Genomic DNA, 72089 nt, shown 5'->3' with positions numbered 1-72089 from the left:
TATTTCCACACAGAGTCATGTTTTCACATTAGTCCCAAAACGAAATTTCTTTTCCAATTTGAAAGCACACTTACTGCTCTTTTTTTTTGGCAAATGAAAATCACTTCTACAGACTGACACATTATGAATCCACTTTTTTGATTTTTTTAAATGCACATGTCCAAACTGCTTTTTCAGACCACCACCATGTGTAACCTGGGTGGCTGCCTACATTCCAGCAAGGGCAACCAGCCTTAGTGATGCTGAATGTATTTGCATTACTGAGTCCAACCTCAAACCCTTAAACTATTCTTTTTTTTTCCAGTACACCTTAATTTATCGTGAAAACATAGTCCATATTATTTTACATGTTCCTCACATTTAAATTTCTCCCAAAACAGAAAATGATAAACGCAACTTCAACAAAAGGATTTCCATTTCTATTATTCATTTCTTAATTTACCATATACATCTCCTCTCAAACTCTAAACTCACCTTTAAAATTAGTTAGTTGTGAAAGAAATGTGGCACTCAAACAGCAGATTAGCAGAGCCAGGATCTCAGAGCTGTACACCTCTCTCCTCTCAGCAGAACCAGATAATGGCAAACTTTCCCTCTATTTTTCCACACATATACATGTAAGTTTCAAATCTCAGTGCTTCCCCCTTTTTTTCAAATGTAATCACACATTTCTATTGGTTGAAAAACAACCCTTTTCCAAAAGTACCCTGCCCCCAACTTGACTTCTGCCTAGTACCCTTCGCCCAACTTGACTTCTGCCTGCTACCATAGCAACAGCTCATGGAACACTGCTGTGTGGAGTTAGGTCAGAAGTTCGCCACACAATGTTTCAATTCCACAGAGCAAGAGTGCTTGACTTTTCAAACCTAACAGCAAATCCATAGTACTGTTCTGTTGCTTCTATTAATTTACACATACAGCCTAGTTTTTATTCTAGAATGGTATGAAACAGCCAATCAGTTCTTTTTGTTTTGAAAAAAATATGTATGCCTCCATTTCCAAACTGTCTTTCTTTTCATATTGCCATTCTACTGAAAGACACCTCCTGAGTGCATCCAGTTCTCCTTTGAAGATGTTCACAGTGTGGATTGTAGGGCACAGCTATGTCTTCTGGAGTGAAAAGTTTGCAGAGAAAACAGGTATGGTGAGAGACCTTGCTTTGCCAAATGTAGACATTAAATGGATTGGTCAGAGAGGGTTAAAGTGGCACCAATTGATGCCATTGGTGAAATCCTTCATGCAAATCCAACACCCTGACCTCATAATAGTGCACTGTGGTGGCAATGACCTAGGCACTTTGACTGGGGTAGGTCTGGAAATGCTTATGAAGGACACCTTTGCACAACTGTTTTCACTTTTCCCTAAAACTGCCTTTGTGTTTTCCAACATATGCCAAAGGCAAAAATGGAACTGGTCCAACCATTTCTGTCCGCAGATTGACAAAGCAAGAAAGCACGTCAACAAATCTGTTTCTGCTTTCCTCCGTGACTATGGTATGGGTGCCATTTACCACAACAACTTGCGTTATGACATGCAAGACATTTATAGAGGAGATGGTGTGCACTTCAATGATGAAGGGAACAGAGTCTTCCTCTTGAACCTTAGACTCTGCATCGGTACTTACTTGTAGGTACCACTAAAAAAATGACTTCATAAACACAACGGCTCTTTTTAGAGCTCCCTAATATCTAAACTCTTAAATCTGCATTTCATTTCTTTTTTAATTTATTTTTTCTTCCGTACGCTTACCGTAAGCTTACCGTACGCGTACCCCGTGATTTTTTTAAAAATCAATAAATGTTTTCTTTGTACTTTTCTGTCCTTCTTTGACCCCCTCACAAATGTAAGGGGGTCTGTAACTCTCCTCCTTGCCCCCTTTTCTTGTTTTCACTCTTTTTTTTTCTGAGTGAAACACACAAAATGGCGGCCGCCGCTTCCTGGTTTCGGCCGATTCGAATGTTTACTAAGATCTAACAGCCAACCAGAATCGCGCTCGCGCACGCCACCGTACGCGTACGGTAAGCTTACGGTACGCGTACCGTAAGGTGGCTCAGATATATATATTGATTTAAAGGCTATTTTCTCAGAATCTACTGAACAGATTTACACCAAACCTACAAAAGGCACTTCCTTGACCTAGGGACTACCTCTCTACCAAATTTCTAGTAATTCTGTTCAGCCGTTCGGGCTGTAGCCCTGTCTAAAGGTCCTATGGAAAAATGCATGGGAAAAACGCGTTTTGGGACCCCCCTTTTATCTCAGCCCCCGCTTGACGAATCCCCCCGAGACTTTCAGGGTAGGAGCGGAGCGTAGCGCCCCACCTATTTTGAGAAATTCGCGAGGATTCATCGACCGGCGCCAAAGTTATTCAAAATAGAATGTTGCGGATTTCCTATGGAAAAGGGGTCCTAACTATAACTACCTACTGGCGACCGCCAGTAGGTAATATATATATATATATATATATATATATATATATATATATATATATATATATATATATATATATATATATATATGCCATGGCATACTGAAGAATGAGTGGCTATATAAGTGACTGAATGGATGATTTAGGTGTGACTGACTGTATAGGTGAGTGATTAAACGTGTCTTACTGAATGCATGAGTTAGTGACTAAACTGTGTGAATGTCTGTATCAGTCTGTCAGTTGGTATGTAAGTGACTGCATGGGTTGGTGAGTAGCTACACAAGTGTCTATATGGGTTATTGATTGGTTGTCTGAGTATCTGTATGGGTGCCTGAGTGTCTGTATGGGTGGGTGGGGGTTACTCTGTGCATAGATGCATGAGTGGGTGAGTCACTGGGTGTATGGCTTCAAGAGTGCATCTGTTAATTGCTGTATGGGTGGGTGAGTGTGTGCATGGGTGTGTTGATGAGTGAATCGATGTCTCGGTGGTACTTGTGTGAGTTACTACATATGTGAAAGGCACAATATGTGAGTGTTGCTGGATATGAATTACTATATGTGAGAGTGACTGATTATGAGAGTGGTAGTATGGATGAGTATGTGCTTGTATCAGTAATTGAATAAGAGAGTAAGTATGTGTTAGTATCTGTATAGGTGTATGAGTGCATATGATATGGCTGTATTGATGAGTGATTGCATATATGAGTGACTGTATGGCTGAATGAGTGGATGTGTGTGTAGACCTAGGGATCAGTGAGTGGGTATGTAGTAACTGGTATTGGTGTGTCTATGGTTTCGAAAATGGTAGTCTGTTTTTTGAGTAGGTGTATTAAAGGTTATATGAGGATGAGAGGAGGTGCATCAGATTATCACATGAATGATGTCATCAGTGATGTCACCCGTGATGTCATTTGAGATTTCATCAGTGATTACATTTCACTGACCACATCATGAATAATGTAATCAGCAGTGCATTGCAGGGGCACAGGTTATAGTTAGCTCAACTAACTATAACAGCCGAATTTCTCTGTGTTTATACGAGTGAAATGTCCAATTAACTATAACGTCCCTGAAACCTGTAGTTTTTTTATTGAATTTCAAAGGATTTTTAAATGCTAATTTCTGACAATAAAGTCCCTGAAACCTATGTTTATTTTTTTATATTTCAAAGTTTTTTAAATGCTAATATCTAACTATAATGTCCTGAAAACCTATGGCTTTTTCAGTGAATTTCTAAGGTTTTTTAAATGCTAATTTCTAACTATGCCTACAGAGGTAGGGCTTGTGCAGAGAGAGGAAGAATGGTGCAGAAAGAAGCAAGAGAAATGCAGAAAGAGGCAACAGAAGTCGAGAAAGAGGATGAAAGGTGCAGAAAGAAGCAAGCGATGTGCAGAAAGAACCAACAGAGGTGCAGAAAGGGGCCTGTTGCAAAGTCATCCTGTGCCTGGGCAACTACCAACTTTTTGCTGACTGGTACCGGTGGTAACTGACTCTGACTGACCCTGGGCTCTGCCTAACCAGGCCCAGACCCAGTGCTATGCTAAAAGACACTTAGAATACAGTGAAAACACCTACATACACTAGAGTACACTATGGGTTGGGTTACCCCTGTGACTGGCATGACCTCCACTGTAAGGCCCTAGTATATAATTGGGCAGGGGGATTAAAACTACCTCTGAGTCCCTAGCATATAGCAGGGCATGGCACTTTAGAGGCCAGGAGCCCATTTCTGCACTTGCATGCGTGCGCTACTGAGCCTGATTTCAGTTTAAAAGTACCCCGTGTAGGCATAAAAAGGCAAGAGAGGTGCAGAAAGAGGCAAGATAGGTGCTGAAAGAGGGATGAAGAGTGCAGAAAGAAGAAAGAGAGGTGCAGAAAGAAGCAAGAGAAGTACAGAAATAGGCAACAGAGGTGCTGAAAGAGAGAAAAGAGGAAAGTACAGAAAAAGGCAAGAGAAGGGCAGAAAGAAGCGACAGAGGTGTAGAAAGAGGCAAGAGAAGTACAGAAAGAGGCAGCAGAGGTGCAGAAACAGGCAGAAGAGGTGCAGAAAGAAGGAACAGGGTTGCAGAAAGAGAGGGGTGCATAAAGAGGCAAGAGGGATGCCGAAATTTGCAAGAGAGGTGCAGAAAGAAGCAAGAGCAGTGCAGTAAGAAACAACAGAAATGCAGAAGGGGGCAAGAGGGGTGCAGGAAGAGGCAAACATAGAGCAGAAAAAAAGCAAAAGAGATGCTGACAGAGGCTGGAGGGGTGCAGAAAGAGGCAAGAGAGGTATAAAAAGAGCAAGGGAGGTGCACAAAGAGGGAAGGAGGGTGCACAAAGAGGCAAGTGGGATGCAGAAAGAAGCAAGAGAGGTGTAGAATGAAGCAAGAGATATGCAGAAAGAAACAAAAGAGGTGCAGAAAGAAGCAAGAGATTTACAGAAAGAAGCAACCAAGGTGCAGAAAGACACAAGAGGGGTGCAGAAAGAGGCAAGAGAGGTACAGAAAGAACCAACAGAGGTGCAGAAACAGGCATGAGGGATCCAGAAATGTGCAAGAGGGTAACATAATATAGAAGCAGGAGCAGTGAAGAAAGAACCAACAGAGGTGCAGAAAGAGGCAAGCGGGGTGCAGAAACAGGCAAGAGAGGTGCACACAGAGGCAGGAACGGTGCAGACATTTTCAAGAAAGAAGCAAGAGAAGTGCAGAAATAAGGAACAGAGGTGCAGAAAGACACAAGAGAGGCGCAGAAACAAGCTAGAGAAGTGCAGAAAGAGGCAAGGGAATTGCCGAAAGAAGCAACAGAGGTATAGAAAAAAGCAAGAGAAGTGCAGGAAGAGGCAAGTGAGGTGCAGAAAGAGGCAAGAGAAGTGTGCAGAGAGGCAGTAACGGTGCAGACATTTGCAAGAGAGGTGCAGAAAGAAGCAAGAGAAGTGCAGAAAGAAGGAACAGAGGTGCAGAAAGACACAAGAGATGAGCAGAAACAAGCTAGAGAAATTAGGAAAGAGGCAAGCAAATCACTGAAAGAAGCAACAGAGTTGTAGAAAGAAGCAAGAGAAGTACAGAAAGAGACAGCAGAGGTGCATAAACAGGCAAAAGAGGTGCAGAAAGAAGGAACAGGGGTGCAGAAAGAGAGGAGAGGGGTGCCTAAAGAGGCAAGAGGGATGCCGAAATTTGCAAGAGAGGTGCACAAAGAGGAAACGAGGGTGCACAAAGAGGCAAGTGGGATGCAGAAAGAAGAAAGAGAGGTGTAGAATGAAGCAAGAGATGTGCAGAAAGAAACAAAAGAGGTGCAGAATAAAGCAAGAGAAGTACAGAAAGAAGCAACCGAGGTGCAGAAAGAGGCAAGGGGGGTGCAGAAAGAGGCAAGAGAGGTACAGAAAGAACCAACAGTGGTGCAGAAAGAGGCATGAGGGATCCATAAATGTGCAAGAGGGTAGCATAATATAGAAGCAGAAAATGACAAAAGAAGTGCAGAAAGAAGCTACAGAAAAGCAGAAGGAGGCAGAAGAACTGCAGAAAGAGGCAAGAAAGTTGCAGAAACAGGCAAAAGAGTGTACGAAGAGGGAACAGGGGTACAGACATAGGCAAGAGAGGAGGAGAAAGTGGGAAAGGGTTGCAGAAAGAGACACGAAGGGTGCAGAAATTTACAAGAGAGGTGCAGAAAGAAGCAAGAGAAGTGCAGAAAGAAATAAGAGAAGTGCAGAAATACAAAAGAGAGGTGGAGAAATAGGGAAGAGGGGTGCAGAAAGAGGCAAGAGGAATGCAGAAATTTGCAAAAGAGATGCAGAACGAAGCAAGAGCAGTGCAGAAAGAACCAACAAAGGTACAAAAACAGGCAAGTGGGGTGCTGGAAGAGGTAGCAGAGGTGCAGAAAGAGGCAACAGAGGTGCAGAAGGAGGCAAGAGAACTGCACCAAGAGGCAAGAGAGTTGCAGAAACAGACACAAGTGGTGCATAAAGAGGTAACAGGGGTGCAGACAGAGGCAAGAGAATTACAAAAAGAGGGAAGAGGGGTACAGAAGGAGGCAGGAGCAGTGCAGAAAGAAGTAACAGAGGTTCAGAAAGACACAAGAGATGTGCAGAAACAAGATAGATAAATGAAGAAAGAGGCAACCTAATTGCTGAAAGAAGTAATAGAGGTGTAGAAAGAAGCAAGAGAAGTGCAGAAAGATGCAAATGAGGTGCAGAAAGTGTCAAGAGAGGTGCAGAAAATGGCAAGAGAACTGCAAAAGGAAGCAAGAGGGATAAAAAAGAGGGAAGAGGGGTACAGAAGGAGGCAGGAGCAGTGCAGAAAGAAGTAACAGAGGTTCAGAAAGAGGGATACAGAAAAAAGCAAGAGAAGTGCAGAAAGAAGGAACAGAGGGGCAGAAAGACACAAGAGATGTGCAGAAACAAGATAGATAAATGAAGAAAGAGGCAACCTAATTGCTGAAAGAAGTAATAGAGGTGTAGAAAGAAGCAAGAGAAGTGCAGAAAGATGCAAATGAGGTGCAGAAAGTGTCAAGAGAGGTGCAGAAAATGGCAAGAGAACTGCAAAAGGAAGCAAGAGGGATAAAAAAGGGAAGAATGGTACAGAAAGAAGAAAGAGAGGTGCAGAAAGAGGGAAGACAAGTGCAGAAAGAGACAACAGGGATGCAGAAAGAAGCAAGTGAGGTACAGAAAGTAGCAAAAGAAGTACAGAAAGAAGCTACAAAGGTGCAGAAGGAGGCAAGAGAACTGCAGAAAGAGGCAAGACAGTTGCAGAAATAGGCGAAATAGTGCAGGAAGAGGGAACAGGGGTGCAGACAGAGGCAAGAGAGGTGTAGAAAGAGGCTAGAGAGGTGCAGAAAGAACCAATAGATGTGTAGAAAGGTGCAGGAAGAGGGAAGAGATGAGCAGAAAAAAAGAAAGGGTAGAGAAAGAAGCAAGAGAAGTGTAAAAAGAAGCAACAGAGGTGCCAAAAGAAGCAAGAGAGGTGCAGAAACAGGTAAGAAATGTGCAGAAAAGGGAACAGGGGTGCATAAAGAGGTAAGAGGGATAAATACATGTGTAAGAGAGGTGCAGAAAGAAACAAGAGCAGCACATAGAAAAGCAAGAGAAGTGCAGAAAGAAGCAAGAGAGGTGGAGAAATAGGGAAGAGTGGCGCAGAAAGAGGCAAGAGGGATGCAGAAAATTACAAAAGAGGTGCAGAAATAAGCAAGGGCAGTGCAGAAAGAACTAACAGAGGTGCAAAAAGAGGCAAGAGGGGTGCAGATATAGGTAGGAAAGGTACACAATGAGGCAAAATGGGTACAGAATTAAGCAGCAGGGGTACAGAAAGAAGGAAAAGGAGTGCCGAAAGAAGCAACAGTGGTGCTGAAAGACGCGGGAAGGATGCAGAATGAGACAAGAGAAGTGCAGAAAGAAACAACAGAGGTATAGAAAGAGGTAAGAGAATTACAGAAAGAAGCAACAGAGGTGCAGAAAGACACAATAGGGGTACAGAAAGAGGCAAGAGAGGTACAGAAAGAACCAACAGAGGTGCAGAAAGAGGCATGAGGGATCCAGAAATGTGCAAGAGGGTAGCATAATATAGAAGCAGGAGCAGTGCAGAAAGAACCAACAGAGGTGCAGAAAGAGTCAAGCGGGGTGCAGAAACAGGCAAGAGAGGTGCACACAGAGTAACCCTTGGCGTAGTTCACGAAGTAGCACTTCGCGAAGCTACGCAAAGTACAGTTTGCACTACGCGAGCTTCGCGTAGCACTTCGCGAACTGCGTAGTACCTTGTTCGCACTGTGCCAGATGTCGTTTTCAATGATTGCACAGTGTGGACAAGCAACCGGCACTGTGCAATCATTGAAAATGGCATCTTGCACAGTGCGAGCTGTAGTTTTCTGCTGCTCGAGTAGATTTTTACTTGAGCGGCAGCTTTCTCAACGCGAACTGGTAGTTTCTCATCGCGAGCGGTCGCGAGCATACGCGACCACTCGCAATGAGAAACCTGACCTCCTCGCGTTGGGAATCTCGCCGGGAGGTTTATTTTCCATGCTCGCGATCGCCAACTTGATGTTGCTGATCGCGAACAAGGAAAAAGTCTCGCCGGGATGTCATTTTGCTTGCTCGCGGTCGCCAACTTGACGTTGTGGACCGCGAGCAAGCAAAATATGACCGCAGCACTACGCAACACTACGCTACGCGTGTTCACACTGTGCTACGTGCAGTTCGCGTAGTGCGAAGTAGCGCGAACTTCGCAAACTACGCGAGCGTAGCGTAGTGCTTTGCCCAGGCTTAACACAGAGGCAGGAACGGTGCAGACATTTTCAAGAGAGGAGCAGAAAGAAGCAAAAGAAGTGCAGAAATGAGGAACAGAGGTGCAGAAAGACACAAGAGGGGGGCAGAAACAAGCTAGAGAAGTGCAGAAAGAGGGAAGGGAATTGCTGAACGAAGCAACAGAGGTATAGAAAGAAGCAAGAGAAGTGCAGGAAGAGGCAAGTGAGGTGCAGAAAGAGGCAAGAGAAGTGCACAAAGAGGCAGTAACAGTGCAGAAATTTGCAAGAGAGGTGCAGAAAGAAGCAAGAGAAGTGCAGAAAGAAGGAACAAAGGTGCAGGAAGACACAAGAGATGAGCAGAAACAAGCTAGAGAAATTAAGAAAGAGGCAAGCAAATCACTGAAAGAAGCAACAGAGTTGAAGAAAGAAGCAAGAGAAGTACAGATAGAAACAGCAGAGGTGCAGAAACAGGCAGAAGAGGTGCAGAAAGAAGCAACAGGGGTGCAGAAAGAGAGGAGAGGGGTGCCTAAAGAGGCAAGAGGGATGCAGAAATTTGCAAGAGAGGTGCAGAAAGAAGCAAGAGCAGTGCAGTAAGAAACAACAGAGATGCAGAAGGAGGCAAGAGGGGTGCAGAAAGTGGCAAACAAAGAGCAGAAAAAAGCAAAAGAGATGCTGAAATAGGCTGGAGGGGTGCAGAAAGAGGCAAGAGAGGTATAGAAAGAGCAGGGGAGGTGCACAAAGAGGGAAGGAGGGTGCACAAAGAGGCAAGTGGGATGCAGAAAGAAGCAAGAGAGGTGTAGAATGAAGCAAGAGATGTGCAGAAAGAAACAAAATAGGAGCAGAATGAAGCAAGAGAAGTACAGAAAGAAGCAACAGAGGTGCAGAAAGAGGCAAGAGGGGTGCAGAAAGAGGCAAGAGAGGTACAGAAAGAACCAACAGTGGTGCAGAAAGAGGCATGAGGGATCCATAAATGTGCAAGAGGGTAGCATAATATAGAAGCAAGAGCAGTGCAGAAAGAACCAGCAGAGGTACAGAAAGAGGCAAGCAGGGTGCAGAAACAGGCAAGAGAGGTGTACACAGAGGCAGGAACGGTGCAGACATTTTCAAGAGAGGAGCAGAAAGAAGCAAGAGAAGTGCAGAAATAAGGAACAGAGGTTCAGAAAGACACAAGAGAGGTGCAGAAACAAGCTAGAGTAGTGCAAAAAGAGGCAAGGGAATTGCTGAAAGAAGCAACAGAGGTATAGAAAAAAGCAAGAGAAGTGCAGGAAGTGGCAAGTGAGGTGCAGAAAGAGGCAAGAGAAGTGCACAGAGAGGCAGTAACGGTGCAGAAATTTACAAGAGAGGTACAGAAAGAGAAGTGCAGAAAGTAGCAAGAGAGGTGCAGAAAGAGGCAAGAGGGGTGCAGAAAGAAGCAAATGAAGGCAGAAAGAAGGAACAGAGGTGCAGAAAGACACAAGAGATGTGCAGAAACAAGCTAGAGAAATGAAGAAAGAGGCAAGCAAATCGCTGAAAGAAGCAACAGAGTTGTAGAAAGAAACAAGAGAAGTACAGAAAGAAACAGCAGAGGTGCAGAAACAGGCAGAAGAGGTGCAGAAAGAAGCAACAGGGGTGCAGAAAGAGAGGAGAGGGGTGCCTAAAGAGGCAAGAGGGATGCAGAAATTTGCAAGAGAGTTGCAGAAAGGAGCAAGCGCAGTGCAGTAAGAAACAACAGAGATGCAGAAGGAGGCAAGAGGGGGTGCAGAAAGAGGCAAACAAAGAGCAGAAAAAAAGCAAGAGATGCTGGAAGAGGCTGGAGGGGTGCAGAAAGAGGCAAGAAAGGTATAGAAAGAGCAGGGGAGGTGCACAAAGAGGGAAGGAGGGTGCACAAAGAGGCAAGTGGGATGCAGAAAGAAGCAAGAGAGGTGTAGAATGAAGCAAGAGATGTGCAGAAAGAAACAAAAGAGGTGCGGAATGAAGCAAGAGAAGTACAGAAAGAAGCAACAGAGGTGCAGAAAGAGGCAAGAGGGATGCAGAAAGAGGCAAGAGAGATACAGAAAGAACCAACAGTGGTGCAGAAAGAGGCATGAGGGATCCATAAATGTGCAAGAGGGTAGCATAATATAGAAGCAAGAGCAGTGCAGAAAGAACCAGCAGAGGTACAGAAAGAGGCAAGCGGGGTGCAGAAACAGGCAAGAGAGGTGTACACAGAGGCAGGAACGGTGCAGAAATTTTCAAGAGAGAAGTAAAAAGAAGCAAGAGAAGTGCAGAAATAAGGAACAGAGGAGCAGAAAGACACAAGAGAGGTGCAGAAACAAGCTAGAGAAGTGCAGAAAGAGGCAAGGGAATTGCTGAAAGAAGCAAGAGGGATGCAGAAAATTAAAAAGAGTTGCAGAAATAAGAAAAGCAGTGCAGAAAGAACTAACAAAGGTGCAAAAAGAGGCAAGAGGGGTGCAAACATAGGTAGCAAAGGTACACAAAGAGGCAAAAGGGGTACAGAAATAAGCAGCAGGGGTACAGAAAGAAGGAAAAGAAGTGCCGAAAGAAGCAACAGTGGTGCTGAAAGAGGCGGGAAGGATGCAGATTGAGACAAGAGAAGTGCGTAAAGAAGCAACAGAGGTATGGAAAGAGGCAAGAGGGGTGCAGCAAGATGAGAGAGCAGTGCAGAAAGAAGCAAGAGGGGTGCAGACAGAGGCAAGAGCAGTGCAGAAAGAACCAAGAGATGTGCAGAAAGAGGCAAGAGAGGTACAGAAAGAGGCAAGAGATGTACAGAAAAAGGGATGAAAGGTGCAGAAACAACAGTCAGGAAAGGTGCAGAAAGAGGGAACAGGGGTGCAAAAAGAGGCAAGAGAGGTGCAGAAAGAGGAAAGAGGGATGTACAAAGAGGCAAAAGGGGTGCAGAAAGAAACAAGTAAGGTTCAGATATAGGCAACAGATGTGCAGAAGGAGGCAAGAGAACTGCACTTGAGGCTAGAGTTGCACAAACAGACAAAAGAGGTACAGAAAGAAGCAAAAGAGATGCAGAAAGAAGCAAGAGGGGTGCAGAAAGAGGCAAGAGCAGTGCCGAAAGAACCAAGTGATGTGCAGACAGAGGCAAGAGAATTGCAAAAAGAGGGAAGAGGTGTACAGAAAGAGGCAAGAGCAGTGCAGAAAGAAGCAACAGAGGTGCAGAAAGAGGCAAGAGGGATGTAGCAAGATGAGAGAGAAGTGCAGAAAGAAGCAAAGGAGATGCAGAAAGAAGCAAGAGGGGTGCAGAAAGAGGCAAGAGCAGTGCAGAAAGAACCAAGTGATGTGCAGAAAGAGGCAAGAGAGGTACAAAAAGAGACAAGAGATGTACAGAAAAAGGGAAGAAAGGTGAAGCAAGAAGCAAGAGAAGTGCGGACAGAGGCAAGTGAGGTAACGGTGGAGGAATGAGAACTGCAGAAATAGGCAAGAGAGTTGCAGAAACAGGCAATAGGGGTGCAGACAGAGGCAAGAGCAGTGCAGAAAGAGGCAAGAGAGGTAGAAAAAGAGGCAAGAGATGTACAGAAAAAGGGAAGAAAGGTGCAGAAAGAAGCAATTGAAGTGCGGACAGAGGCAAGTGAGGTAACGGTGGAGGAAAGAGAACTGCAGAAATAGGCAAGAGAGTTGCAGAAACAGGCAATAGGGGTGCAGAAAGAGGGAAGGGGGTACAGAAAGAGGCAAGAGGGTTGCAGAAATTCGCAGCAGAGGTGCAGAAAGATGCTGTGAGAAGTTGGCCTGGTATATGCTTGTCACTAGTTGTCGGAGAGTAGGATCTGCTCTTATGTTGCCCCCACTTTTTTTCTGATGTATACACTGGTTTCTGGCTATAGTCTGGCTGGGTCCTTGCTAATCAGGGCCCCAGTCTCTCTGTTCTCTCTAAACGACTTGGTGTGCATATTAGATGCACTAGTGATTGGATACTGTGGTACCTTATGAGGCTATAGTATATGGTACCTTAGGTACCTAGGGCATTGGTACTTCACAGGCCTACCAGGGGATGAAGCCTGTATTATGCCACCCCTGGGAAGCAGACTCAATCTGACACCACAGGCCTGCTACTGCAGCCTGTGTAAGATAGTGTTAGCACTCCTCACAGAGGTATAGGTTCCTATATCTCACCATACACACACATATAAACCTATCAGCCACCCATATGGCAGGCCCTATCAATCCTGAGGGCAGGGTGCTTGGTTTACTATGTGAGGGGGTGCCTCTGCCTGAGCAGGGCCCCTCTGCAGCTGGAAGGGTCTATTCCCTGTGGCTGTTTGTGGATGTGGTTAAACCATATACTCTTAAGTACATAATAACCTTGCGGTAAATGCTAACTTTGGAATGACTGCATCAAAACATGTCATGTTTGGTGTCAAACAACTTGGAATCATACCCCCACACCAGTATCTCATGTGGGAGTATGATCCCACCCTTCTAGAGGGGATGACATGTACCCACTGTACTAAACAACAGAAATCCTATAGAGCCCTGGCATCACAAAATGGATGCCACCAGCACAGACACTGGGCTGCCCTCCTGCTGCTGACAGAAACTCGCAGTGGAGGAGGCTCAACAAAAGGCATTCTGTCACAGGGAGGTGTCACCACCTTCCAGACAGGATTTAGTGTATTGGAGCTGGGTGGGTGCACTCCTAGAGTGCTTTGAAGTCCTTCACTGGGGGAGCAGTAGGCTCCTCTGTGCATATGCCAGCTCAAACCGGTTCAGGGGCTACCTGCCCCTGCTCTGGCACAAAACTGGACAAAGGAAAGTGGGTGTAACCACCCCCTCCCCTGACCCTCCTAGAGGAGTGGTCATGGAGCTAGTCCCACCCCTATCTTCACTATAAGATAGCAAGCATTGCCTTTACAAATCAGATAACCCTGGACGACGCTCTACAAAGAGGAATCCTGGCCCTTCGATGTTCCACTACCTTTGGAAAACAGAAGAATCTCCCTTGGAGTCAAGGAGTGACTCCCCTGCTTGGCAGGCACCAAAAACCTTAATCAACAGTTGCAATCTTTCCCGCTCTCGCCGGAGTTCGAAGTCCCTGCTGCCCCAGAAGTAGATTTCCTGACTTCTCAATGGCCATTGTGAGTCCCCAGTGAAGCTGTGGTGAGTGGACCCCACGAGTGATGAGGAACAGCAATACCTGTGGACCATGCACTATGGTCAAGTGCAAACCCTAAACAACATTCTATGAACTTGTGCATTGGACCATTTGTGGCCCAAGCCTCCAGCAGGTCTTGCACCAAAAATCATTGGCCTACCCTATCTCGAGTGACCGTGGGCCCCTGTGAAGCATTTCCTGAAGAGGCGTCGTTGCAATCACTTGCCCATTGGTTAGTGGGTCCCCCGAAGACTTTTCTATCAACTCAAAGGGTTCTCTTGGTTGCTCCAGGCCTGCCCTCACTTACCCTTGCTGGGTGAGTCTCTCAGACCTTGCTGGCTGCACCATCAACTTTCTTCAGTCTACACAAGACTTGCAGTTGCCAAGGCTTGTTTGTTCCAATCCGGTTGACGACACTGCCATCAGCTGCAGACATCCTGGGACACTCTAAATCCAGCTGCTGGTCATCATCGATCTCTCCTGGACCTCGTGAGTGAAGAGTCAAAACACCATTGATGACCTGAAATCACCTGACATCCGTGGTCATCCATCTTCCTGGCCACCGGTCACTGGTAAGTGACTTTGAACACTGTCCCTTCAATTTTCACGTCTTCTCCATCTTGAATCCAGGATTGGATTCCACCGGACACTTCTTCAGACGACGCAAGCAGCAAGTCTTCTTTGGTCTCCATAGAAAACAGCGACGCGACCCGACACCAAAAGACACCTATGCACCCGCCTTCCCTGGGTGAGGTAACTCGTGCCCTCCGGTGCCCAAGTGTGTGTTGGCCCTCGAAGTACTTACCTTGTAAGTGGCTTGCTTGTAGTCTTCCTCGAAGTACCCTAGAACTTAAAAAATCTAACCGTGACTTGCACCATTATAACCAATAGGGAACCCGTGGTGGGTTCACACACTTCACGCGTCTCCCGTGGGCCTGTTACTTACCTGCTAACACTGCACTAGTGAAGCCCCAGCGATTTCCCGGGCCCTAGGCCTTGTTAGTTTGCAAGTCGACATCCTTATACCACTTTCTTAGTATATGGTCTGGTACGCCCCTAGGGCTCCAGCCATATTTGTGCTTTTGTATAACTAGTGACCAGCATATGCCAGGCCAACTTCTCACACTAGTTAAAGTGGCCACCTTGCACCAGTACAATTCGACTCTTATGGTAGATAGGTTTAAGACAACCTTTTAAAGAAAGCTATCCTAGTGGTAGCTGTGGAGAGCAGCATTCAGGTTAAGTCTTTAGAGGAATGTAATATATTTGGCAAAGCTACGGGGCCCCTGCTAAATTGATACAAAACCCTAGCAGGGAATCAAATATTATTGGAAATGTAGGACACCGGGCATAGTGTCTAAATCAAATTTGTTGCGAATTGACTCCCAAGAACAATGAAAATGCTAATAGTTAAATGACAAAATTTACTTGCATATACTTCTACACCATATATTTGAAAATAACAGAATATCCAAATTTGTATGTTTGTCGTTTTTTTCTTTAATTAATACTCCATATGAATATTGTTAATTTATGTTTTCTTATTTTACAAAAAAATATATACATATATTTTTTACAATCAATCAATTTCTCTGTATAAACATGTACATTTATAGACAAAAATGCATCAATACAATTTCTTTATAAAATAATTCACAAGAAGTGCAAGTGAAATCTAGCTGTGGCATGATTAAATATTCAGATTCAAAATACAGTGCAAACATGTTCATAACTTAGTCATTGCAAACAATGAATATTTCCAAAACACAATTATTTTTTTCTTTCCTGTTCAGGTTATTAATCTATGAACAGCAGAAATACATGGGCTGTAGGTAGACAACGCGTTTCGGCTAGGCCTTCGTCAGGAGCCCATTCAGGTTTGTGCACTATATACAAAAAATATAATAAAACAATTCCAAAATAATAAACCTCTATGTAGATTAACCCCTTCAGCGCGGCGCGGATTCCCGCGCTGTGCTGAAGGGTTCGAGCGCTGGCGGGGCCATGACGGAACGGTTCCGTCATCCGCACAGCGCAACCGATGCTCATGACGGAACCGTTCCGTCATTAGCATCGAAGGGGTTAAAAAGCCTATTGTAGACTTAGGGAGTCAAAGTAGCAATCATTATACTTTTAATGAGAAACTATACAAGTCAATATGATAATTAGACGCAGAAAATCCCAGTCTAGGGTCTCTAATCAGACCAAGAACAACACCTATGTCATAATCTTATAAAATTATGAAAACACAGCAATAATAGTCTAAAGGTAATATTAGTATGAAGATCACTAACATATTGCATATGACTGAGATTTATATAGAAGTTGCATACCTTTTATTTAGTGAAAAATGAATCGGTATCTGGATGTTCGTAGGTTATCTGTATCAATCCTATGCAATGGTTGTCTATGCCTAATGGAAGCATAAATGCATCACAATTACTTTCACAGGACTGGGTAGGTATTGAGTCAATCTACTCGACTATTATTTAAATTTGATCCAACTACCTGTTGCTTTTCTGGGCTTGGACCAGGCTTATATGCTTGGAGAATAATCTTCTTCACTTTGTTTTTCTAACATGGTTATGATATATCAACAAAAAGGATACAAAAGTCAGAGTCAGTATCCTAAAGGGTATACATTTACTAGCTCCAGATATTATATTCTATCTATATTAGTTACACTATTAATACGATCAATTCCGCTGTTTTTTTCATGTGCCTACTTTTACTCTATATTTTTAAATTTATAGTGTCACGAATACTAATACTCACTTCGTTAAATATAATCAGTTGGCGTTCAACATCGCTTCTGGTAGTGAAATAGAGTCTCTTTTTCCCAAAAATAGTTAAAATGTATCCTTTCTTGTTAGTAAGATGCAGGTCTGGAGGAATGTAAAGCAGCTTGTTTTACCTTATAATCTATTGAATTACTAAATGAAAGGACGCCACACAGGTATATATATAAAATATATATGTATTTATTACTAGACACACTCTACTAATCTCTTTATGAGATTAGAAACCAGGTACACATTCAAATGTCAACGTTTCACAACAAATGAAGCACTTATATTGCTGGGGCCCTAGGGGCGTACCAGACCATATACTAAAAAAGAGGTATAAGAAGAACGACTTGAGAAGGGAGAAGGCGTAGGGCCTTCAGAAGCACTGGGGTCTCACTAATCCACCCAAGGCAGGTAAGTAAAGGACCCACGGGAGACGCATGCAGTGTGAGAACACAGCCACGGATCCCAATAGACTTCAATGGAGAAAGTCACGGTTGGAATTTTAAAGTTTTAGGATACTTCGGGAGAGTCTACAAGCAAGTCACTTACAGGGTAAGTAGTTCTAGAGCCAACACACACAGGAGCACCGGAGTGCACGAGTTACCTCACCCAGGGAAGCCGGGTGCATAGGTGTCTTTTGGTGTCGGGTCGCGGCGTCGTTTTCAATGGGAGTCAAAGAAGACTTCCTGCTTGTGAAGACAGAAGAAGTGTCCGGTGGAATCCAAGGTTGGATTCTGAAGAAAGAAGACCTGAAACCAGAGGAGACAGTGTTCAAAGTCACTTGCCAGTGACCCGGGCCCACAAAATTGGATGCCCACAGTCGTCAAGTGATTTAAGTGATCACGGGTGTATTGACTCTTCAGCCACGAGGTCCAGGAGGTGTCGACGATAACCAGGAGCTGGATTTGGTGTGTCCCACAAAGTCTGCAGCTTACTGATGTGACGGCAAAAGGATTGGAACCAACAAGCCTTGGCAACAGCAAGTCTCGTGGAAAGTGAAGAAAGTCAACGGTGCAGACCAGCAAGGTCCGAGGGACTCACCCAGCAAGGGTAAGTCAGGGCAGGCTGAAAGCAACCAGAAGAGCCCTTTGGTTTGATAGAAAAGTCTTCAGGGGACCCACCAGCCAGCCGGCAAGGGATCGCAAAGACACCTTGAGAGGATTCACTTCACTGGAGCCCACGGTCACTCGGGACAAGGTAGGCCTCTGATTTTCAGTGAAAGTCCTGCTGGAGGCTTGTGCCACAAGTGGTCCAATGCACAAGTTCGTAGAACATTGTGAAGGGGTTGCATTTGACAATAGTACATGGTACCTGGGTATTGCTGTTCCTCGTGGGGTCCACTTGCCTCAGCTTTGCTGGGGACTCACGATGGCCGTCACAAAGTCAGGAAATCTACTTCTAGGGCTGCAGGGACTTCGGACTCTGGCGGTAGCGAGCAAGTTTGCGACTGTTGATGCAAAATTTTAGTGCCTACCAAGCAGAGGAGTCACTCCTTGACTCCAAGGGAGATTTGTCTGTCTTCCAAAGGTAGTGGAACATCGAAGGGCCAGGATTCTTCTTCAGAGCATCATCCAGGGATATCTAGTTTGCAATGGCAAGGGTTCCCTATCTTATACTAAAAGAAAGGGAGGGACTCGCTCTATGACCACTGCTATGGGAGGGTCAGGGGAGTGGGTGGTTATATGTGTGTGTAAGGTGAGATATAGGGAACCTATAGCTCAGTGAGGAGTGCTAACACTACCTCACCCACGCTGCAGTAGCAGGCCTGGGGTGTCAGATTTAGTCTGCTTCCCAGGGGTGGCATAATACATGCTTCAGCCCCTAGTAGCCCTGTGAAGTACCTATGCCCTTGGTACCTAAGGTACCATATACTAGGGGCTCATAGGGTACCACAGTATCCAATCACTAGTGCATCTAATATGCACTACAAGTTGTTAAGAGAGACCAGAGAGGCTGGGCCCTGATTAGCAGGGTCCCAGCCAGACTATAGCCAGAAACCAGTGTACACATCAGAAAAACAATGGGGGCAACATAAGTGCAGATCCTACTCTCCTACACAGACATAGGCAAAAGAGGACTAGAAAGTGGGAATGGGTGCAGAAAGAAACACGAGGGGTGCAGAAATCTGTAAGAAAGGTGCAGAAAGAAGCAAGAGCAGTGCAGAAAGAAATAAGAAAAGTACAGAAATAAGACATAGAGAAATAGGGAAGAGGGGTGCACAAACAGACAAAAGAGGTGCAGAAAGAGGGAAGAGGGGTGCGGACAGAAGCAAGAGAATTACAGAAAGAGGGAAGAGGGGTGCAGAAAGAGGTTACAGAGGTGCAGAAAGACACGAGAGGTACAGAAACAAGTTAGATAAGTGCAGAAAGAGGCAAGCGAATTGCTGAAAGAAGCAACAGAGGTGTAGAAAGTAGCAAAAGAAGTGCAAAAAAAGCTACAGAGTTGGAGAAGGAGGCAGGAGAACTGCAGAAAGAGGCAATAAAGTTGTTGAAACTGGCAAAAGAGGTGCAGGAAGAGGCAACCGGGGTGCAGACATGGGCAGCAGAGAAGTAGAAAGTGGGAAGGGGGTGCAGAAAGACACATGAGGGGTGCAGAAATTTGCAAGAGAGGTGCAGAAAGAAGCAAGAGCAGTGCAGAAAGAAGCAAGAGAAGTGCACAAATAAAAAAGAGAGGTGGAGAAATAGGGAACAGGGTTGCAGAAAGAGGCAAGAGAAATGTAGAAATGTGCAATAGAGGTGCAAAAGAAGCAAGAGCAGAACAGAAAGAACCAACAAAGGTACAAAAACAGGCAGGTGGGGTGCTGAAAGAGGTAGGAGAGGTGCAGAAAGAAGCAAGAGAGGTGCAGAAACAGTCAGGAAAGGTGCAGAAAGAGGGAACAGGGTTGCAGAATGGGGCAAGAGCAGTGCAGAATGAAGCAATAGAGGTGCAGAAAGAGGAGTACAAAAAGATGATAGAGGAGTGCAGAAAGAAGCAAAAGAGGTGCATAAAGAGGCAGGAGAGGTGCAAAAAGAAGCAAAAGGGGTACAGAAAGAGGCAAGAGGGGTACAGAGAGATGCAAGAGAAGTACAGAAAGAAGCAACAGAAGTGCTGAAAGAGGTGAGAGGGTTGCAGATAGAGGCAAGAAAAGTGTAGAAAAAAGCAACAGAGGTGTGGAAAGAGACAAGAGAGGTGCAGAAAGAGGCATGAAAGGTGCAGAAAGAGGGAACAGGGGTCCATAAAAAGGTATGGGTGTTACGTAAATTTGTAAGAGAGGTGCAGAAAGAAGCAAGAGCAGAGCAGAAAGAAGCAAGAGAAGTGCAGAACGAAGCAAGACAGGTGGAAAAATAGGGAAGAGGGGAGCAGAAAGAGGCAAGAGGGATGCATAAAATTACAAAAGTGGTATAAAAAGAAGCAAGAGAAGTGCAGAAAGAACTAACAGAGGTGCAAAAACAGGCAAGAGGGGTACAGAAATAGGTAGGAGAGGTGCACAAAGAGGCAAGAGGGGTACAGAAAGAAGCAGCAGGGGTACAGAAAGAAGGAAAAGAAGTGCCAAAAAAAGCAACAGTGGTGCTGAAAGAGGCAGGAAGGGTGCAGAAAGAGGCAAGAGAAGTGCAAAAAGAAGCAACAGCGATACAGAAAGAGGCAAGAGAGGTGCAGAAACAGTCGGGAAAGGTGCAGAAAGAGGGAACAGGGGTGCAGAAAGAGGCAAAAGATGTGTATAAAGAGGCAAGAGCAGTGCAGAAAGAAGCAACAGATGTGCAGAAATAGGCAAGAGGGGTACAGAAAGAAGCAAGAGAAGTGCAGAAGGAGGCAAGTGAGGTAAAGGAGGAGGCAAATGAACTGCAGAAATTGACATGAGAGCTGCAGAAACAGGAAAAAGGGGTGCAGAAAGATAGAAGAGGGGTACAGAAAGAGGCAAGAGGGATGCAGAAGTTCACAAAAGAGGTGCAGAAAGATGTAAAATCCTGCAGAAAGAACCAACAGATGTGCAGAAAGAGGCAAGATGGGTACAGAAAGAGGCAAGAGAACTGCAGAAAAAGCAAGAGAGGTACAAAAAGAGGCAATAGAGGTGCGCAAAGAGGCAAAAGGGGTACAGAAAGAGGCAAGAGGGGTACAGAAAGAAGCATGAGAAGTACAGAAAGAAGCAACAGAGATGTTGAAAGAGGTAAGAGGGGTGCAGAAACAGTCAGGAAAGGTGCAGAAAGAGGGAACAGGGGTGCAGAAAGAGAAAGAGAGAGTTGCAGAAAGAGGAAAAAGGGGTGCAGAACGAGGCAAGGGGTGCAGAAAGAAGCAAGTGGGGTTTAGAAATAGGGAACAGAGGTGCAGAAGGAGGCAAGAGAACTGAAAAGAGAGGCAAGAGAGTTGCACAAACAGACAAAATAGGTGCAGAAAGAGGGAACAGGGGTGCGGACAAAGGCAAGAGAAAGAGGGGTGGGGAAAGAGGCAAGAGCATTGCAGAAAGAAGCAACAGAGATGCAGAAAGAGCCAAAAATGGTGCAGCAAGATGAGAGAGAAGTGCAGAAAGAAGCAAAAGATGTGCATAAAGAAAAAGAGGGGGTGAAAGAGGCAAGAGCAGTGCAGAAATAACCAAGAGATGTGCAGAAATAGGCAGGAGAGGTGCAGAAAGAAGCAAGAGAAGTGCAGAAGGAGGCAAGTGAGGTAAAGGAGGAGGCAAATGAACTGCAGAAATTGACAGGAGAGCTGCAGAAACAGGAAAAGGGGGGTACAGAAAGAGGCAAGAGGGGTACAGAAAGAAGCATGAGAAGTACAGAAAGAAGCAACAGAGATGCTGAAAGAGGTAAGAGGGGTGCAGAAATAGGTAGGAGAGGTGCACAAAGAGGCAAGAGGGGTACAGAAAGAGGCAAGAGAGGTGCAGAAACAGTCAGGAAAGGTGCAGAAAGAAGGAACAGGCGTGCAGAAAGAGGAAAAAGGGGTGCAGAACGAGGCAAGGGGTGCAGAAAGAAGCAAGTGGGGTTTAGAAATAGGGAACAGAGGTGCAGAAGGAGGCAAGAGAACTGCAAAAAGAGGCAAGAGAGTTGCACAAACAGACAAAAGAGGTGCAGAAAGAGGGAACAGGGGTGCGGACAAAGGCAAGAGAATTGCTGAAAGAGGGAAGAGGGGTGGAGAAAGAGGCAAGAGCAGTGCAGAAAGAAGCAACAGAGGTGCAGAAAGAGGCAAAAAGGGTGCAGCAAGATGAGAGAGAAGTACAGAAAAAAGCAAAAGAGGTGCAGAAAGAACAAGAGGCAAGAGCAGTGCAGAAATAACCAAGAGATGTGCAGAAATAGGCAAGAGAGGTACAGAAAGAAGCAACAGATGTGCAGAAAGAGGCAAGAGGGGTGCAGCAAGATGAGAAAGAAGTACAGAAAGAAGCAAAAGAGGTGCAGAAAGAAGCAAGAGGGGTACAGAAAGAGGCAAGAGTAGTACATAAAGAACCAAGAGATATGCAGAAAGAGGCAAGAGAGTTACAGAAAGAGGCACGAGATGTACAGAAAAAAGAAGAAAGGTGCAGAAAGAAGCAAGAGAAGTGCAGAAAGAGGCAAGTGAGTTAAAGGAGTAGGAAAGAGAACTGCAGAAATAGCAAGAGAGTTGCAGAAACAGGCAAAGGGGTACAGAAAGAGGGAAGAGGGGTACAGAAAGAGCAATAGGGATGCAGAACTTCACAACAGAGGTGCAGAAAGGTGCAAGATCAGTGCAGAAAGAACCAACAGATGTGCAGAAAGAGGCAAAAGGGGTACAGACAGAGGCAAGATAAGCGCAGAACGAAGCAAAAGAGTGCATGAAGTGGCTAGAGAACTGCAGAAAAAAGCAAGAGAGGTGCAGATAGAGGCAGGTGAGGTACGCAGAGGCAAAAGCGGTACAGAAAGAGACAAGAGGGGTACAGAAAGAAGCACGAGAAATACAGAAAGAAGCAGAAGAGATGCTGAAAGAGTTAAGAGGGTTGTAGAAGGAGGCAAGAGAAGTGTAGAAAGAAGGAAATAGGGGTAAATAAAGATGTAAGAGGGATACATACATTTGCAAGAGAGGTGTGGAAAGAAGCAAGAGCAATGCAGAAAGAAGCAAGAGAAGTACAGAAATAAGCAAGAGAGGTGGAGAAATAGGGAAGAGGGGTGCAGAAAGAGCCTTAAGGAATGCACACATTTGCAAAGGAGGTGCATAAAGAAGCAATAGCAGTGCAGAAAGAACCAACAGAGATGCAAAAAGAGGCAAGAGGGGAGCAGAAAGGGGTCGGAGAGGTCCACAAAGAGGCAAGAGGGGTACGGAAAGAAGCAAGAGGGGTGCAGAAAGAAGGAAGGGAAGTGCTGAAAGAAGCAACAGAGGAGCTGAAAGAGGCGTGAAAGGTGCAGAAAGAGGCAAGAGAAGTGCAGAAAGAAGCAACAGAGGTACCGAGAGACAACAGAGGTGCAGAAACAGGCAGGAAAGGTGCAGAAAGAGGGAACAGGGGTACAGAAAGAGGCTGGAGAAGTGTAGAAAGAGGAAAGAAGGGTGCAGAAAGAGGCAAGAGGGGTGCAGAAAGACACAAGAGATGTACAGAAACAAGCAAGAGAAGTGCAGAAGGAGGCAAGAGAATTGCTGAAAGAAGCAACAGCAGGGTAGAAAGGAGCAAGAGAAGTGCAGAAAGAGGCAAGTGAGGTGCAGAAAGAGGCAAGAGAGGTACGGGAAGACGAGTGCAGAAAGAGACAACAGGGGTGAAGAAAGAAACAAGAGAGGTGCAGAAAGAGGCAAACGATGTGCAGAAAGAAGCAACAGAAGTGCAGAAAGAGGCAAGGGGTATTGAATCTACCTCTAAATCCCTAGCATGTACTAGTGCATGCCAGTTTCGAGGCCAGCAGCCCTTCTCTGCTCTTGCATGTGGGCACTGCTGAGCCTGAGGTCAGTTTAAAAGTATCCGTGTGTGTTTAGAAAAAAGGCTAAAGAGGTGCAGAAAGAGGCAAGAGATGTGCAGAAAGAGGGAAGAAGGATACAGAAAGAGTTAAGAGGGGTTCAGAAAGAAGTAACAGAGGTGCAGAAAGAAGCATGAGAATTGCAGAAAGAATCACCAGAGGTGTGGATTGAGGCAAGAGTGGTGCAGAAAGAGGCAACAGATGTGCAGAAAGAAGCAACAGAGGTGCATAAAGAGGCAAGAAAAGTGCAGAAACAGGCAGGAGAGGTGCAGAAAGAGGGAACAGATGTGCAGAAAGAAGCAACAGAGGTGCATAAAGAGGCAAGAACAGTGCAGAAACAGGCAAAAGATGAGCAGAAAGAGGGAAGAAGGGTGCAAAAAGAGGCAAGAGTTGTACAGAAAGAAGCAAGTGAGGTGCAGAAAGAGGCAACAGAGGTGCAGAAAGAGGCAACAGAGGTGAAGAAAATGTAAGAGATTAGCAGAACGAGGTGAAAGATGTATAGAAAAAGAAAGAATGGTACAGAAAGAAGCAACAGAAATGCAGAAAGAGGCAAGAGAGGCGTAGAAAGAAGCAAGAGTGGTTTACACACCATTAGTACCAATTTAGTACCCACATTTAACAATATGAAACAGGTGACCATTGTAGGATTGCAAAGGGCTTTCCACCATGCTGTAACACTTGTTGCTGCATTGTTGGTAAGGTTTGAGCCATTTGAGCTAGAAACAAGTTTTTTTTGTTCAGATCTGTAGATTATGCAGCAGATGATTGATTACGTGGCAAATAGGGAAAATGTATAATTGTGCAAAAGTCGGTGCAGCCAAACAGTTGCATTATTCCAGTGGCTCTGCTTATACCTCTGACTAGGTCCATAAGTGCTCCTCAGTGGTTCCTTCTTTTTTTTGTCTCATTGAGTTTATAATTTAGCTTCTATGGATATGAGGAAGACTAAACCTGAAGTTACAACTCCACAAAACAGACTATCATACCACACAAATACTCTCCATAACACATAATCCCACTCTATATAATTCCTACACAATAAATACCACATACTTTCTATCCACATAATTTCACTGCACAACATACCACATAACTCCACTACACACAACCTACATCCACTCCACTTCAAGAACATTAATGAAATGCTTTTACATTTACAATGCCAATAGCTCTAACTCTCGCAAAGGCGAAACCTATTACATTGCAAATGCTTCTTCAACTGGTAGTCACTTTGGCAGAGTTGTGGAGAAAGGGGGCTGGGCCTCACACCAGCACTCAGGAATTCCTCTGCATAGGACTTACAGGAGGTGCCAGGAGGGCTTCTTGGCCCCCAAAGTCCCTCAGGAGGAAAGTGGACTTCATCTTCCAAACTGTAGTGTGCCAGGAGGCACATTTGCAGAGTGGTGGAGAAAGGGAGGGCCTCCAAAGACCTCTTAGCAATCCCGCTGCGTGGGACATACTGGAGGTAACACGAGGGATAGTAACTACCCCTTCTATTACCTCCAGTAAGTCCCACACAGCAGCATTGGTAAGTACTCATAGCAGGCCACAGCTCTTTGACCAGCCATCTGCAAACCAGCTCCAGCCTAACTGATACCTCCAGTAAGCCCCAGTTAGTGGGATTGCAGAGAGTAGTCCAAGGCCACGACCCCTTTTTATGCCACTCGGAAAACACGCCTCCTGGTGCACTGCTGCTCAGTGGATGAAGCGGTACAAAATGGGTGGTGATGGACGGAGCATCAGAACCAATCAAACACTCACACCCAGTCAACAGATCTGGGTTTGATCCATCACCGTTCTTTAGCCCACTCTGCCACCCCAGTTCAGACATGGCCATATGCAAATCAGTCTGACCCTGTGCCTCATGGGAACAGTCCAGCCCGAACTGCCAAGCCATGCCTTCTCTGGACAGGAAACAAGCTTCCTAGGACCGGTTTCTGGCATTTCAGCCGTCTTCAGCCAGGCTTGCTTGAATCCAGTGGCAAAGTGAGCAAGGGACTCACGTCTGAGCATACCCTGCCAACTTATGGCGAACAAAGCGGTACAAAAGGGGTGGTGATGGACAGAGCATCAGAATCAATCAAACACTCACACCCAGTCAACAGATCTGAGTTTGATCCATCACCGTTCTTTAGCCCACTCTGCCACCCCAGTTCAGACATGGCCATATGCAAATCAGTCTGAGCCTGTGCCTCATGGGAACAGTCCAGCCCGAACTGCCAAGCCATGCCTTCCCTGGACAGGAAACAAGCTTCCTAGGACCGGTTTCTGGCATTTCAGCCGTCTTCAGCCAGGCTTGCTTGAATCCAGTGGCAAAGTGAGCAAGGGACTCACGTCTGAGCATACCCTGCCAACTTATGGCGAACAGAGCGGTACAAAAGGGGTGGTGATGGACGGAGCATCAGAACCAATCAAACACTCACAGCCAGTCAACAGATCTGGGTTTGATCCATCACCGTTCTTTACCCCACTCTGCCACCCCAGTTCAGACATGGTCATATACAAATCAGTCTGACCCTGTGCCTCATGGGAACAGTCCAGCCCGAACTGCCAAGCCATGCCTTCCTGGACAGGAAACAAGCTTCCTAGGACCGGTTTCTGGCATTTCAGCCGTCTTCAGCCAGGCTTGCTTGAATCCAGTGGCAAAGTGAGCAAGGGACTCACGTCTGAGCATACCCTGCCAACTTATGGCGAACAAAGCGGTACAAAAGGGGGTTCCCATGAGGCACAGGGTCAGACTGATTTGCATATGGCCATGTCTGAACTGGGGTGTCAGCCAATCGTGAGAGTGCGACTCCATTTCTCTACGAGTTGGAGAGTTGGGTATGTATATATATATATATATATATATATTACCTACTGGCGGTCGCCAGTAGGTAGTTATAGTTAGGACCCTGTTTCCATAGGAAATCCGCAACATTCTATTTGGAATAACTTTGGCGCCGGTCGACGAATCCTCGCAAAATTTTCAAAATAGGTGGGGCGCTACGCTCCGCTCCTACCCTGAAAGTCTCGGGGGGATTCGTCAAGCAGGGGCCGAGAAAAAAGGGGGGTCCCAAAACGCGTTTTCCCCATGCATTTTTCCATAGGACCTTTAGACACAGCTACAGCCCGAACGGCTGAACAGAATTACTTGAAAATTGGCAGAGAGGTAGCCATAAGGTCAAGGAAGTGCCTTTTGCAGGTCTGGTGTAAATCTGTTCAGTATTTCCTGAGAAAATAGCATTTAAAAGCATATATATATGTGGGCGGAGCCTAACCACACATCTCATCCTGAGATCTGATTGGCTGTCAGCACTTCATCCAAGAAGTGTTGGCAGCCATCTTGGGACCAATATACATGATAGCACCTCATTAAAAAGCATTGCAGTTAATAGAAGGTTTTAAGACTTTAGTTACATTATAAATCATTTGTTGATGGTACCATACTCATTTTAGGAATTGTGGTATGTTCTAAGGTGATTTCACCATGTGAAAAAGCCTTCTGCTGGGATATCATGATTGAGAGAAAAATATTTTCTCATGCTTTTACCACAGAGGTTTGGAAGGTGATCTATAGGCTAAACTGAGAGCTTATTTTCTGTAAATTCACATTATCTTTCTCAGTCATGTGAGAATGAAGTCTGACATTCTCAGTAAAACATGTACATCCAACAAGGGCAGAGACTGTCAGTTGATTCCTTTGTGTTCTACTGCAGCTTCCCAGAGTGTTCCAAAGAACTACTAGAGCGCTAACAGTCCTACTTATGATAAACGTATGGCACACCTGAAGCCATCTTGCTTGGATTAAAGTGGTAACTCTTAAAACATTTAATTTAAAAAGGAACAAAATGAGGGGGTTCATTTTTCCATAAAAAGTATGATTAGTGCTGCAGAAAGAAAAATTAGGGCACATTTTGAGTGACTTCTCAAATCCTCTTCTATTTCATTAAAAAATTCTGACATGCAGACTGAAACATGCACTTTCAATACCAGCAGCAGTTTTCCCTGGTGAGCAGTAGCTTTACTACAGTGATCTAATGAGCAAAAAGAGTGCTAACATTCTGAATTTATGGCAAATGTGTGACACATCTGAATGCCTTCTTGATGGAATCAAAGTAAAAAACTGAAAGTATTTCCTACTGAGGAGACTGCAGTAAATGAGGAAATTAGGAAACTTCATAACAAATAAGTCTCCCAAGATGGCCACCAGAGACAAAAGAGCCCAAATGTAGCCCAAATATCACCCAGATGTAGCCCAAGTATAGCCCAATGACAGAATGTCCCAGAATGTTCTTAAAAACAACTAGAGCGCTTACTGTCTTCATTATGACAAAAGTATGGCACACCTGAAGCCATCTTGATTGGAATAAACTGGTAACACTTAAAACATTTAATTTAAAAAGGAACACAATGAGGAGGTTCATTTTGCCATAGAAATTATGATTAATGCTGAAGAAAGAAAATGAGGGCACATTTTGAGTGACTTCTCAAATCCTCTTCTATTTCATTAAAAAATTCTGACATGCAGACTGAAACATGCACTTTTAATACCAGGAGCAGACTTCCATGGTGCAGTAGTTTTACTACAGTGATCTAATGAGCAACTAGAGTGCTAACATTCAGAATTTATGGCAAATGTGTGACATATCTGAATACCTTCATGACGGAATCAAAGTAAAAAACTGAAAGCATTTCCTACTGAGGAGACTGCAGTACATGAGGAAATTAGGAAACTTCATAACAAATAAATCTCCCAAGATGGCCACCGGAGACAAAAGAGCCCAAATGTAGCCCAAAATCACCCAGATGTAGCCCAAATATAGCCCAATGACAGAAGTGTGCAAAACACTTATTATTTTGTGTTTTTGCAGTGTTATATAGTGCAGACTTGTCAGGTATTGGAGTGCTTTACATGAGCATTGGTTACATCACACAAGAACAAATTCATTTTGGTTGTAGACATGGGGAGACTAAGTGATTTGACCAGAATCACAGAATGTCGAGCTGAAGCAGAAACTGCAACCTGGTTCCCCAGTTGCAAAGTCTGCAGTTCTGGAAGTAACACCACATCCTCTCCCCTAAGTGCAACATTTAATCAAGTGGTCAACTGGATAAAAAAACATAAAGATAACAAATAATTTAAAAGTGCTTTGTCGCTATTTGAAAACTCAGAAAATATGTCCTTATTTTAGTATTTTAGAGCACCAACCATAATTTTGATGCCAATAAGACCCTCTCATATATGTAATTTCTAAAGGAAATGCTCTAGGTATTACAGTTTTGATTACATCAAGATGATGTCAGGCGTTCCACACTTTTGTAATAAATATAGAATGTTAGCAATCTAGTTGTTCATTAGGATACTGTTGAGAGGCAGAGGCCAGGGGCACGGACTCTGAAAATTGAAGGCAGGTAGGAGGGTGCAAAGGCAACAATTTAACCACACTGAGCAGGCAGGAAGGGCCGTGGAAGCACAACAGACTATGGAGGGCAGTGGAAAGGGGGGCAGGGGCAACAAACCAACAATACAGGACTTGCAAGAGAGGCTGTTGGAGGGAAGATCTATTACGGGTCAAGGAAGCTAGGGGCGGTCCCCAGATCCCCGGGAGCCACCACAGAACTGAGCAGGAGAGTGAGTCAGGGACAAAAGGGGCACCTTAATTTGAGCCGGGGTGCCTAGGAACGCTTGCTCCAAAAATGAAGAAAACAGACATATGAGACATGGAATTGGAGGCAGAATACAATGGCAGTTTAATGAGAAGATGCAACTTCAAAGAAACCGCAGAATAGAGACATAAAGTACAAAATACAGAATCCAGATAATCATACAGCTGTCATAATATTCTCTGTATCTCAATTAATGTACTGACAGAGAGAGAGAGAAAACACATCTATAAATGCATCATGAGAAACAAGTTACACCAAGGAAAATGTTACCTAGGAACACTCACGTTTACTCTTAGAGCAAGCATTCCTGCAATTACAATACAAAATCTTTTAAATGCAAAAGTAAAGAGAACAATGGTTAAACATAACATGACATTTCATATAGGTAAAATAGAATAAGATACTTCAAGCAAAGCAGAGCAAGACATTTTAAGCAAAGGAAGACAAGAGCTCCCAGCTCTTGGGGAAAACCTGCACTGCCTGTTAACCTACATACAGACGGCGAGGTAGTCCGTCGATATCTGTGGGTGCTCCCTTTTTATATCATTTTGTGGGCTCCTTTGCACGCTACATCTACCTACGTATGCTACCCAAAAGCTTCGTCTGCAGATTTTACCAGACATTTCGTCATTTACCCACTTAATGCTGACAATGGACTGGGTGAAAAGGTCAGTCTCTCAGGCCAATCGCTTATCGTAAGTTCCATAGAGCAAGCAGAAAATACTGGGTATTGTACGGGAATTCAATATATTCATGTATAAAATCTCCTCAGTTCTCCTAACTTGACGCTCTGCGGTTGCCACTTCCTTAAAAGCGGGAAACCTGCCCAGGAAGCAAGTACCAGTCCAGGATGCAGCCTACTGTATGTCGACAGCTTCAGGGGGATGTTGAACTTTGATACCGAGCACGGAGCACTCGGGTAGGGTGGGGGCTACTAGTTTGGATCAGAAGGCCTCGCAGACCTGCCTTCAGACTGCTATACACTAAAATTGCAGAGCTATGGTCAATTCAACAAAGAGGCCTACATATTGAACAGAAGGGCCTACACAGGGGTTTTATGCTGGCTGAGTGGTAAGGATGTCTCAGGATAATTATATAGCAACACAGGACCCGCTGGTCAATTTAATACGGCCTACAAATGCAGCTGGCAGGGCAAGGACAAGGGTCTCATACTTCAGGTGTGGACAGAACGGGCCAGGGGCCCCCTGTGATACAAAATCTACCCTCCTTCAAGGCTGTGGCAATGTAATAGACCATTGTGGGCAGAAGGAAGAGGCAATGGTAGTACAACCATACATGCCAACAGACCCGATTCAGCCAGGAAACGTCCAATGTTTTTAAGCTCAAATGGGCTTTATTTGATCTGTCTCCTGTCTACAATATCCTCTTTTTTAATGTAACTCAAAGGGGAAAATCAATACCCCAGTTTTTTTTCAAAATCTCCCTCTTACCAAGTTCAAAATGTTCGCAAGTATGGTACATTGGATCATGGAAGGAAATGGGATAGGGACATGGACTTGGATAACAGAGGACAGGAGGGACATGGAGAGGTGCACCAAACTGACCCTGCAGGGCAGGCATCAGGGTTTGCAGCAGCACAATACACCACACAGGGCATGCAGGACGGGAGTGCAGCACAACAATCCATAGAAAGCAAGAGGGAGGGGACAGGACCATGCACATGGACAACAGAGAACAGAGGGGCAAGAGGCAATGGTAGCTAGCTGACCATAATGGACAGACAGGAGAGAAAGCTGCAGCATAACAGACCACAAAGGGCAGGAGGGACGGATCAGGGGCATTACAATGGAACAGACAAGCCAGGAGGGAGGGAGTAGGGCTGGGGGCAAGGGGGCAGGGCAGGAGCAGCAAGATAGCCATGGAGGTCAGGCAGGATGGGCACTAGAAGCAAGACACACCATGAAGAGCAACAGTGAGACTGTGATGGCATACACACAGACCATGGAGGGAAGGTGGGAGGGGGTCAGGGGCAGCTAACTGACCACACAGGGAAGGTGAGAGGGGCCATGGCAGCACAGAAGACGATGCATGGCAAGTGGGAGGGCTAGTGGCAGCACAATGGCTATGATGGGCAAGAAGGAGGGTGGAGGGGCATGCACAAAGGACGATGGAGGATAGAAGGGAGGGTCAGGACCTGTGCACAGACAAGAAAGTTCAGGGGAAGGGACCTCACAACAGACCACACGGGGCAGGCAGGAGGAGCAGTTGCAGCACAACAGACCAGGGAGGGCAGAAGGGTGTGGCAGTACAATGGACCATGTAGGACAGGAGGAAGAGGATAGGGGCATGGCATGTGGACAGGCAGGGTGGAGGTGGCAGGGACAGGTTACAGTCATCTGACAATGCTAGGCAGGTGGGAGGGGAGTGGCAGCTCAACAGAACACTCAGAGTAGATAGGAGTGGCAGGTCCATGGGACATGGTGGGCAAAAAGGATGGAGCAGGGGCATGCACAAAGACATCGGAGGGCAGGGGGAAGGAGAATAGGGGCAGCAAGCTAAGCACAGAGTTTAAGCAGGAGGTCAATGATGGGGCATAGAATTGGGCAATGGAGGGCAGGAGGAGTGGACTGGTACATCATACTAAATTGAGGGCAGTGGCAGCACATCAGACCATGCATGGCAGGAGGGAGGAGGCTAGTCCATGGATTCACACAACAGAGGATAGGGAGGAAGGGGATGGGGCAGCAAGCTAACTGTTCAGAGAAGGCGGGTATTAAGAACTTTATTGTTTTTAAAACATTGTGTCTGTGCGAACTACTTAAAATATGAACAAGTATGCAGCATAATCTCACTTTTATTCAGGAAGAAGAGGACGTTTGTGACTGTGACTCCGGGCTCACTTGGCAGAAACACCCCCTGACCCTCCACCCCCTATCGCAAAATGTAATGCCCGTGAAAAGGGTAGGTGAACACAGTGTTATATAGAACATAGTCCTGAGAGCACGATTGAAAATGAAAACTAGATATAGTGTATGGTATAAACTATGCACCAAAAAGTGTGATATAAGATGAACCGGGCGTGAAATATAATATGCAATACATTGTGCGCAATGACAGATTCATTGGAGAGCGCGAGATAGCACAGGCACTAGCGCGTGCTATGCGATATGCGCCTTGGAGTGTAATATGCACAGGGCAGTGTTGTGTAACCTAACTAGTCTCTAAAGTTGTAATATAAAATATGTGCTGGGGAGTGTAACGTTGCATATGCACTGTGACAAAGATATGGATCCCAGATTGTAATATGTATGGCATAGCACTGTGCGTTATAACATAGGCATCGAGAAAGGCACTTTAGATGGGGCAATATAACCCGTGCGAAGACAAGTGTGGCATGACATATTCACGGGGTGGTGTTACAGTGCACATGGGCTAGAGAGTGTCATAGCATATGCACTAGCTAGTGGAATACAACACAGAGGTGTGTGGCACTCGGCAAGCAATGGTGGGTGTAACACAGCATTGGGCTCTGTCAGGAGCACGCTGTGACTCTCAAGTGATGTTCGTCCCCTTTCCAGAGAGTAAAATAAAAAGTATTACACATCCGGCAGTGGATGTGTGTTTTATTAACCGTGAGGGGGGTTTCTTGCATAGTTTTGGTCGAATTTTTGTCGAATCCCCTTTGAATGGCTTGGTGTGCATGTGTATTAAATGTGCCCGTCAATAGCTACCCATGTTTGTATAAATAAACGACAAGGGTGTCTACCAGGATTAGGCACGGTAGGGCATCAGACATGTCAGAGCTTCACTAGTGGTGTAAATACATTCCACGTGGATTCATTGCATGCATAGTCGCCTTTTAATGAATATCACGCAAATCGTCATGGTGATCGGTACGTACGGTTTGTCCAGCATGTCCTAGGTGTGTCTATGAATATATATTTTTTAAAAATAATAAAAAACAGTGGCCGGCCCTGGGGATTGGGGTCAAAAAAATATAATTAGGAGACTGGCCCTGGGGGATGGGGTCATCAGGGCCAATAAATTAGAATAAGAAGGGGAAACAAACAGCCCCCCTTCTTAAAAAACTAAAATAAATAAAAGACTGGCATCGTGCCGGAGGCCATGCCCCCTCCGTGCAGCACTCTGCAAACGCGCCCCCAACAGGCATCTCCAGTATGCGCCAGGGAGCTGCGCTGCAGCCAGGTGTTCTGAGGCCAAGCCCCTTTTTACACCTCTCTGCAACGCAGCTCTGTGGCGCTTACTGGAGGTACCTAGTGGTCTAGTTTGACCCTAGGGACCCTTAGGATTCAAGGGGACTTAATCTCTCAACTTAGAACAGCCACAGGGCGCGTTTACACAGTGGTGAAGGGAGGGGACGGGGCCTGAGGTGACGTGTGCAAATACGCACTATGGCACGTTTTAAATTGGGGATATAATTTCCCTTCAATACTGAGGGCCCCTGGGGGCTAACTAGCCCACCAAGTGCTTCCAGTAAGCGCCACTGAGCTGCATTGCAGAGAGGTGGTCCAGGCTGTGCCACTTTTTACACCTCTCTGCAACGCAGCTCTGTGGCACTTACTGGAGGTACCTAGTGGGCTAGTTGGACCCTAGGGACCCTCAGGATTCAAATGAACTTAATCTCCCAACTAAAAATGGACACAGGGCGTGTTTACACAGTGGTGAATGGAGGGGACAGGGCCTGAGTTAACGTGTGCAAAAACGCCCTGTGGCCTGTTTTAAGAGGTAGTTTTAATCCCCATGCCCTATTATATACTAGGGGCTTACAGAGGAGGTCATGCTAATCACAGGGGGACCCCAACGCATAATGTTCCCTAGTGTATGTAGGTGTTTTCACTGTATTCTAAGTGTCTTTTAACATAGCACTGGCTCTAGGACTGGTTAGTCAGACTCAGTTACCACCAGTATCCGTCTGAAAAAGTTGAGGGTACAGGATGATTTTGCAACAAGGCTTCTTTCTGCTCTTCTTTTTGTTCTTTCTGCACGTTATCCTTCTTCCTGCACTTATCTTCGTATTTGAGGACTTCTGTTGCTTCTTTCTGCACTTCTTTTGTTTCTTTCTGTGCATTTTTTCTTCTTTCTTCACATGTCCTATCTCTGTAGGCATAGTTAGAAATTAGCATTTAAAAAACCTTTGAAATTCACAGAAAAAACCATAGGTTTCAGGCACGTTATAGTTAGGAATTAGCATTTAAAAAACCTCAGAAATTCACTGAAAAAACCATAGGTTTCAGGGGTGTTATAGTTAGCTGGACTTTTCACTTGTACAAAACCATTGAAATTCCCCCGTTATAGTTAGTTCAGCTAACTATAACTCGCGCGCCCGCAATGCACTGCTGATGACGTCACATATTACATCACTCATGACATGGTCAGTGACATCACTCATGACATCACTGATGACATCTCAAATGACATCACTGATGACATCACTGATGACATCATCCTTGTGATAGAGTGGCAGACCTCCTCTCACCCTAATATAACCTTCAATACACACATTCAAAAATAGAGACTAAAATTTTCAAAACAATGGACATACCAATACCAGTTACAACAACCTCTTCAGTAATTCTAAGATCCACATACACATCCACTCATTCACCAACAGTCCTATACAGTCACTCATACATGTACTCACTCATCATATGTACTCATACACCTATACATCCTGTTACACAATGCCACTCATCCATAGAGTTACTCACACACATAGTCACTCATGCTAATAAGGAATCAAACATACATTTACTTGCATATACAGTTATACACACACCACCATACTTACTTCTACGGAAACTTACACATACTTAGTCTTTTAAACAATCACTTATAGAAACACATACTTATTCATACAGGAACTCTTTCAATCTCTCACTCTCACATATACTCACATATATACACCAATAGTCACATATACTAGTTTAAAACATATGTAGTTACTCATAAAGACACTATTGAGACAGTCATTCACTCACTAACACACCCATACACACACTCATCCACCCATACAGTCCTGCACACATGCTGTGTTCAACACATACAAACAGTGAGTCACTCATTCATGCACCTATGCACTACGTAATACCCCCCACCGAACCATGCAGACACTCAGACTGATACTCAAAAAACCAACTAATAACCTATATAGACACCCATGTAGCTACTCACCAACCCATGCAGCCACTTATACACAAAGTGAGAGACTGATACAGATATTTACATATTTAAACATTACTCACTAAGCCATGTATTCACTATGATACACTTAATCAGTCAGTTACACAATCAATTTTTTCAAAAACAAATCATCCATTTAGACACTTATATACGCATTTATTCTTCCATCGACCTTGAGATATACATATATAAAACATATTTAATTTTCAGAAAAACACACATTCACTGGATGATGTCATCAGTGATGTCATCAGTGATGTCATTTGAGATGTCATCAGTGATGTCATGAGTGATGTCACTGACCATGTCATGAGTGATGTAATATGTGACGTCATCAGCAGTGCATTGCGGGCGCGCGAGTTATAGTTAGCTGAACTAACTATAACGGGGGAATTTCAATGGTTTTGTACAAGTGAAAAGTCCAGCTAACTATAACACCCCTGAAACCTATGGTTTTTTCAGTGAATTTCTGAGGTTTTTTAAATGCTAATTCCTAACTATAACGTGCCTGAAACCTATGGTTTTTTCTGTGAATATATATATATATATATATCCACCCAAAACGGCTCCGTTCGTAGGACCCCTGGCGCGTCTTTATCCGGTGCAGTGCTGCGGCCGAGCCATGCCGAATTGTATCATCACCAAGGATTCACTTTGCAGTGAATCAAGTAGCACGCACTCACAGTCTGTTAATTAATCCCAATTACTTTATTTTTCTTAGTAGTTCTCCAGTCTCCAAATCAACCAACGCGTTTCGCCATCCACCGATGGCTTGGTCACGGTTAGCACAGTACATTACATTTGCCCAATAAAACCATTTGTTGTTAGTCATGTGGGTGTTGACGTCACACCTTCCTCAAAGCATGGAATTCTGGTATATGTATTTTTTCACCATACATGTATTTTTAGCAAAATATTTGTAACAACAACCAATTGTCGATATATGGGTCCCTTGCCGTTATTATGTTTTATTTATGACAGAGAACCGGTTCTCAATGGGTTTCGCAGGGAACCCATTATTTTAATGATTAACGTTTCGCTGATTATATGCAAGGTCACCAGTTAATGTTAAAAGTAATACCCTCTAGTGGGTTAATCCTCCCAGAATTGATGTAAAGACACATTGGTTTGTATCCCCTCTAGTGGGGAACGACTCTCGCCTGTTTCTTACATAATAGTTCTTGCTAACTGGAAGGATATGTTTATATGGTGTCGACCACAAAGATGATTTTAGTGTGTATTAATTACATGTGTGTGTTTTTTTTGTATGTGTTTTTTTTTTGCTTTAAATGTGTGGGTTATGTGTGACTATATAAATGTGACTAACGAAAAGTTAAAAAAACCTTTAAAAAAAAAACCCTTGTGCTTAAAAACGGCTTCCTCTCCTGTTTACAGGTGTCCCACTAATTAAGGTAACATAGTGAGTCAATGTTTCTACAAGTGGACGTACAATTCCTCACTTTTATTGAGGCCCCATGGCGTAAAAGTCCTGAAATTAAGAATCTGGTATGATTCTCTCCGTCTTAAAGTCTTTTCCCGGTCACCCCCTCTTTCATGTAGGGGTATGGTTTCCAGGGCATAAAAACATAGGGATTTCCAATCTCCTCCATGGTTGATCTCCATATGTTTCGCCACAGCATTACTCCTGTCTTTATTGACTGTGGCTCTGACGTGTTCCAAGATTCTCTTTTTGAGTTCGCATTTCGTACTTCCTATATACTTCAACGAGCATGGACACTCGATTACGTATACCACAAACTGGCTTTTACACGTGATTAGTTCCTTTATCTGCCACATTTTTCCGTTTGATAGTTTAACTTCTGTTGTGTTTTTGGCAATCTGACAAACTTTACACATGTGGCACTTTTTGAAGCCTTTCGTTGTTAACCATTGTGTGCCTTTCTTTTTAGTTTGATCTTGATGGTGACTATGTATCAGTTTATCTCTCAAATTCTTTGCTCGGCGATAAGTGATTTGGGCATGTTTGCCCACGATTTCTCCCACTGTCGAGTCCAATTGTAGAATTTTCCAGTTTCTCTGAAAAATGTTCGCTATTTCTTTTGATTCCTTGGAATAATCCAAAATTAATCGAATTGTTGTGTTTTCTGATTGATTCATATTGCTGTTGATTGATTTATTTATCTTTTGCTGGTTCTCATCAAGGATGTCCTCCCTTCTTTTTTCATAGGCTCGCTTCCAACACCTTTGAATATTTCCTTTTTGGTATCCTCGGTGCGTGAATCTATTGGCTGTGTTGTTGCTGTGTTTTTCCCATTCTTTTTCTTCTGAGCAAATTCTCCGTAAACGCAAGAATTCCCCGTATGGGATGTTATTCTTGACCGAAGATTGGTGAAAGCTAGTGGCATGCAATGTTGCATTTGTTGAAGTTTCTTTCCTATGCAGCGTTGTTTCTAATCTGTTATCCACGATATAAATTTCCGTATCTAGGAAGATTACTTTTTCCTTACTGATGTTGTATGTGAATCTTATGTTTGCTTCTGTGGAGTTAAGAATTTTGAAATATTCCTCAAATTCTGCCGTTGTCCCATCCCAAATTATTAACAGGTCATCGATATATCTTAACCATTTCATTACTTTGTTGACATATTTATCATTTTGGGGGTGCCATGCTATTTCTTGTTCCCACCAGCCCATGGTGAGGCAGGCATATCCGGGACTAAAGGAAAACCCCATTGCGCATCCTTTGATTTGTAAAAAAATCTCCTCTCCAAAAAGGAAAGTGTTTTGGGTGAGGCACATGTTGATCATGTCCATTAGCATCTGATTGTGCTGTTTCAGTTTTATGTCGCGCTCTTTGAGAAAATAACTGCATGCTAGTAATCCGATGTCATGTTCGATGTTTGTATAAAGTGACGTGACGTCCATTGTGATTAGCATGTAGGATGGTTGCCATGGTAGTTCTTGTAGGTGTCTCAGTAGGTCAGTAGTGTCTTTTAAGTATGAGCTTAGGTTAAAAACAAAAGGCATCAAAAAATGGTCGACATAGTTGGCTACTGGTTCCATAAGAGAGCCTTTGGCAGACACTATTGGTCTGCCTGGTGGTTTCAATGGGTTCTTATGTACTTTTGGCAGGAAATAAATTGTCGCCATTATGGGGTGTTCAGTGCTCAGGAACTTTCTTTCGTCGTCATCAAGTAAATTCAGTTGTTGCCATTTTTGTATTTCTTTGTCTAAGTGTTCCTTGAAGACTCGTGTTGGATTCCTGTCTAGTTTTTTGTAGTATTCTTGATTCTTTAGTTGTGAATGTGCCTCTGCCACATAGTCTGGGGTATCCATGATGACGATGTTTCCACCCTTGTCTGCCATTTTGATAGTTATTGATTTATCTTCCATTAATTCTTTGAGGGCCAATCTCTCTGCTTTTTTCAGGTTGTCCCGAAAATTAGTCCCTCTTATTTTGTACATATCCTGTACAACTGCCTCCTGGAAGATGTCGATTTTGTTGCCGGGGGGTAGTTGGGGATAGAAACGTGATGGAGGTTTTTTTCCACTTAGGCCCGCTCCTATTTGTGGGCATGCTGTGGATTCTTCAATGATGTCTGCTGTCTCCATTATATCTAGATTAACCAAAGTTAGAAGAGCTGTCATATCCGTCGTTTTTAAGATTGGTTCTTCTATCTTAGATAGTGTTTTAGTTTTCTGTGTTGCAGTATGTTTCATCAGCTCTTGATTTTCTTTGAAGAGTTTGGCAAGTTTAATTTTCCTTATGTATTTATATATATCAATACGTGTTTGCGCTAAGTCCATCGATTGGGTTGGGCAGAAATTGATCCCATGTTTTAATAAGGATGTTTCATTGTTGGATAGGGAGCGTTTTGATAGATTGATAATAACTAACTCCTCCTTGTCATCTGCTTCATCTGTCCAGTTTATTTTGATGTCTTCTGACGCATACTCCTGGTCTTTGTCCCCATTTCTTCTGATCCAGTTTTTCCTTTTTCCTCTTCTTGTTGGTTTCTTGATGTTGATACTGGTGTTCGTGGGGTCCATCTGCGTCCTCTTCCCCTTCCAGTTGTTGTTACAAATATTTTGCTAAAAATACATGTATGGTGAAAAAATACATATACCAGAATTCCATGCTTTGAGGAAGGTGTGACGTCAACACCCACATGACTAACAACAAATGTTTTTATTGGGCAAGTGTAATGTACTGTGCTAACCATGACCAAGCCATCGGTGGATGGCGAAACGCGTTGGTTGATTTGGAGACTGGAGAACTACTAAGAAAAATAAAGTAATTGGGATTAATTAACAGACTGTGAGTGCGTGCTACTTGATTCACTGCAAAGTGAATCCTTGGTGATGATATATATATATATATATATATATATATATATATATACGCACGTCACCGTACGCGTACGGTAAGCGCACCGTAAGCGCACCGTAAGCTGGCTCAGATATATATATTGATTTAAAGGCTATTTTCTCAGAATCTACTGAACAGATTGACACCAAACCTACAAAAGGCACTTCCTTGACCTGAGGACTACCTCTCTGCCAAATTTCATTTAACTCTGTTCAGCCGTTCGGGCTGTAGCTGTGTCTAAAGGTCCTATGGAAAAATGCATGGGAAAAACGCGTTTTGGGACCCCCCTTTTATCTCAGCCCCCGCTTGACGAATCCCCCCGAGACTTTCAGGGTAGGAGCGGAGCGCAGCGCCCCACCGATTTTGAAAATTTGGCGAGGATTCGTCGACCGGCGCCAAAGTTATTCAAAATAGAATGTTGCGGATTTCCTATGGTAAGAGGGTCCTAACTATAACTACCTACTGGCGACCGCCAGTAGGTAATATATATATATATATTATCTACTGGCGGTCGCCGGTAGATAGTTATAGTTAGGACCGTGTTTCCATAGGAAATCCGCAACATTCTATTTGGAATAACTTTGGCGCCGGTTGACGAATCCTCGCAAAAGTTTCAAAATAGGTGGGGCGCTCCGCTCCGCTCCTACCCTGAGAGTCTCGGGGGGATTCATCAAGTGGGGGCTGAGAAAAAAGGGGGATCCCAAAACACGTTTTCCCCATGCAATTTTCCATAGGGACCTTTATTCCAAGGTACAGCCCGAACGGCTGAACAGAATTACTTGAAGTTTGGCAGAGAGGTAGTCCTCAGGTCAAGGAAGTGCCTTTTGCAGGTCTGGCGTCAATCTGTTCAGTAGTTCATGAGAAAATCAAAAGTAAAATCATATACATATGTGGGCGGAGCCTAACCACACATCTCATCCTGAGATCTGATTGGCTGTCAGCACTTCATCCAAGAAGTGTTGGCAGCCATCTTGGGACCAATATACATGATAGCACCTCATTAAAAAGCATTGCAGTTAATAGAAGTTTTTAAGACTTTAGTTACATTATAAATCATTTGTTGATGGTACTATACTCATTTTAGGAATTGTGGTATGTTCTAAGGTGATTTCACCATGTGAAAAAGCCTTCTGCTGGGATATCATGATTGAGAGAAAAATATTTTCTCATGCTTTTCCCACAGAGGTTTGGAAGGTGATCTATAAGCTAAACTGAGAGCTTATTTTTTGTAAATTCACATTATCTTTCTCAGTCATGTGAGAATGAAGTCTGACATTCTCAGTAAAACATGAACATCCAACAAGGGCAGAGACTGTCAGTTGATTCCTTTGTGTTCTACTGCAGCTTCCCAGAGTGTTCCAAAGAACAACTAGAGCGCTAACAGTCCTACTTATGATAAACATATGGCACACCTGAAGCCATCTTGCTTGGATTAAAGTGGTACCTCTTAAAACATTTAATTTAAAAAGGAACAAAATGAGGGGGTTCATTTTTCCATAAAAAGTATGATTAGTGCTGCAAAAAGAAAAATTAGGGCACATTTTGAGTGACTTCTCAAATCCTCTTCTATTTCATTAAAAAATTCTGACATGCAGACTGGAACATGCACTTTCAATACCAGCAGCAGTTTTCCCTGGTGAGCAGTAGCTTTACTACAGTGATCTAATGAGCAAAAAGAGTGCTAACATTCTGAATTTATGGCAAATGTGTGACACATCTGAATGCCTTCTTGATGGAATCAAAGTAAAAAACTGAAAGTATTTCCTACTGAGGAGACTGCAGTAAATGAGGAAATTAGGAAACTTCATAACAAATAAGTCTCCCAAGATGGCCACCAGAGACAAAAGAGCCCAAATGTAGCCCAAATATCACCCAGATGTAGCCCAAGTATAGCCCAATGACAGAATGTCCCAGAGTGTTCTTAAAAACAACTAGAGCGCTTACTGTCTTCATTCTGACAAAAGTATGGCACACCTGAAGCCATCTTGATTGGAATAAACTGGTAACACTTAAAACATTTAATTTAAAAAGGAACACAATGAGGGGGTTCATTTTGCCATAGAAATTATGATTAATGCTGAAGAAAGAAAATGAGGGCACATTTTGAGTGACTTCTCAAATCCTCTTCTATTTCATTAAAAAATTCTGACATGCAGACTGAAACATGCACTTTTAATACCAGAAGCAGACTTCCATGGTGAACAGTAGTTTTACTACAGTGATCTAATGAGCAACTAGAGTGCTAACATTCAGAATTTATGGCAAATGTGTGACATATCTGAATACCTTCATGATGGAATCAAAGTAAAAAACTGAAAGCATTTCCTACTGAGGAGACTGCAGTACATGAGGAAATTAGGAAACTTCATAACAAATAAATCTCCCAAGATGGCCACCGGAGACAAAAGAGCCCGAATGTAGCCCACAATCACCCAGATGTAGCCCAAATATAGACCAATGACAGAAGTGTGCAAAATACTTATTATTTTGTGTTTTTGCAGTGTTATGTAGTGAAGAATTGTATTGGAGTGCTTTACATGAGCATTGGTTACAAATTCATTTTGGTTGTAGAAATGGGGAGACTAACAGGCACATGCATCAAGCAAAATACCGGTCGCAATCGGGCAGATTCTCCGAATCTGCCCCTTTGCGACCGGTATTTTTGCATTTGGAATGCATCATCCCAAATGCACAAATCGCTATTTAAGGAATCTCAAAATAGCGATTCCTTAAATAGCGATAGCATTTAAGGAATCCCTAATTGAGATTCCTTAAATGCAATGCATTACAGTTTTAATAATAGCGATTTCGCTATTAACGTGAGCAAATTACCATGAAGCTGGACTTCATGGTAATTTGCGAAAACTTAGAAAAATGCACTTATTTGCATTTTTCTAAGTTTCATGTTGCGCACACACATGTCCTTAGAGCATGTGTGTATGCAACATATGTGCAGAGTTAACATACATGGGTGCAATAGGGTGTCATTTTGACACCCTTGCACCATCGAAATTGCGGGAGCAATTTGCGAGTACCTACTGGTACTCGCAAATTGCTCCCGCAATCTCTAATTCATTCCTATGGGCCTGGAGGCCCATAGGAATGAATGGGAAGACATTCCTTAATTGCGACTCGCAATTTGCTAGTCGCAATTAAGGAATTTGTGGGAATCGCTATTTCTTTAGCGATTCCTACATGTATAGGGTTTTGCTATTCCTTAATTGCGATTCCTTAATAATCGCAATTAAGGAATCGCAAAACCCTATGATGATGCATGTGCCTGTAAGTGACTTGACCAGAATCACAGAATGTCGAGCTGAAGCAGAAACTCCAACCTGGTTCCCCAGTTGCAAAGTCTGCAGTTCTTGAAGTAACACCACATCCTCTCCCCTAAGTGCAACATTTAATCAAGTGGTCAACTGGATAAAAAAACATAAAGATAACAAATAATTTAAAAGTGCTTTGTCGCTATTTGAAAACTCAAAAAATATGTCCTTATTTTAGTCTTTTAGAGCACTAACCATAATTTTGATGCCAATAAGACCCTCTCATATATGTAATTTCTAAAGGAAATGCTCTAGGTATTACAGTTTTGATTACATCAAGATGACATCAGGCGTTGCACACTTTTGTAATAAATATAGAATGTTAGCAATCTAGTTGTTCATTAGGATACTGTTGAGAGGCAGAGGCCAGGGGCACGGACTCTGAAAATTGAAGGCAGGTAGGAGGGTGCAAAGGCAACAATTTAACCACACTGAGCAGGCAGGAAGGGCCGTGGCAGCACAACAGACTATGGAGGGCAGTGGAAAGGGGGGCAGGGGCACCAAACCAACAATACAGGACTTACAAGAGAGGCTGTGGCAATGTAATAGACCATTGTGGGCAGAAGGAAGAGGCAATGGTAGTACAACCATACATGCCAACAGACCCGATTCAGCCAGGAAACATCCAATGTTTTTAAGCTCAAATGGGCTTTATTTGATCTGTCTCCTGTCTACAATCTCCTCTTTTTCAATGTAACTCAAAGGGGAAAATCAATACCCCTGTTTTTTTCAAAATCTCCCTCTTACCAAGTTCAAAATGTTCGCAAGTATGGTACATTGGATCATGGAAGGAAATGGGGTAGGGACATGGACTTGGATAACAGAGGACAAGAGGGACATGGAGAGGTGCACCAAACAGACCCTGCAGGGCAGGCATCAGGGTTTGCAGCAGCACAATACACCACACAGGGCATGCGGGACGGGAGTGCAGCACAAGAATCCATAGAAAGCAAGAGGGAGGGGACAGGACCATGCACATGGACAACAGAGAACAGAGGGGAAAGAGGCAATGGTAGCTAGCTGACCATAATGGACAGACAGGAGAGAAAGCTGCAGCATAACAGACCAAAAAGGGCAGGAGGGACGGATCAGGGGCATTACAATGGAACAGAAAAGCCAGGAGGGAGGGAGTAGGGGTCTGCACATGTAAATAGAGGGCTGGGGGCAAGGGGGCAGGGCAGGAGCAGCAAGATAGCCATGGAGGTCAGGCAGGATGGGCACTAGAAGCAAGACACACCATGAAGAGCAACACTGAGACTGTGATGGCATACACACAGACCATGGAGGGAAGGTGGGAGGGGGTCAGGGGCAGCGAGCTGACCACACAGGGAAGGTGCGAGGGGCATGTCAGCACAGCAGACCATGCATGGCAAGTGGGAGGGTTAGTGGCAGCACAATGGCTATGATGGGCAAGAAGGAGGGTGCAGGAGCAAGCACAAAGGACCATGGAGGATAGAAGGGAGGGTGTGGATCTGGGCACAGACAAGAGAGTTCAGGGGAAGGGGCCTCACAACAGACCGCGTGGGGCAGACAGGAGGAGCAGTTGCAGCACAACAGACCAGGGAGGGCAGAAGGGTGTGGCAGTACGATGGACCATGTAGGACAGGAGGAAGAGGATAGGGGTATGGCATGTGGACAGGCAGGGTGGAGGTGGCAGGGACAGGTTACAGTCATCTGACAATGCTAGGCAGGTGGGAGGGGAGTCGGAGCTCAACAGAACACTCAGAGTAGATAGGAGTGGCAGGTCCATGGAACATGGTGGGCAAAAAGGATGGAGCAGGGGCATGCACAAAGACATCGGAGGGCAGGGGGAAGGAGAATAGGGGCAGCAAGCTAAGCACAGAGTTTAAGCAGGAGGTCAATGATGGGGCATAGAATTGGGCAATGGAGGGCAGGAGGAGTGGACTGGTGCATGATACTAAATTGAGGGCAGTGGCAGCACATCAGACCATGCATGGCAGGAGGGAGGAGGCTAGTCCATGGATTCACACAACAGAGGATAGGGAGGAGGGGGATGGGGCAGCAAGCTAACTGTTCAGAGAAGGCGGGTATTAGGAACTTTATTGTTTTTAAAACGTGTGTCTGTGCGAACTACTTAAAATATGAACAAGTATGCAGCATAATCTCACTTTTATTCAGGAAGAAGAGGACGTTTGTGACTGTGACTCCGGGCTCACTTGGCAGAAACACCCCCTGACCCACCACCCCCTATCGCAAAATGTAACGCCTGTGAAAAGGGTAGGTGAACACAGTGTTATATAGAACATAGTCCTGAGAGAACGATTGAAAATGAAAACTAGATATAGTATATGGTATAAACTATGCACCAAAAAGTGCGATATAAGATGAACCGGGCGTGAAATATAATATGCAATACATTGTGCGCAATTACAGATTCATTGGAGAGCGCGAGATAGCACAGTCACTAGCGCGTGCTATGCGATATGCGCCTTGGAGTGTAAAATGCACAGGGCAGTGTTGTGTAACCTAACTAGTCTCTAAAGTTGTAATATAAAATATGTGCTGGGGAGTGTAACATTGCATATGCACTGTGACAAAGATATGGATCCCAGATTGTAATATGTATGGCATAGCACTGTGCGTTATAACATAGGCATCGAGGAAGGCACGTTAGATGGGGCAATATAACCCGTGCGAAGGCAAGTGTGGCATGACATATTCACGGGGTGGTGTTACAGTGCACATGGGCTAGAGAGTGTCATAGCATATGCACTAGCTAGTGGAATACAACACAGAGGTGTGTGGCACTCAGCAGGCAATGGTGGGTGTAACACAGCATTGGGCTCTGCCAGCAGCGCGCTGTGACTCTCAAGTGATGTTCGTCCCCTTTCCAGAGAGTAAAATAAAAAGTAATACACATCCGGCAGTGGATGTGTGTTTTATTAACCGTGAGGGGGGTTTCTTGCATAGTTTTGGTCGAATTTTTGTCGAATCCCCTTTGAATGGCTTGGTGTGCATGTGTATTAAATGTGCCTGTCAATAGCTACCCATGTTTGTATAAATAAACGACAAGGGTGTCTACCGGGATTAGGCACGGTAGGGCATCAGACATGTCAGAGCTTCACTAGTGGTGTAAATACATTCCATGTGGATTCATTGTATGCATAGTCGCCTTTTAATGAATATCACACCAGATCGTCATGGTGATAGGTACGTACGGTTTGTCCAGCATGTCCTAGGTGTGTCTATAAATATATATTTTTTAAAAATAATAAAAAACAGTGGCCGGCCCTGGGCATTGGGGTCAAAAAAATATAATTAGGAGACAGGCCCTGGGGGATGGGGTCATGAGGGCCAATAAATTAGAATAAGAAGGGGAACCACACAGCGCCCCTTCTTAAAAAATTAAAATAAATAAAAGACTGGCATCGTGCCGGAGGCCACGCCCCCTCCTTGCAGCACTCTGCAAACGCACCCCCTGGCGAAGTGTAAGTTGGGGAATTAATTCCTCTCCAATACTGAGGGTCCCTGAGGGCCAACTAGCCCAACATGCATCTCCAGTATGCGCCAGGGAGCTGCGCTGCAGACAGGTGTTCTGAGGCCAAGCCCCTTTTTACTAAGGGTGGGTGTAGTTCGCGAAGTAGCACTTCGCGAAGCTACGCAAAGTGAAGTTCGCACTACGCGAGCTACGCGTAGCACTTCGCGAACTGCGTAGTAACATGTTCGCACTGTGCAAGATGTTGTTTTCAATGATTGCACAGTGCGGACAAGCAACCGGCACTGTGCAATCATTAAAAATGGTATCTTGCACAATTCGAGCTGTAGTTTTCTGCTGCTCGAGTAGATTTTTACTCGAGCGGCAGCTTTCTCAACGCGAACTGGTAGTTTCTCATCGCGAGCGGTGGCGAGCATACGCGACCCCTCGCAATGAGAAACCTGACCTCCTCGCGTTGGGAATCTCGCCGGGAGGTTTATTTTCCATGCTCGCGATCGCCAACTTGATGTTTCTGATCGCGAACAAGGAAAAAGTCTCGCCGGGATGTCATTTGGCTTGCTCGCAGTCGCCAACTTGACGTTGAGGACCACAAGCAAGCAAAAAATGACCACAGCACTACGCAAAACTTCGCTACGCGTGTTCGCACTGTGCTACGTGCAGTTCGCGTAGTGCGAAGTAGCGCGAACTTCGCAAACTACGCGAGCGTAGCGTAGTGCTTCGCCCAGGCTTACTTTTTACACCTCGCTGCAACGCAGCTCTGTGGCGCTTACTGGAGGTACCTAGTGGTCTAGTTTGACCCTAGGGAACCTTAGGATTCAAGGGGACTTAATCTCTCAACTTAGAACAGCCACAGGGCGCGTTTACACAGTGGTGAAGGGAGGGGACGGGGCCTGAGGTGACGTGTGCAAACACGCACTATGGCATGTTTTAAATTGGGGATATAATTTCCCTTCAATACTGAGGGCCCCTGGGGGCTAACTAGCCCACCAAGTGCTTCCAGTAAGCGCCACTGAGCCGCATTGCAGAGAGGTGTTCCAGGCCGTGCCACTTTTTACACCTCTCTGCAACGCAGCTCTGTGGCACTTACTGGAGGTACCTAGTGGGCTAGTTGGACCCTAGGGACCCTCAGGATTCAAATGAACTTAATCTCCCAGCTAAAAACGGACACAGGGCGTGTTTACACAGTGGTGAAGGGAGGGGACAGGGCCTGAGTTAACGTGTGCAAAAACGCCCTGTGGCCTGTTTTAAGAGGTAGTTTTAATCCCCCTGCCCTATTATATACTAGGGGCTTACAGAGGAGGTCATGCTAATCACAGGGGGACCCCAACGCATAATGTTTCCTAGTGTATGTAGGTGTTTTCACTGTATTCTAAGTGTCTTTTAACATAGCACTGGCTCTAGGACTGGTTAGTCAGACTCAGTTACCACCATTATCCGTCTGAAAAAGTTGAGGGTACAGGATGATTTTGCAACAAGGCTTCTTTCTGCTCCTCTTTTTTTTCCTTCTGCACGTAATCCTTCTTCCTGCACTTTTCTTCGTCTTTGAGGACTTCTGTTGCTTCTTTCTGCACTTCTTTTTTTTCTTTCTGTGCATTTTTTCTTCTTTCTTCACATGTCCTATCTCTGTAGGCATAGTTAGAAATTAGCATTTAAAAAACCTTTGAAATTCACAGAAAAAATCATAGGTTTCAGGCACGTTATAGTTAGGAATTAGCATTTAAAAAACCTCAGAAATTCACTGAAAAAACAATCGGTTTCAGGGGTGTTATAGTTAGCTGGACTTTTCACTTGTACAAAACCATTGAAATTCCCCCGTTATAGTTAGTTCAGCTAACTATAACTCGCGCGCCCGCAATGCACTGCTGATGACGTCACATATTACATCACTCATGACATGGTCAGTGACATCACTCATGACATCACTGATGACATCTCAAATGACATCACTCATGACATCACTCATGACATCATCCTTGTGATAGAGTGGCAGACCTACTCTCACCCTAATATAACCTTTGATACACACATTCAAAAATAGAGACTAAAATTTTCAAAACAATGGACACACCAATACCAGTTACAACAACCTCTTCAGTAATTCTAAGATCCACATACACATCCACTCATTCACCAACAGTCCTATACAGTCACTCATACATGTACTCACTCATCATGTGTACTCATACACCTATACATCCTGTTACACAATGCCACTCATCCATAGAGTTACTCACACACATAGTCACTCATGCTAATAAAGAATCAAACATACATTTACTTGCATATACAGTTATACACACACCACCACACTTACTTCTACGGAAACTTATACATACTTAGTCTTTTAAACAATTACTTATAGAAACACATACTTATTCACACAGGAACTCTTTCAATCTCTCACTCTCACATATACTCACTTATATACACCAATAGTAACATAAACTAGTTTAAAACATATGTAGTTACTCATAAAGACACTATTGAGACAGTCATTCACTCACTAATACACCCATACACACACTTATCCACCCATACAGTCCTGCACACATGCTGTCTTCAACACATACAAACAGTGAGTCACTCATTCATGCACCTATGCACTATGTAATACCCCCCCACCGAACCATGCAGACACTCAGACTGATACTCAAAAAACCAACTAATAACCTATATAGACACCCATGTAGCTACTCACCAACCCATGCAGCCACTTATACACAAAGTGAGAGACTGATACAGATATTTACATATTTAAACATTACTCACTAAGCCATGTATTCACTATGATGCACTTAATCAGTCAGTTACACAATCAATTTTTCAAAAACAAATCATCCATTTAGACACTTATATACCCATTTATTCTTCCATCGACCTTGAGATATACAGATATAACACATATTTAATTTTCAGAAAAACACACATTTACTGGATGATGTAATGAGTGATGTCATCAGTGATGTCATTTGAGATGTCATCAGTGATGTCATGAGTGATGTCACTGACCATGTCATGAGTGATGTAATATGTGACGTCATCAGCAGTGCATTGCGGGCACTTAATCAGTCAGTTACACAATCAATTTTTCAAAAACAAATCATCCATTTAGACACTTATATACCCATTTATTCTTCCATCGACCTTGAGATATACAGATATAACACATATTTAATTTTCAGAAAAACACACATTTACTGGATGATGTAATGAGTGATGTCATCAGTGATGTCATTTGAGATGTCATCAGTGATGTCATGAGTGATGTCACTGACCATGTCATGAGTGATGTAATATGTGACGTCATCAGCAGTGCATTGCGGGCGCGCGAGTTATAGTTAGCTGAACTAATTATAACGGGGGAATTTCAATGGTTTTGTACAAGTGAAAAGTCCAGCTAACTATAACACCCCTGAAACCTATGGTTTTTTCAGTGAATTTCTGAGGTTTTTTAAATGCTAATTCCTAACTATAACTTGCCTGAAACCTATGGTTTTTTATGTGAACATATAAATATATATGTCACCAAAAATCGCCTCCTCCAACGCGCAGCATCGAAGCGCAGAGACGAACACGGACCCAAAGTAAGTGCTGTAAGTCTTTATTCGGACAAGAACTTTACACAGCCGCCATGACGCGTTTCGGCCTACAGGAGGCCTTGATCACATGACGCTGCTGTCAGAAGCCTGACCTTTTAAAGTGCAAGTGCATACCAAATCAAATGACGTCATAACAATGGACATAGAAAACAGCTTGGGGATAGCGCTGTGGGAAAAATCATCGTGCCAAATACACAAATAAATATATATTCATTGTATAAATTAATCCTGTTTATACATGTAAAATACGTCATAATTCCAGGATCAAACCACAATCAAAAAACAAATTTCATATGTAAATACATTGTTATTATTCCCCTACTGTATAGAGTTGTATGGGGCAACAAGCTGGAACCCCAAAAGGCCAAGTCGGGTTATAAATTGTGCATAATTACAAAATTAGATATGCCCATCGACCTAGTCATAAGTGCCAGGTAGCAAAACCCCACTAATAAACTTTAAATTAAATGGGAGGAGGAGCCTGCTGTCAAAGTCTATTGTACTAGACTTGTGCAAATTGGGGTAACTCTATATATCTGGTTAAATCCAGTGCCAAATAACCCGCATCATGCCCCCAGGTTAACCTGACTGATCATCAAGGTTATCCAAACATTGTAACGTCCACTGTACCTCAAGTCATGTAACAAGAGTATCCATGTTAAGAATTCGTGCTAAAGTGTGTAAATAATAGGTAAAAGAGGAAGCAAGAACATATGACAAAATAGACTATAAAGTGAAAAAGAAGACAATCCAACCTGTGTAGTTATCGGTTACATCATAATAATTCATTTTTCTAAATTTAGGAGAAACCTGTGCCACACTGTCTAGTTAATAAATGACAGGAAAATTCATAAACTGACCAGAAATGAACATGCAGCAAACAAGAAGATTCAGAGCCAAGTGAAGAAGTCCTCGCTAGAGTTCAATCCATTAGGGACCTTGGAGTCTAACTCCAAGATGTACCTGGTCTCTAGCTTTTTAAGGGAGGCTTCCCTATCACCACCCCGCCTAAGTGGAGGCACTGCATCTATGACAAAGTAGCACAGATGTTCCAGGCTGCTGTTATGCTTGTCACTAAAGTGCCTTGCCACCGGGTAAGACGCATCTTGATTGGTGATAGCTCTCATGTGCTGGAGTATACGCTTGTGTGCCTGCAACTTGGTGCTCCCAACATATTGCAGGCCACAGGTACACTCCAGCACATAGACTGCAAAGTCTGTCTTGCACGTAAGTTTCCTGTTGATCTTACAGGGGGTACTGAAGAAGGGAGAGATGTAAGATGTTGTACTCTTGCCAAGAACACAGGCCTTACAAGAGGAACATTTAATGAACCCCTTGCTGGCCTGTAGCCAATTACTGGTATTGCTGCTCAATTCCGGACTACTTTTAACCAGCATATCGCTCATCGAGCGGGCCTTGCGAAAGGTTATGGCAGGGGAATTGGACATATCATTGCCAATAACCGGGTCCTGTCGAATCAGGGACCAGTTCTTTTTGAAAATTCTACGCAAGTTAGAATGCTGGCGACTAAAAGTTAGAATCAGTCTCGGTACATCATTCTGTGCAGATGGAAGGCTAGGAGTGACTGCTGAAGAGGGGTCAACAATGGAAGGACTCAAAATCTGATCTCTAGCCAGAGATCTGGTGCGAGAAATAGCCTTGTCAATAATGGCCGGGGCATAACCCCTTGCCAAAAATCTGAGCTTACTCTGCTCCTGTGCTTCCCAACAATGTAGGTCAGTACTGCAGATGCGCCTTATACGCAGCATCTCCCCGTAGGGAATACTGCGTATAAGATGACTGGGATGGTGACTAAAAGCATGCAGTACAGTGTTCCCTGCAGTGGCTTTTCGGAATAATTTGGTTTGAAGCTTGCCCTCCAAAACAAAAACCTCAACATCTAGAAAATTCACATGTTCCTGGCTTAACTCAGCTGTAAATTGTAAGTTCAACTGATTGATATTGATGGCCTGGATAAAGTCAGAGGCTGCTGTCTTTGACCCCTTCCAGATGACAAAAAGATCATCAATATAGCGATGCCAGGCAATGATGTTGTTTGCCATGACATCGCTGTAATCATTACGGAGGACTTGCTCCTCCCACATGCCCATGTCTAAACACGCGTAGCTTGGGGAGAAGCAAGCCCCCATCGCCACGCCTCTTAACTGTTGGAACACTGTGTTCTGAAATAGAAAATAATTGTTGTTAAGGCAGATGTTAATCATGGCTAGAATCATCTTACAATGGTCCATCATGTACATAGGTTCCGTTCTTAAAAAGTATTCCACTGCCTTAATCCCATCCTGATGCTGAATACTCGTGTACAACGCAACAACGTCAAGAGTGATTAGCCAGTAATCTTCATGCCACTCCATACCCTTAATCCTCCTCAAAAAGTCATTGGTGTCTTGTATGTAGGAAGAAAGACCCCTCACATGTTTTTGTAGAAAGAAGTCTATATACAATGATGTCTTCTCCAAGATACTGCCCCTGGCCGAAATGATTGGCCTCCCTGGGGGTTTGGCTAGGTTTTTATGTATCTTGGGGATAATGTAGAAGACTGGCATCACCGGATGGTTTACTTTTAAGAATTTAAATTCATCTGAACTCAAGAGACCTGCACTTTTCCATGCCAGTAGGTTGTTAAAAAAGTCACCCCACGCTGCTTTAACTGCTTTCCATTCACTCCTCTTGTAGCATGACCTGTCATTCAGGTGGAGCAGGGCTTCCTCCACGTACATTTGTCTGGGCCATAAAACAACGTTGCCTCCCTTGTCCGATTGACGGACGATTACGTTGTCATCACCTTGGATCTTTTTCATCAGATTTCCATAGCCATGATTCCAATGCTGTTGATTTCGCCGGGTATTCTTGAAGGTTTTATGCAAGGATTTTAACTGGCCGGTTACCATTTCATAGTAGACCTCAATGTTATCGTGAACCATGACAGGACTGAAGGTGGACTTCGGTTTGAAAGAAGTTATACCTGGTGTGTTGGTGATGGGAGCAACCTCGCTGAGAATGGAGTCGCCTGTGTGGCCCTCTTCGTGCAGTAATTGGAGATCTCTGAGGAGATTAAAATCACCCACGGTCCCCACAGGTGAACCTGAAACTCCAGTTAAAGTTTGTCCTATAAATATATATATATATATATATATATATATATATATACATATATATATATATTCACTGAAAAAAACATAGGTTTCAGGGGTGTTATAGTTAGATGGACTTTTCACTCCTACAAAACCATTGAAATTCCCCCGTTATAGTTAGTTCAGCTAACTATAACTCGCGCCCCCGCAATGCACTGCGAATGACTTCACATATTACATCACTCATGACATGGTCAGTGACATCACTCATGACATCACTGATTACATCTCAAATGACATCAGTGATGACATCATCCAGTGAATGTGTTTTTCTGAAAATTAAATATGTTTTATATATGTATATCTCAAGGTCGATGGAAGAATAAATGGTATATAAGTGTCTAAATGGATGATTTGTTTTTTAAAAATTGATTGTATAACTGACTGATTAAGTGTCTCTTAGTGAATACATGGCTTAGTGAGTAATGTTTAAATATGTAAATATCTGTATCAGTCTCTCACTTTGTGTATAAGTGACTGCATGGGTTGGTGAGTAGCTATATGAGTGACTATATAGGTTATTAGTTGGTTTTATGAGTATCAGTATGAGTGTCTGTATCGTTCAGTGGGGGGTATTATGTAGTGCATAGGTGCATGAATGAGTGACTCACTGTTTGTATGTGTTGAAGACAGCATGTGTGCAGGACTGTATGTGTCGATGAGTGTGTGTATGGGTGTTAGTGAGTGAATGACTGTCTCAATATTGTCTTTATGAGTAACTACATATGTTTTAAACTAATATATGTGACTATTGGTGTATATAAGTGAGTATTTGTGAGAGTGAGAGATTGGAAGAGTTCCTATATGAATAAGTATGTGTTTCTATTAGTGATTGTTTAAAAGACTAAGTATGTGTAAGTTTCTGTAGAAGTAGGTGTGATGGTGTGTGTATAACTATATATGCAAGTAAATGGATGTTTGAATCTTTATTAGCATGAGTGACTATGTGTGTGAGTAACTCTATGGATGAGTGGCATTGTGTAACAGGATGTATAGGTGTATGAGTACATTTGATGAGTGAGTACATGTATGAGTGACTGTATAGGACTGTTGGTGAATGAGTGGATGTGTATGTAGATCTTAGAATTACTGAATAGGTTGTTGTAACTGGTATTGGTATGTCCATTGTTTTGAAAATTCTAGTTTCTATTTTTGAATGTGTGTATCAAAGGTTACATTAGGGTGAGAGGAGGTCTGCCACTCTATCACAAGGATGATGTAATCAGTGATGTCATCTGAGATGTCATCAGCGATGTCACTGACCATGTCATGAGTGATGTAATATGTGACGTCATCAGCAGTGCATTGCGGGCGCGCGAGTTATAGTTAGCTGAACTAACTATAACGGGGGAATTTCTATGGTTTTGTACGAGTGAAAAGTCCAGCTAACTATAACGCCCCTGAAACCTATGGTTTTTTCAGTGAATTTCTAAGGTTTTTAAATGCTAATTCCTAACTATAATGTGCCTGAAACCTATGTTTTTTTCAGTGAATTTCAAAGGTTTTTTAAATGCTAATTTCTAATTATGCCTACAGAGTTAGGACATGTGAAGAAAGAAGAAAAAATTCACAGAAAGAAAAAAAAGAAATGGAGAAAGAAGCAACAGAAGTCCTCAAAGACGAAGAAAAGTGCAGGAAGAAGGATAACGTGCAAAAAGAACAAACAGAAGAGCAGAAAGAAGCCTTGTTGCAAAATCATCCTGTACCCTCAACTTTTTCAGGCGGATACTGGCAGTAACTGACTAACCATTCCTAGAGCCAGTGCTATGTTAAAAGACACTTAGAAGAATACAGTGAAAACACCTACATACACTAGGGAACACTATGCGTTGGGATCCCCCTGTGATTAGCATGACCTCCTTTGTCCCCCCAGGGTCCCTCAGGATTGAAGGTGAATTATTTCCCCAACTTAAAACACGCCACAGGGTGTGTTTGCACATGTTAACTCAGGCCCCATACCCTCCCTTCACCACTGTGTAAACACGCCCTGTGGCCGTTTTTAGTTGGGAGATTAAGTTCATTTGAATCCTGAGGGTCCCTAGGGTCCAACTAGCCCCCTAGGTACCTCCAGTAAGCGCCACAAAGCTGCTTTGCAGAGAGGTGTAAAAAGTGGCACGGCCTGGACCACCTCTCTGCAATGCAGCTCAGTGGTGCTTACTGGAAGCAACTGGTGGGCTAGTTAGCCCCCAGGGGCCCTCAGGATTGAAGGGGAATTATATCCCCAACTTAAAACATGCCATAGTGCGTGTTTGCACACGTCACCTCAGGCCCCGTCCCCTCCCTTCCCCACTGTGTAAACATGCCCTGTGGCCGTTTTAAGTTGGGAGATTAAGTCCCCTTGAATCCTGAGGGTTCCTAGGGGCAAAATAGACGACTAGGTAAGTCCAGTAATCACCATTGCAGAGAGGTGTAAAAAGGGGCACAGCCTGGACCACCTCTCTGCAACGCAGCGCAGTGGTGCTTACTGAAAGCACCTGGTGGGCTAGTTGGCCCCCAGGGTCCCTCAGGATTGAAAGGGAATTATTACCCCAACTTAAAACGCGCCACAGGGCGTGTTTGCACACGTCACCTCAGGCCCCGTCCCCTCCCTTCACCACTGTGTAAACGTGCCTTGTGGCCGTTCTAAGTTGAGAGATTAAGTCCCCTTGAATCATAAGGGTCCCTAGGGTCAAACTAGCCCACTAGGTACCTCCAGAAAGTGCCACAGAACTGAGTTGCAGAGAGGTGTAAAAAGGGGCGTGGCCTCTGAACACCTGTCTGCAACGCAGCTCCCTGGCAAATACTGGAGATACCTGTTGGGCTAGTTGGCCCTCAGGGATCCTCAGTATTGAAGGGGAATTAATTCCCCAACTTACAACTCGCCAGGTGGCGCATTTGCAGAGTGCTGCAAGAAGGGGTCATGGCCTCTGGCACGATGCTGGTCTTTTATTTATTTTATTAGGAAGGGGGGCTGTGTGGCCCCCCTTATTTTTCTAATTTATTGGCCCTAGGGACCCCATCCCCCAGAGCCTGCCTCCTAATTATTTATTTATTTTTTTAAATTTGGAAGGGGGCACGTGGCCCCCTCCCAAGGCCTTAATCGGTCCCAGGGACTCCAATTCCCGGGGTATGGCCTTTTAAAAAAAATTCTTCAGGAGGGGGGCTGCGTTGCCCGCCTCCTCAGGCCACTTATGGACCCGGAGACCCCATCCCCTGGGGCCGGCCATTGTTTTTTTATTATTCTTAAAAAATATATATTTATAGAAACACCTAGGACATGCTGCACAAACCGTACGTACCTATCACCATGACGATTTGCGTGATATTCATTAAAAGGCGACTATGCATACAATGAATCCATGTGGAATATATTTACACCACTAGTGAAGCTCTGACGTGTCTGACACCCTACCATGCCTAATCCAGGCACCCCCACCAGTGGGTATTCCCAAGTAGACACCCTTGTCGTTTATTTATACAAACATGGGTAGCCATTGACGGGCACATTTAATACACACACACACCAAGACATTCAAAGGGGATTCGACAAAAATTCGACCAAAACTATGCAAGAAACCCCCCTCACGGTTAATAAAACACACATCCACCGCGGGATGTGTAATACTTTTTATTTTACTCTCTGGAAAGGAGACAAACCTCACTTGAGAGTCACAGCGCGCTCCTGGCTGAGCCCAATGCTGTGTTACACCCACCAGTGCCTGCCGAGTGCCACACACCTCTGTGTTGTATTCCACCAGCTAGTGCGTATGCTATAACACTCTCTAGCCCATGTGCACTGTAACACCACCCCGTGAATATGTCATGCCACACTTGCCTTGGCACAGGTTATATTGCCTAATCTAGCGTGCCTTCCTCGATGCCTATGTTATAACGCACAGCGCTATGCCATACATGTTACAATCTGGGATCCATATATTTGTCACAGTGCATATGCAACGCTACACTCCCCAGCACATATTATATATTATAACTTTAGAGACTAGTTAGGTTACATAACACTGCCCTGTGCATATTACGCTCCAAGGCGCATATCGCATAGCACGCGCTAGTGCCTGTGCTATCTCGCGCTCTCCAATGAATCTGTCATTGCGCACAATGTATTGCATATTATATTTCACGCCCGGTTCATCTTATATCACACTTTTTGGTGCATAGTTTATTCCATACACTATATTTAGTTTTCATTTTCAATCGTGCTCTCAGGACTATGTTCTATATAACACTTCGTTCAGCTACCCTTTTCACGGGCATTACATTTTGCGATGGGGATGGAGGGTCTGGGGGTGCTTCTGCCAAATGAGCCCGGAGTCACAGTCACAAACGTCCTCTTCTTCCTGAATAAAAGTGAGATTATGCTGCATACTTGTTCATATTTTAAGTAGTTTGCACAGGCACACATTTTAAAAACAATAAAGTTCCTAATACCCACCTTCTCTGAACAGTTAGTTTGCTGCCCCATCCCCCTCCTCCCTATCCTCTGTTGTCTGAATCCATGGACTAGCCTCGTCCCTCCTGCCATGCATGGTCTGATGTGCTGGCACTGCCCTCCATTTAGCATGATGTACCAGTCCACTCCTCCTGCCCTCCATTGCCCAATTCTATGCCCCATCATTGACCTCCTGATTAGCCTCGGTGCTTAGCTTGCTGCCCCTATTCTCCTTCCCCCTGCCCTCCGATGTCTTTGTGCATGCCCCTGCTCCATCCTTTTTGCCCACCATGTTCCATGGACCTGCCACTCCTATCTACTCTGAGTGTTCTGTTGAGCTGCCACTCCCCTCCCACCTGCCTAGCATTGTCAGATGACTGTAACCTGTCCCTGCCACCTCCACCTTGCCTGTCCACATGCGATGCCCCTATCCCATTCCTCCTGTCCTCCATGGTCCATTTTACTGCCACACCCTTCTGCCCTCCCTGGTCTGTTTAGCTGCAACTGCTCCTCCTGCCTGCCCCGTGCGGTCTCTTGTGAGGCCCCTTCCCCTGAACTTTCTTGTCTGTGCCCAGGTCCTGACCCTCCCTTTTATCCTCCATGGTCCTTTGTGCATGCCCCTGCACCCTCCTTTTTGCCCATCGTAGCCATTGTGCTGCCACTAACCCTCCCGCTTGCCATGCATGGTCATCTGTGCTGCCACGCCCCCTCCCACCTTCCCTGTGTGGTCAGCTAGCTGCCCCTGGCCCCCTCCCACCTTCCCTCCATGGTCTGTGTGTATGTCATCATAGTCTCACTGTTGCTCTCCATGGTGTGTCTTGCTTCTAGTCCCCATCCTGCCTGACCTCCATGGTCATCTTGCTGCTCCTGCCCTGCCCCCTCGCCCCCAACACTCTGTTTCCATGTACAGACCCCTATTCCCTCCCTCCTGGCTTGTCTGTTCCATTGTAATTGCCCCTGATCCATCCCTCCTGCCCTTTATGGTCTGTTATGCTGCAGCTTTCTCTCCTGTCTGTCCATTATGGTCAGCTAGCTACCATTGCCTCTTTCCCCTCTGTTCTCTGTTGTCCATGTGCATGGTCCTGTCCCCTCCCTATTGCTTTCTATGGATTGTTGTGCTGCACTCCCGTCCCGCATGCCCTGTGTTGTATATTGTGCTGCTGCAAACCCTGATGCCTGCCCTGCAGGGTCAGTTTGGTGCACTTCTACATGTCCCTCCTGTCCTCTGTTATCCATGTCCCTACCCCAATTATTCCTGCCTTCCATGATCCAATGTACCATACTTGCGAACATTTTGAACTTGGTAAGAGGGAGATTTTGAAACAAAACTGGGGTATTTATTTTCTCCTTTGAGTTGCATTGAAAAAGAGGAGATTGTCGACCGGAGACAGATCAAATAAAGCCCATTTGAGCTTAAAAACATTGGACGTTTCCTGGCTGAATCGGGTCTGTTGGCATGTATGGTTGTACTACCACTGCCTCTTCCTTCTGCCCACAATGGTCTATTATATTGCCACAGCCTCTCTTGCCAGTCCTGTATTGTTGGTTTGTTGCCCCTGCCCCCCTTTCCACTGCCCTCCATAGTCTGTTGTGCTGCCACGGCACTTCCTGCCTGCCCAGTGTGGTCAAATTGTTGCCTCTGCACCCTCCTACCTGCCTTCAATTATCAGAGTCTGTGCCCCTGGCCTCTGCCTTTCAACAGTATCCTAATGAACAACTAGATTGCTAACATTCTATATTTATTACAAAAGTGTGGAACGCCTGACGTCATCTTGATGTAATCAAAACTGCAATACCTAGAGCATTTCCTTAAGAAATTACATATATGAGAGGGTCTTATTTGCATCAAAATTATGGTTAGTGCTCTAAAAAACTAAAATGAGGATTTTTTTTATCCAGTTAACCACTTGATTAAATGTTGCACCTAGGGGAGAGGATGTGGTGTTACTTCCAGAGCTGCAGACTTTGCAACTGGGGAACCAGGTTGGAGTGTCTGCTTCAGCTCGACATTCTGTGATTCTGGTCACATCACTTAATCTCCCCATGTCTACAACCAAAATGAAGTTGTTCTTGTGTGATATAACCAATGCTCATGTAAAGCACTCCAATAACTGACAAGTCTGCACTATATAAAACTGCAAAGACACAAGAAATAAGTGTTTTACACACTTCTGTCATTGGGCTATACTTGGGCTACATCTGGGTGATATTTGGGCTTCATTTGGGCTCTTTTGTCTCTGGTGGCCCTCTTGGGAAATTTATTTGTTATGAAGTTTGCTAATTTCCTCATTTTCTGCAGTCTCCTCAGTAGGAAATGCTTTCAGTTTTTTACTTTGATTCCATCAAGAAGGTATTCAGATATGTCACACATTTGCCATAAATTCTGAATGTTAGCACTCTAGTTGCTCATTAGATCACTGTAGTAAAGATACTGTTCACCATGGAAGTCTGCTGCTGGTATTAAAAGCGCATGTTTCAGTCTGCATGTCAGAATTGTTTAATGAAATAGAAGAGGATTTGAGAAGTCACTCAAAATGTGCCCTCACTTTTCTTTCTTCAGCACTAATCATAATTTCTATGGCAAAATGAACCTCCTCATTGTGTTCCTTTTTAAATTACATGTTTTAAGTGTTACCAGTTTATTCCAATCAAGATGGCTTCAGGTGTGCCATACTTTTGTCATAAGTAAGACAGTAAGTGCTCTAGTTGTTCTTAAGAACACTCTGGGACATTCTGTCATTGGGCTATACTTGGGCTACATCTGGGTGATATTTGGGCTGCATTTGGGTTCTTTTGTCTCTGGTGGCCATCTTGGGAGACTTATTTGTTATGAAGTTTCCTAATTTCCTCATTTATGCAGTCTCCTCAGTAAGAAATACTTTCCGTCTTTTACTTTGGTTCCATCAAGAAGGCATTCTGATGTGTCACACATTTGCCATAAATTCTGAATGGTAGCACTCTAGTTCCTCATTAGATCTCTGTAGTAAAGCTTCTGCTCACCAGGGAAGTCTGCTGCTGGTTTTGAAAGTGCATGTTTCAGTCTGCATGTCAGAAAGTTTTAATTAAATAGAAGAGGATTTGAGAAGTCACTCAAAATGTGCCCTAAGTTTTCTTTCTGCAGCACTAATCATACTTTCTATTGCAAAATGAAATCCCTCATTTTGTTCCTTTTTAAATTAAATGTTTTAAGAGTTACCACAATATTCCAATCAAGATGGCTTCAGGTGTGCCATACGTTTATCATAAGTAGGACTGTTAGCGCTCTAATTGTTCTTTGGTACACTCTGGGAAGCTGCAGTAGAACACAAAGGAATCAACTGACAGTCTCTACCCTTGTTGGATGTACATGTTTTACTGAGAATGTCAGACTTCATTCTCACATGACTGAGAAATATAATGTGAATTTACAGGAAACATGCTCTCAGTTTAGCTTATAGATCACCTTTCAAACCTCTGTGGGAAAAGCATGAGAAAATATTTTTCTCTCAATCATGATTCATGATATCCCATCAGAAGGCTTTTTCACATGATAAAATCACCTTAGAACATACCACAATTCCTAAAATGAGTATGGTACCATCAACAAATGATTTATAATGTAACTACAGTCTTAAAACTTTCTATTAACTGCAATGCTTTTTAATGAGGTGCTATCATGTATATTGGTGTCAAGATGGCTGCCAACACTTCTTGGATGAAGTGATGACAGCCAATCAGATCTCATGATGAGAAGTGTGGTTAGGCTCCAACCAGATATATATGTGATTTTAGTTTTGATTTTCTCAGGAACTACTGAATGGATTTACACCATTTAAGCAAAAGGCACGACTCTGAACCAAGGTCTACCTTTCTGCCAAATTTGGTGTAATTCCGTTCAGCAGTTCGGGCTGTAGCTGCGGCTAAAGGTCCTATGGGAAATTGCATGGGGAAAACACGTTTTGGGATCCCCCTTTTTTCTTAGCCCCAGCTACACGAATCATCCCGAGACTTTCACGATAGGAGCGGACCGGAGCTGGCCAAAAGTTTTGAAAATTTCGCGAAGATTCGTCAACGGGCGCCAAAGTTATTCCAAATAAAATGTTGCGGATTCCCTATGGAAAATAGGTCCTAACTATAACTACCTACTGCCGACCGCCAGTAGGTAAAAAAACAATATATATATATATATATATATATATATATATTCACCGAAAAAACCATAAGTTTCACACATGTTATAGTTAGGTGGATATTTCACTCGTAAAAAACCAATGAAATTCCCCCGTTATAGTTAGTTCAGATAACTATAACTCGCGCGCCCTCAATCCACTACTCATGACGTCACATATTACATCACTCATGACATGGTCAGTGGCATCACTCATGACATCACTGATGACATCATCCTTGTGATAGAGTGGCGGTCGCGCGAGTTATAGTTATCTGAACTAACTATAACGGGGGAATTTCATTGGTTTTTTACGAGTGAAATATCCACCTAACTATAACATGTGTGAAACATGGTTTTTTAAGTGAATTTGCAAGGTTTTTTAAATGCTAATTCCTAACTATAACGTGTGTGAAACCTATGGTTTTTTCAGTGAATTTGTACGTTTTTTTTAAATCCTAATTTATTTATGTATTATAATTTTTTTATATATTTATATTACAATAAACTACGTATTAAAATTATTATTTTTTTGGGGTGTTTTTCACCGTGCGCGCACGGTGTGCGCACCGCCGTGATTTAAAAAAAAAAAAGTAAAAAATTTTGTTCTGCCTTCGGGGTCCTTCAGGGACACCCTGACAAAGGCTAGGGGGTCAGGAACTCTCTACCCTGCCCCCTTTTCACGTTCGCCACCTTCCTTTTTCACTCTCGCACTGAAAAGAAAAAAAATGGCGGCTGACACTTCCTGATTTTGACCGATTCGAACGTTGACTAACATGTAACCAGCAATCAGAATTAAGCTCGCGCACGTTAGGGTGCTCGCACGGTGCTCGCACGGTGCGCGCACGGTGCGCGCACGGTGCGCGCCTATAGATATTTATATGCTTTTAAATGCTATTTTCTCAGGGACTACTGAACAGATTGACACCAGACCTGCAAAAGGCACTTCCCTGACCTGAGGACTACCCCTCTGCCAAATTTCAAGTAATTCTGTTCAGCCGTTCGGTCTGTACCTTCGACTAAAGGTCCAATGGAAAAATGCATGGGGAAAACGCGTTTTGGGAGCCCCCTGTTTTCTCGGCCCCCACTTGACGAATCACCCCGAGACTTTCAGGGTAGGAGCTGAACGGAGCGCCCCATTAGTTTTGAAAATTTTGCGATGATTCGTCAACCTGCGCCAAAGTTATGCAAAATAGAATTTTCAGATTTCCTATGGAAACTCGGTCCTAACTATAACTATTTTCCAAGCGAAAAAACAGTTGCACACAAGTTTTCTTTAGAGAAGTTTTTAGTAATTAGTGACTCAGACGTGTTTCGACACCACGGTCTTCGTCAGTGAGTCATTACATATATATATAATGACCAAACCCTGTCTCCCACTTCCTGACGGCGAGGAAGAAAGCACACGGACACCAAATCGTGCTTCGTTGGATTTTAATAGACGTCAGCACCCACACAGCACGCCATTACGCGTTTCGGCCACAAGGTGGCCTTGCTCACATATATATATATCACACACAAGCCTCCCAGTCCAGGAACCCCCGACCCTACAGGGTGGCCTCTGACAATGAGCACAGAGCAGCCCATCCATTTACCATCAGATAAGAAACACAAAGAGGCCCAATTCCGGAGTCAAGCAAATTGCAAGTACAGCAGCGCGTTTTTTCTCCTTTTCCTTACGCGTTTCGGCGTCATGCCTTGATCACAGGTGGAGACATTTAAGACGCAAAGTGCCTTCGTGCATGCTTTTATCTAAAAAGTCACATGACTGGTCTTTAAAAATACATTCCCCATGATGCATTGCGCAGGCATTTAGAAAGTAATAAATGGAATTTCTCAATAGATTTCTCATTTTCTCCACACTTTAGAGTCTTTTTTCTCTGTGCCTCCGCAAAAAGTCACTGTGGGTTCTTATACTCACAAAGTCATGTGCTTGATATTTGATTTGTTTTTTTAAGTGAATTTGCAAGGTTTTTTAAATGCTAATTCCTAACTATAACGTGTGTGAAACCTATGGTTTTTTCAGTGAATTTGTACGCTTTTTTAAATGCTAATTTATTTATATATTATAATTTTTTTTATATATTTATTTTACAATAAACTACGTATTAAAAATTATTATTTTTTTTTGGTTTTTCACCGTGCGCGCACGGTGCGCGCACGCCCGCGATTAAAAAAAAATAAATTAAAAAATGTTTTTCTGCCTTCGGGGTCCTTCAGGGACCCCCTGACAAAGGCTAGGGGGTCAGGAACTCTCTACCCTGCCCCCTTTTCACGTTCGCCACCTTCCTTTTTCACTCTCGCACTGAAAAGAAATAAAATGGCGGCTGAAACGTTGACTAACATGTAACCACCAATCAGAATTACGCTCGCGCACTTTAGGGTGCTCGCACGGTGCGCGCACGGTGCGCGCACGGTGCGCGCTTATAGATATTTAAATGCTTTTAAATGCTATTTTCTCAGGAACTACTGAACAGATTGACACCAGACCTGCAAAAGGCACTTCCCTGACCTGAGGACTACCTCTCCGCCAAATTTCAAGTAATTCTGTTCAGCCGTTCGGGCTGTACCTTCGACTAAAGGTCCAATTGAAAAATGCATGGGGAAAACGCGTTTTGGGACCCCCCTTTTTTCTCGGCCCCCACTTGACGAATCACGCCGAGACTTTCAGGGTAGGAGCTGAACAGAGCGCCCCATTAGTTTTGAAAAATTCGTGGGGATTCGTCAACCGGCGCCAAAGTTATTCAAAATAGAATTTTAAATTTTCCTATGGAAACTCGGTTCTAACTATAACTATCTATATATATATATATATATATATATATATATATATATATATATATATATATATATATATATATATTTAAACACAAAGGACGCCGCACTCTGGAGTATTGTGCCATATCTTTTAATATGAATACAGAGCCAGTCTGTCTCACCGACGTGTTTCGGCCAACCGCAACATGTTATTTGGAATAACTTTGGCGCCCGTTGACGAATCTTCGCAAAATTTTCAAAACTTTTGGCCAGCTCTGGCACCAAAGTTATTCCAAATAGAATGTTGCGGATTTCCTATGGAAAATAGGTCCTAACTATAACTCCCCCCATGGCTCCAAGGCCTGGCAATGTTGTGGGTGCCCCATGTGGGACCAAAGTGCCACCTACATCATTCAGGCACAGTACACATTCACACATTAGATTATTTGGAAAAGGAAGTGTGGTAAATGCAGCCCAACCAACTCAATATGCATATATAATTTAAGCACAATGTACTCATTTTTAAGAGTGGTATCATTGTCCCCATATAAAGGACCTCATTGCCAAATCAATTCAAATGAAAATTGGTCTTCCCATCACTATTTGCACCATTCCTACTACATAATTGAAACTCGGGTCTAAGATCATTTTTTTTACCTGAATATGCAAGATGAGTTGTGTCCATCATGCACAATTTGAACTTGTTGTTCCTACTGATGGAAAGAGATTGTCCTCCCCCATATTGTAAATGCCCCTGTGTAAGTATGTAGCTAGCTAATGCATGCCCTTATGAACCTCAATCAATCAATCATTCATAGAATCAAGATTTAAAGAGCGTGCTAATCACCCACCCATGAGGGTATCCAGGCGCTACTGGAACTATTATAGCAGTTGTTCTCCAATACTTGTTATGAGGCTGTGTGTGACATGGTCATTGCTTCACATTTCCAACAATTACTTTTAAATTTGGAGAATTGTGAAAGTTCCATCACGGACATCAATTCAGACAGTGATGTTTATGGTTCTGTGATAGTCATCATGATATTGTCCGCTTAAAGAAAAGGCTTTTTTGGCCAAGCCTTCAATCAAGTGCGAGGAATGTTTGGTGGCTACTAGTGTTTCTGATGCTCGTAGAAAAAGCATCAATTACAGGGGACATCCTTTTCTCATCCCTTGCTTTATATGTATTATCCCAGACAAGAATCGGACCCAGTTGGTTTGTCTCATTGGTAATTGATGAAGCCATTGAACCTTACCAATAAAGTCACTGCCTAAGCCACATCGATGTTGTACTCAGCAAAAGGTGATCCCACACTACCAGAGGATGAGCACAGGCTAATTTATCTTTATTTGCATGTATCTGACTTACCCTGACTAGGATTGTGGTACAGGGTAGTCAGATACACCCCTGAATTAACCTGCACTGACTGTTGGTGGAGTCAAGAGGCTGTAGCTGGGTTCTTGGAAGTCTTTGATGTCCCTGAGACTTCAGAACAGGAAACAACCTAGCAAGCCTTTGGAGTCACTTTGTTTCCGGGAATGCAGAGATGCAAGTTCAGTCCTTCTCAATCCCAGGCAAGGAGGGCAGCAGGCAACTAGGCAGGCAAAGCAAAGTAGGAGTCCAGAAAAGTATAGCAGGAGTGTAGGAGAGTAGGATCTGCACTTATGTTGCCCCCATTTTTTTCTGATGTTAACACTGGTTTCTGGCTATAGTCTGGCTGGGTCCCTGCTAATCAGGGTCCCAGGCTCTCTATTCCCTCTAAACAACTTGGAGTGCATATTAGATGCACTAGTGATTGGATACTGTGGTACCTAATTGATCCCCGTAGTATATGGTACCTTAGGTACCAAGGGCATAGGTACTTCACAGGCCTACCAGGGGCTGAAGCATGCATTTTGCCACCCCTGGTAAGCAGACTAAATCTGACACCACAGGCCTGCTACTGCAGCCTGGCTGAGGTAGTGTTAGCACTCCTCACGGAGATATAGGTACACTATATCTCTACCTACACACACATAGAAAGCTATCAGTCTCCCCTAAGGCAGGCCCTATCAATCCTGAGGGCAGGGTGCTTGGTTTCCATGTGAAGGGGTCCCTCTGCCTGAGCAGGGCCCCTCTGCAGCTCTCAGAGTCTATTCTCTGTGGCTGTTTGTGGATGCGGTTAAACCATATACTCATAAGTGCATTATAACCTTGCGGCTAATGCTAACTCTGGGATGGCTGCATCAAAACATGTCATGTTTGGTGTCAAATGCTTTGGAATCATACCTCCACACCAGTAACTGATGTGGGAGTATGATCCCACCCTTCTAGAGGGATAGACATGTACCTACTGTGGAAACATGGTAGAATCCTGAAGAGCCCACGCATCACAAAATGGATGCCACCAGCACAGACACTGGGCTGCCCTCCTGCTGCTGACCAAAACTCACAGTGGAGGAGGCCCAACAATAGGCATCCTGTCACAGGGAGGTGTCACCACCTCCCAGACAGTATTTAGTGTATTGGGGCTGGGTGGGTGCACTCCTAGAGTGCTTTGAAGTCCTGCACTAGGGGAGCAGTAGGCTCCTCTGTGCATATGCCAGCTCAAACCGGTTCAGGGGATACCTGCCCCTGCTCTGGCGTGAAACTGGACAAAGGGAAGTGGGTGTAACCACCCACTCCCCTGACCCTCCCATAGGAGGGGTCATAGTGCTAGTCCCTCCCTTTCTTTTAGTATAATTTATGGAACCCTTGCCATTGCAAACATGATATCCCTGGACGACGCTCTGAAGAAGAATCCTGGCCCTTCGACATTCCACTACCTTTGGAAGACTGAAGAATCTCCCTTGGAGTCAAGGAGTTACTCCCCAGTCGCAAACTTTCCCGATCCTGCCAGAGTCCGAAGTCCCTGCAGCCCCGGAAGTAGATTTCCTGACTTCTCCAATGCCATCGTGAGTCTCCTGTGAAGCTGAGGCAAGTGGACCCCACGAGTGACGAGGAACAGCAATTCCTGTGTACCATGCACTATTGTCGAGTGCAGCCACTTTACAATGTTCTATGAACTTGTGCATTAGACCACATGTGGTCCAAGCCTCCAGCAGGATTTACACCGAAGATCAGAGGCGTACCTTGTCCCGAATGATCGTGGGCTCCTGTAGAGTGAATTCTCCCAAGGTGTCTTTGCAGTCCCTTGCCGGCTGGCTTGTGGGTCCCCTGAAGATTTTTCTACAGAACCAAAGATCTCCCCTGGTTGCTCCAGGCCTGCCCTGACTTACACTCGCTGGGTGAGTCCCTCAAACCTTGCTCATCTGCACCGCTGACTTTTTACACTTTCCACATGACTTGCTCTTACCAAGGCTTGTTGGCTCCAATCCGAGTGCCGACACTGCGGTAAGCTGCAGACTTTGTGGCACACGCTGACTCCAGCTCCTGGTTGTCGTTGACGCCTCCTGGACCTTGTGGCTGAAGAGTCAAGACACCTGTGATCAGTGACTTTGAACACTGTCTCCTCTGCTTTCAGGTCTTCCTTCTTCTGAATCCAGCTTGGATTCCACCGGACACTTCTTCTGTCTTCACAAGCAGCAAGTCTTCTTTGGCTCCAATTGAAAATGACACCGCGACCCAACACCAAAAGACACCTATGCACCCGGCTTCCCTGGGTGAGGTAACTCGTGCACTACGGTGCTCCTGTGTGTGTTGGCTCTAGAACTACTTACCCTGTAAGTGACTTGCTTGTAGACTCTCCCGAAGTATCCTAAAACTTTAAAATTCCATCAGCGACTTGCTCCATTGAAGTCTATTGGGATCCGTGGCTGTGTTCTCACACTGCATGCGTCTCCCGTGGGTCCTTTACTTACCTGCCTTGGGTGGATTAGTGAGGCCTCAGGGCTTCTGAAGGCCCTAGGCCTTGTCTCTTCTCAAGTCGATATTCCTAAACCTCTTTTTTATTATATGGTCTGGTACGACCCTAGGGCCCCAACCTTATTTGTGCTAAACTTGTTGTGAAACATTGATTTGTGCATATGTTCCTGACTTCTAATCTCATAAAGAGATTAGTAGAGTGTGTCTAGTAATAAATACATGTATATTTTATATATATACCTGTGTGGTGTCCTTTCATTTAGTAATTCAAGAGATTATAAGGTAAAACAAGCTGCTTTACATTCCGCAAAAGACTTAGCCTGAAGGCTGCTCTCCACAGCTACCACTAGGATAGCTTTCTTTAAAAGGTTGTCTTAAACCTCTCTACCATAAGAGTCGAATTGTACTGGTACAAGGTGGCCACTTTAACTAGTGACCAGCATATACCAGGCCAACTTCTCACAAGGAGCACAGCAGTTCTTCTCCCTGGTAAAATATTCTCAGGTCCAGAAGTGTACTGAGTTGATACGGTCAGAAGTTCAGTTCGTATACACCTTTGTGCCTTTGAAGTGGTGGAGATTTCAAAGAGAGGCATTTAAAAGTGAACAGGGTGTAAGCCCTTACTGCCCTGGCTCCAGACTCCTACAGGAGGTTATAAAGCCCTGTTTGTGTGGACAGGCATAGCCCACTCAGGTGCAAGTGTCAGGTCCTTCCTCCCATCCTGCCCAGGATGACTCATTAGGATGTTGATGGCCTAACAGTCACACCTAAGCTCCCTTTGGCTGTGGCTGTCTGGAGGGAATGCACAAGGTCCAGCTGTTACCTACTTCAGACGTGTATTGGAGACAGACAGCAGACACCCAGGGCCTAAGAGCAGAAAATCCAGCTTTACCAGTAAAGAGGATTGAATATTGCAAGTCCATAGGTATCAAATATGACAGTTCCACTCCATCTCAATCAGAAATTATACTTATTAGAAGTAATAAGAAATCCCCAAAGTTAGCCTATGATAGAGGTAGGCCTCAAAGTAATGAAAAACAAATTTGGCAGTTTTTTCACTACCAGGACATATAAAACTCAAAAGTCCATTTCCTAACTTTTAGTTGCAAAGCACCCTTCCCTATGGGCTACCTAGGGCCCACCTTAGGGGTGACTTATATGTAATAAAAGGGGAGTTTAAGGGTCGGCAAGTGATTTTAAATTCCAAGTCCATATGGCAGTAAAACTGCAGTGGCAGGCCTGAGACATGTTTGTAGGGCTACTTAAGTGTGCGGCACAATCAGTGCTGCAGGCCCACTAGTAGAATTTAATTTACAGGCCCTGGGCACATATGGTGCACTTTACTAGGGACTAATAAGTAAATTAAATATGTCAATTGTGGATAAGCCAATGTTACATTCTTTTAGGGAGAGAGCACACGCACTTTAGCAATGGTTAGCAGTGGTAAAGTGCCCTTGGCCCCAAAGCCAACAAAACTAAAGTATAGCAAAAAGGCGAAGAGGAGGGCAAAACGTTTGGGTGTGACCCTGCAGATAGGGCTATGTTCAACAGTAACAATCATTATAGCTGGTTCCAATAATCCATATTTTATATTTTCTTAATGTTGCTTTGGTCTTAAAGCAAAAAATGTGTTTCTCCTGATGACTGTTTCATGAGAATAGACTGCAGATTAGGCCAGACTGGAATTTAAGTTATGCCAGCATAAATCACCAAATTTTGAAAATTTCATGTAATGCTTGTTATCTAAATCACCCAAAATGATGCCATTATGTGAAATTCCCTAATGATGTTGTTATTTGAGGCACACTTATAGTACAGGAACAATGCATGCAACTAGGAGGCTTCTCAGTTGTGTGTATAGTTTTCTGTGTAGTGTTAAAGGTCAAACCAGCAGACAATCACCATTTTATTTGAGGCCTCATGAAACAGAATTCACTGATGTATTCATTTCACTGGGAAAATAACAATATACCACAGTAGATAAAGTTACCACCCTGGAGTGATGCATTAGATTAAATGGTAGGAATAGTTGTTGAGTGCGTCATCCAACAAAGGGTCCATTTTCAACTCTGCTTACTCAATGGAATGGCAGGGGTTTCTTTCCTGGCACAAGCTGAATGCTGCATTGGTTGTAAGTGCTACACGTCAATATCTGTCAGAACGGTTTTTGTAGTTATTAAATAAATAACTGCTGATTCCTTGAAGAGGAAATGAAGATCCTCCTTGATCAAAGCACCATGTGGTATAAATGTAAGGGCGTTGGTGTCTGGTGCTTTTTTCCTTTCTTCTGCTGTTGACTTCATGCTCAGCAGAACAGTAGCAAAGTCTTCCAATCTCGTAGCTTTAATGTTTTCAAACATTTCTTGAACAGCTGGCAGATTCAAAGTGCGAGTTCAAAGGGAGAAGGTGCATGGCTGAAATTGGAGTGCAAATGGGGTTTAAGAGTGCAACTGACTTGAAAGGGGGTTGTTCTGTTTAACTATAAATACATTTGTTTTGATCTGCACGTAAGCAGCTTCATGAGTTTTTACAGGAACGAGGAATTCGACAGGAGATGTTGAAAGTACTGATGCAGTGAGATTTTATAAATTATAATACACAATGAATTTATAGCTAGATTATACGCAAAAGTTGAAATTATTCATTACACACAATCAGTAGGGATACATGAAACAGAAACAAGTATAGCATAAGCATCATAAAAGTATGCTTTTCAAAAAGAAGTTGTACTAATGAAACTAATGCTTATAAATGTTGTAAATATGCACCATTTCGAAATATTGGTGCAAAAATACGTAAACAATGAATTAGAAACTTTTTATTTTACAAACTGATAATAGAGATGATTTTGAATATGAAAACATTCAAATGATATAATGATTTTGAAGAAAGTTTGTACAATTTTTTGTGAATTGATTTAAATTCACGACAACTAAGGTAGATTTAAAGCTTATTTTATTAACTAGGCAATGATAACTTAAAGGCCTTTCTACTTTGAGATGCTTTTGCACTGATATGGACATTACCCCTGATTCAATACATGGATCATTCTTTGCAAGTGTAATGTAACCTGTTTGCTCTGTCCACTGCTGTTCCTGTTTTCATTACTTTCTGAATGTTCACATCAAAATGTTTCTGTGAGAACAACATTTTAACCATGACCGTACACTGGAAATTTGTATTTCTTTTCTAGCAATGTTGGGCCTATGTGGACCAGCAACGTTTCCTTTCTCATGACCAGCATGGGAAATTATCTAGATGTTTAAATCATTTAAGTGACATGATGTGACCATAGCCATGTGATGGTCTTACAATGGTGGTTTGATGTTACGCCATTTTGACTTTACCAAAGAACTTATAAAAGAAGGAACCTCGAAGAAGGGGCACGCTGATGCAGATTCTTTTGCTTTTAATGCAAACGCAGATTATTTTTGCATTTTACACAGATGCTATGCAGACTTCTATCTCCCAAGGCATACAAGAATACTAAAATATCCACCACTCAAATTACTTTCATATTTCACTATGCTAATTCAACACTAATCCTTTAGGGGTTCCAAAGTAGCCTGCTACTTGACAAAAAAGTGCTTCAACACCCCATCATTGGTAGAAAGTGCTATATAAATGCAAACCTCTTTCCCTCTTCTATCCATCCACTACCCTTCTCTATCCAAATAACTGACTAACATATCCACCACTCAAATTACTTTCATTTTTCACTATACTAATTTTCAACACTAATCCTTTATGGGTTCCAGAGTAGCGTGCTACTCGCCAAAAAAATGATTCAACACCACTTCAGGGGTAACAATCACTATAGAAATGCTAACCTTTTTCCCTATTCCATTCCTCCTCTACCCTTCTCAATCCAAATAA

The sequence above is a fragment of the Triturus cristatus genome, chromosome 6 (assembly GCF_964204655.1).
Source record: "Triturus cristatus chromosome 6, aTriCri1.1, whole genome shotgun sequence".
Taxonomy (NCBI): Eukaryota; Metazoa; Chordata; class Amphibia; order Caudata; family Salamandridae; genus Triturus; species Triturus cristatus.
Note: the sequence above shows the minus strand (reverse complement) of the source record.